Source organism: Lycium barbarum, chromosome 11, assembly GCF_019175385.1.
Source record: "Lycium barbarum isolate Lr01 chromosome 11, ASM1917538v2, whole genome shotgun sequence".
NCBI lineage: Eukaryota > Viridiplantae > Streptophyta > Magnoliopsida > Solanales > Solanaceae > Lycium > Lycium barbarum.
The window spans coordinates 77197638-77269726 of record NC_083347.1 but is presented as its reverse complement, the minus strand read 5'-3'; the positions used below and the strand labels follow the sequence as shown (position 1 = coordinate 77269726).

Here is a 72089-nt window from a genome sequence, read left to right as displayed (position 1 = left end):
AGTTTCCAAGAATTAAAAGACAGATTACCTTCTGCCCCAGTCTTAACACTCCTAGAAGGGCCAGGTGGTTATGTTGTGTATTGTGATGCCTCTGGTGTTGGGTTAGGCGGTGTGTTGATGCGGCACGGCAAAGTTATTTTCTATGCTTCCCGGCAGCTGCGAAAACATGAAAAGAACTATCCGACCCATGACCTTGAATTGGCCACGGTTATTCATGCACTAATGATGTGCAGACACTATTTGTATGTTGTTGATGTTGATATTTATACAGACCACAAGAGTCAACAATATATCTTCAAGTAGAAGGAGTTAAACCTACGGCAAAGACGGTGATTAGAGCTACTGAAATATTATGATGTGAGTGTCTTATACCACCCCGGAAAAGCGAATGTAGTAGCTAATGCACTTAGCCTAAAATCAATGGGAACTCTATGTGAGGTTCCTTCGGAGAAAAAAGAATTAATTCGTGAGCTCCACCAACTAGCCAGCCTTGGATTTCGCCTAATTGATTCAAGCAATGCAGGAATTAGTATTCACAACCCAACTATTTCATCCTTAGATATGGAGGTAAGAGAGCGCCAATATGAAGACCCTCAGTTGAGTCACTATAGAGATACACTTCATGAGAAGGAGAAGTCGCCATTTGAAATTTCTACAGATGGAGTTCTTAGATACCGAGACAGGATATGTGTTCCGATGTTGCGGGACTAAATCGTCGAATTCTAGAAGAAGCTCAACAAAGATGTATCACGATCTTAAGCTAATGTATTGGTGGGATGGAATGAAGAAGGACATAGCAGAATTTGTAGCTCAATGTCCAAATTGCCAACAAGTGAAAATTGAGCATCAAAAGCCAGGAGGATTGTTACAAGCCATGGAAATCCCAACTTGGAAATGGGAAGTGATTAACATGGATTTCATTGTAGGGTTACCTCACTCCCGAAGAAAGTATGACTCCATATGGGTGATCGTGGACAGACTCACGAAATCAGCTCATTTTTTTCCAGTAAGAACCACATATTCGGCAGACGATTATGCAAGGTTGAATCCTAAAGAGATTGTGCGACTTCATGGTGTCCCGATTACTATTATTACAGATAGGGGAGAACAATTTACAGCCAAATTCTGGAAGTCTTTCTAAGAAAGTTTGGGTACTCAGGTAAGGCTTAGCACAGCGTTTCATCCAAAACCTGATAGGCAAGCCGAACGCACTTTTCAGACCTTGGAAGATATGTTACGGCCATATGTGCAAGATTTCGGTGGTAGTTGGGATGATCACCTACCTCTTATTGAGTTTTCATACAATAATAACTATCATTCCAGTATTCAGATGGCCCCGTATGAAACCCTATATGGAAGAAAGTGTAGATCCCCAATTGGGTGGTTTGAAGTAGGAGAGGTACCACTAATAGGTCCGGAGTTGATACAACAAGCGGTGGAAAAAGTCAAGGTTATCCGAGATCGATTGGTGACAGCCCAAAGTCGCCAAAAATCTTATGCGGACAACCGTCGGCGAGACTTAGAATTCCAAGTTGATGATTGGGTATTCTTAAAGGTACCACCGATGAAAGGTGTAATGAGATTTGGCAAGAAGGGAAAATTGAGTCCCCGATACATTGGACCTTACAAGATTGTCCGCAGGATAGGCCAAGTAGCATATGAACTGGATCTACCCTCAGAACTCGAGTTAGTCCATCCAGTTTTTCACGTATCAATGCTCTGTAAGTGTGTCAGAGATCCTACTAGGATCGTGCCAGTAGATGATGTTCAAGTTACGGAAAAGTTGACTTATAAGAAGGAACCAATTTCCATAATAGATAGGCAAGTACGGAGACTTAGGGACAAAGAAGTAGCTTCAGTCAATGTCTTATGGAGAAACAATAACCGAGATGAGATGACTTGGGAAGCGGAAGAAAACATGAAGTCCAAGCACCCCTACTTGTTTCAACCCCTGGAAGCGATTCAAGATAAAACATCAACATTATAAGGTATGTAATGCTTTCTTTTATGCATTTGGTCGTGTGTAGCCATAATTTCTTGTTATTATATTGTAGCCCTATGAGGCGTTGTTATTGTGGGCTGTTGTGACAAGATGATAGCGCTATATTACAGCGGAAATTCTGGTGAAATTTTCGTAGAATTCCCGGGAGTTTAACATTCGAGGACAAATGTTTTTAATGGGGAAAAGAATGTTACACCTCAAAAATTTCATGTCGTTTCACAGTAAATATACTAACGTAAGGTGAGGCGTATATGATATTTCTGCAAGTAAGAATTAGTACTTAACGGTTCCCGTTAAGATCCATAGACGGTTGAAGCAAGAGAAGAGAGTTCGTTAAGAAAGGCAAAGTATAAGTTGTGTTTTGGAAAGGATTTACAAAGTACCGAGTTAATGTTAACTTAATGATGTCATAAAGAAGAGTTATAACTCCCCTTAGATTGTTAATGAAGTGTTAAACAAATGCTAAGAAGGTTCCATAAGAATTGGAGGCAAAACTAGTCGACGAGGAAAAGTTTCGGGAAATTGTGGATTGTACGGTCCTTTATATAGACCGTATGAAAGACACTGCCCATATATCTATCCGTATAATCCGTCTAGAGAAGGTTCCTCCACTGGAAGTATTATACGGTCACACATACTGACCGAATAAGTTATACGGACCATAGGTGTGTCCGTATAAAACTCGACGGGCAGATTTTTAATTTTATAAAGGATGCCCCAAGTTTATTTATTTCATCTCCCATCTTCTCTCCAACACTCTCCACACCTCTAGAACTTTCCAAACTCTTCATTTACAAGAATCCAAGATAAATCAAAGATCAACATCACTAATCCGAGAGAATCAAGTGTAAGGGAGTCTCTAGGGTTGCCTAAAGTCAAGAAATCTCTTTGGATTGGAGCTAGGGTTTTTCCTGGAGTGAAGTATTTTCATCTAAAGACCATTCCCAAACTATCGAAGGTAAGTTTTATGATCATTTCATGTTATTTAGAATATTGAGGGGTTGAAAGACTTGGATTATGGAAGAAAATAGAATATGAAGCTCAAATGTGAAAATAATGATATTTTTGAATAGTAGTTGACATGAATCATGACTCTTAATGTATTATGAGAAAAACCTTATTGTAAACGATACAAATGACCTTAAGTAAGTATAATATGAGAACAAATACGATGTTGTGTGATAATGTTGGTTATGGGTGATTTGAAATGGGATTTGAAGAATTGAATAAGGTATAGTTTGATGAAGGTTGTTGATCATGATATTATGAATGTTGTTATTGACATTTTGGAGTTGGTATATCGTATGGATAAAGTTGTATAAATAAAGGAGATGCTGCCCAATTTTCGTTAGCTTTAGCTTAAGAGTATGTACGTTTCCAACTATCTAATTCTAGTATGAATTCCTTTGAATGTAGAATTACGAACTTTGAAGGGACCATATAGTCGGCAAGTTAGAAAGGCCTAAAGGTATGTAAGATTAGTCCCTACATTTCTAAGGCATGATTCCTATGACATGATTCCCTTTATCATTCCATGACCTTCTTACATTCCGGAAACTATGAGTCTATGTTTATAAAGAGCATCTCATGATATAGAGATAAGAGACATGTTGTGAACACGATAATGAAAATGATGAGTATATGTCTAAAGATTCCAAAGCCTGTGATATGATATTCTTATGAAGTTAATGACTCCTTGATGATATTCATTGTTGTTGCACTCACCTTATAATGTTAGTTCCTTCAAGGTGAGATACGATGATTATGATTACTCCATAATGGAATCGGGGGTCGTCGACCTTACGTCACCTTGATAGAACCATATTTTGTATTTGAGTTCTAATGTATACTTTATGAGATGTATATGATGATGAGATTACACCGCGCCTAGATGGTCGGGCATGACACCGCGAAGGCGGGCAGCTTGAGATTATACCCGCCTAGATGGCCAGGCATGACACCGCGAAGGCGGGCTGCTTATGATTACACCGTGCCTAGGGGGCCGGACATGACACCACTAGTGGGCGGCGTGTGATAGTTACCCGGATGTAGGTTAACGATGCTGATATATATGATATTCATACATGTGTTTTCTTTAAAGCTTAAGCAGTTTATATCTTCAGCTCATTTTTCATTGTTTTCCTTGTTATGCTATTACTATTCATGCCTTACTTACACAGTACAATGTTCGTACTGACGTCTTTTCTTTTTGGACGATGTGTTCATGCCCACAGGTAGACGGGGAGATGGTGCGGATCCGCAGGAGCTTATCAGCAGATTCACAGGAGCACTCCATTATTCCAGAGGTGCTACTTATGATCAAATTCTTTTGTGTCTATATATGTATTTTGGGCACGACGGGGTCCTGTCCCGCCTTTATGTCTAGTACTCTAGTAGAGGCTCGGAGATACGTACGTGTGGATTGTTGATGTCCCACGATGATCACATTGTACTTTTGTATATCATTTTTGTTGCCGTGAGGGCTTATGTATATAGATATGGGTTGCTTTGGAGATTATATATGTTCATGTTGAGTATGATGATTAGCCTAATGAGTGGTGCTTGGTATCAGCTCTGGGTACCCGTCATGGCCCCCTAGTCAGGTCGTGACAAACACAACCAAGGCTAATCCATGAAGCATCACAATACACAGTAAATTCCTCTCCTCCACAGGAAGAGTAAAAATCATAGTTATAGTCAATAAAGTTTTGAGCTTTTAGAAGCTCACCTCACACTCATACGACCACTGAAAGTGTTCATTCTTCTGAGTCAATCTGGTCAAAAGAGATGCAATAGATGAAAATCCCGCTACAAAACGCCGATGGTAATTAGCGAGGCCAATGAAACTCCGAAATCTCGTAACTGAAGTAGGCCTAACCTAATCCCAAATAGTCTCAATCTTCTTAGGATCCACCATATTACTATCCTTGGTCACTACATGACCCAAGAATGCCACAGAGTCGAGCCAAAACTCACACTTCTAAAACTTAGCATATAATTGCTTCTCCTTAAGAATCCCAAGCAGGATCCTCAAATGCTACTCGTGCTCCGCTATACTGCTAGAGTATATCAAGATATGGTCGACCAACATGATCACGAAAGAATCCAAGTACAGTCTAGAAACACCGTTCATCAAATCTATGAAAGTCGTTGGGGCCTTAGTTAGCCCAACCAAAAACTCATAATGACCATAAAGAGTCCTAAAAGCAGTCTTAGAGACATCCTCCGCCCTAATCTTCAACTGGTGATAACCAGACCTCAAATCATTCTTAAAAAAAATCCATGCACCCTGAAGCTTATCAAATAAATCGTCAACCTGAGGAATGGGATACTTTCTCTTGATGGTAACTTTGTTTAACTGTCGATAGTCGATACACATGCATATGGTTCCATCCTTCTTGTTCAAAAATAACACTGGAGCACCCCAAGGGGAAACACTAGGTCTAATGAACCCTTTACACAACATGTCTTGCAACTGTTTCGTCAATTCCTTTAACTCCGCTGGCACCATCCAATATAGTGGAATAGATATAGGCTTGGTGCCCATCTCCAAATAAATACCGAAATCAATGTCACAATTCGGTGGAACAACTGATAAATCTGTCGGAAACACCTCGGGAAACTCCTTCACTACTAGCCCTCGTTTCCCTAACATAGGCCAAAAAAGCTAAACACCCCTTCTCCACCATCCAACGAGCCTTAAGGAATGATATCACTTTCTTCAATGCATGACTAGTCGCACCCTTCCACTCAAACCTAGGGACTTCCGGCATAGCTATGGTAACGGGAATAAGAATCCTGAGAACTGTGTCCTGAACCAATAGCACAATGACCCAAAGAACCACCTATCTAAGTATGAATCGCTGCCTGAACTTATAGACTGAGCTGAGGATGATAACCCCTACCCTGGTGACTCCTACCTCCAGATGAGGTACATATATAATTGCCATAGTTGCAGGGCTTCTTGCCTGATCTATTCCCACTCCTGATGCCTAATAGACTCAACACTCCTAGCGATATCCACCATTCTTGAAAGGTACCTCCTGAAGTGGCCACATGTGTCGCTCCGCTGCGAGTTGAAAGGGATAAGACAACCCTCTAATAAGCTTCCTAATCCTCTCAGCGTCATCTGGTAGAACGATCATAGAATGGCTAGATAAGTTGTGAAATATCATCTCATACTCAATAGCAGACATCCCACGCTGCTCCAACCTATAAAACCGGTCACGTCTCTCATCCCTCAAGCTATAGGGTACCCACTTCTCCAGAAACACGTGAGAAAACTCGGCTCAAGTAATTGGAGGTGACCCAGCTGGTCTAGTCTCAATGAAAACCCTCCACTACTGCTTGGCAGGGCCAACCATCTGAAATGCTATGAAATCAACTTTGTTTGACTCAACCAACCTCAAATTGTGCAAGCGCTCATGACAACTAACTAGAAACTCATACGCATCATCATGATGCCCATCATACTGTGGTGGCTTCATATTATCAATTTTATCCCACCTATTCTGCTCCTCTATGGTCATAGTAGGTTGGGAAATTAGGCGAACAACAACGCCCGAAACTGAAAAACCCTAAACTAAAGGGCCACAGCAGCAGCTAACTATGCCCCTGGGGTCCTATACCATCGGATCGGGAGTCTGTGCCACAACTCTTGTCTGAGAACCCTTTGCAATAGCCGATAGTATATGCCCCTTGGGCCATAGCCTAAAAGAAACTCAAGATGCCTGTCACGACCCGACTAGGGGCCGTGACGAGTACCCGATAATTGTACCGAGCACCCCTTAGCTATCCTGTATAAACAGTGCCATATTTTTTTTCTAAACATTAACATTTGCAGTAAACTTTCTAATATCGCGTTACACCAGAACGCGAACCATTCGGAATACAATACATTAAACTGTACATAGCTGACTGTGTATATCTGTCTGCGAGCTTCTAGACATAGTACATTTATACATAGGAAGGGCCGAGTACTGTCACGCCCGAAAATACATACACAAAATAGTACCGATGATATAAGGCTCCGGAATAACTGGAGCGTTGTCGAATGCTACTGATAGGGCGCTAGGAATCTGGTCCGTATACCTGCTGACCTGCGCGGCATGAAACGCAGCGTCCACAAGAAGGGACGTCAGTACGAATAATGTACCGAGTATGTAAGGCATGGAAAATAATGCAAGCAGTAACATAGAGTGCGATCAATAATAATATCACGGAGCCATAGGCCGTATAATGGGGCAAGAAAGTAACCTGTACATAGGGAGGCCCCTTTTCAGGCGGGCTATCGTATAGGCTTGCCCTTTTCGTCTTTGGAACGTTTCTTTTCATAGGCATAAGAGTCAACATTTTTATATTACTTATTCTCGTGCGTAGAAAACAGTACATTTCAGTAACGGTAGCTTTTACTCACGTTTTCGGACGCCGAATACAATCGGCTCTCCCAACCCCCTCGGTGTCCCTTATTCATGTATACGGAAAACAGTACAATTCAGTAGACAGTATCTTTCATTTACATTTACAGATGCCGAACACAATCGGCTCTCCCAACCCCCTCCCCAACGATGACCCAACATATTACATCACATATGTATCACACATTATATATATATATATATATATATATATATATATATATATATATATATATATACAGACGCCGCGTACGGCTCATCCCATATCCCGCGTCCGGGCATCCCGCGTCCAGGATGGAATCCAGCTGAATCAGGTGGTGATATAACAGTGGCCCTTCCCTTTTTCCCCACATACACGTACATTTACTCATCCTTTATGCATATACATGTCTTATATACAGTTACTTTGTCATATATATATACATACCCATACACGTATACCCGTTTTATATATATACATATGTCATATAAGCGCACAAGAGAGCCAAGGAAAATCACGTATCCATCGGAGTGACATAAGGTCGGTGACCTCCGATTACATTACGGAATGCTAGTGATAGCTTTGTCTCACCTTGAAGGAACAAGAATTTTAAGGCGAAACTATCAACGGAAAATAGTGTTACAGTAACCGAAAATGAAATCTTAGGTATTTTAGAAAATAAAGTTATAACTAGAAAATATAAATATGATTCAAAAATTAGTTTATCGCTTTCATGTTTATATGAAGTACTTGGCTTAGTCATAGAGTCGTTCCGGTCGTACTTATCATAGTTACATTCTCTTGTCCGACATTGTCATTATCATTATCATCATAGAAACACTCCCACTGGAGTAGTCATAGTACTTATCACTTGGTGACGAAATCGGGATCAAAGGCCCCCTTTGGATTCACTTCAAGTACGTTAACCAAGATTATAGGAAGATCCGAGAGTAACGGGCCCACCTCGGGCCGGACGAGGTAGCGTATACAATTTACCCATATTACGTGTCATAGCGTTACTTGTATGAGTCTTAGGGTAATCGGGTCCCACTTAGGCAAGTTATAGGGGTCTAGAAGGTCTTTTCATCATTTTGCACACTTTTTTACTTCAATTCAATTGAACGAAAAGTTGAAAACTTTAGGTGCGGATTCCGGGGATTAGGGTTGTCCCCGAGACTCGTACCCGACTTCTTTTAGTTAAGACATGCCATAGAAAGAAGGGTGAAGCCTTACATACCTCTTTCCGCTCCTTTAGCTACTCCAAATTCGAGTCACAATCTCGTCAAAATCTGCGATTTGGTCATTTTTACCAAAACTCTCATTAGCATACTTAGAGTTAACACCTTAAGGAAACAATTGGCTACCGAAATTTCGGCAGCATTTCCTCTGTAAATACACCATCCTCGACATTCAATATAACCAAATTCTTGACAAACACAATCCGGGAATTCAAACCCGGCCAAACTATTAACATAATCAACAATCATCCTAGCAATTCACATTTTCGACTCACGATACATTATATCAATTTACTACTTTCTTCAACACTTTCCAACTCCCATAAAGTCAATAACAACCTTATATATATAGTCCAACAACATCATTCTAACATCATGACGTTGCATACATGCAATAACATAACATTCAATTCACCTCACCTTCCGAAACAAACTTCCAATTACTAATATTTTACTAAGTTCATTATGCTTCTACTTGTAATATAAGCTCCACAACACGACGATCGGCATACTAATTAAGACTTGCTCACTATCCATTCATCAAACACACACACACGGCCATTTGCAACTACACACTACACGGCCATACCATGCACACACACAACTTCAATTTTTCCATTTTCCACATCTCATCCACAACAATAGCAACCAAACACTTGACAACAATTGAAATACAATTCCTACACCTATATGTACATACACGGCCATATACTATATTCCTCTACTTCAAGAATTTCATCCATTTTTGCCTACTACAACACATATAATCTATGCATAACACATAAAACAAGGTTAGAATTTACCTTTCTTCTTCAACTTCTCACTTGCCTAACTCTTGGCAACTTGGATGATTTTGAACCTTTCTTGCTCCAACAACAACTCTACCTTGTTAAGCACCCTTTGCTTGGTAGGAAATGATTTTTGGAGGGATGTGGGCTCTAGCACCCTCTACCACGTCCCCTGCCTCTCCCATGAGCAATAGTGATAGCGGGTACGAGTGTGGGCACCTGGTCTCCAACTGCGGTCGATCGTGTCCTCAACATCTATAAGAGAGTGAAACATGGAAACTCTTAGTATCCAATAAAATCTAGCATGCACGATAAGGAATGAAAAGAAAAGAATTTTCCTAAATGCCTTATAGCAAACTCGAAGATAGGTACGGAGCTCATTGTACTGCTCGACATGACTCTACTAGGCACTGTTAATGTACTTGTGAAACTGATGAACCTAAAGCTCTAATACCAATTTTTCACAACCCAAATTAATAAGCCCTGAAGGTACTAACTCCCACCAAGTTAGTATACCATCCAAATAAATAATTAATGAAAAGATAGATAAAACATGCAGAAATATCATACATGTCAATTTAAAGTCTTAAATACGCCTTACAGTCATAATTATACGAAATAAAGGTACAACCATCCCTGAATCTGGTGTCACAGTACAAGAACTTCTAAGATACAAATACAAGTTTGAAATAGTACTCTAATACACAATCTGAATAAAAGGAGAAGAAATAAGGGATAGAGGGAAAATCCGGTGCTATGGATCATCATGTAGCTAACCCCGAACTCTCTGGTACAACAATCTCAATGACAAGCTGAGTAATCTCACGGGTCTACTAGTGTTGAGCACAATATCTTCACACAAAAAGGGTATATCAAGTTTTGCGTGAGTACGGAAAATAATGTGTACTCAGCAGTATCGTCGACCGACCTTAACAAAAATGAAGACGACGGTTGGCCTACGATAACTACTTTCACACACAAGCCTAGATAACACATTTAAATTGTCAAGTTCAACAAGTATCAAAAGGGCTTTTAAGGCAATCCAAACAACAAGTCAATAAGTCATACAATAATGAAATTCCATCAAAATGTAATGATATACAAATGACATGCAATGAGAGGCTTTTTCCAACTCTCGGTACACACATGTTCCTATTCTACGAATTATGACCCCATGGAGGACTCACGAGGTCCATATACCAACCAAGAATTCTTAGATCTCCCAAATCACATAGGGTCTCATCCATTTCAGGCTTCCAATCAAAACACTTAGCCTCGTAAGCTCCAGATCACAATACTCAGCCCTCAGGCTCACATTACCTCTCATCTAGCCATTCTGGCTCAAAATGCAATCAACACTCTATCCAGAATCATTTCCCCTCGGATATCACACATATATCCTCAAAATCACATGAGATACTATATAAGCATGAATTGTCATGCACAACCATAAGAAATCAAGTTAAGCAATAAAGACTAAATCTTTAGCTCTTTTCCACTGTTAAATGAGTATTTAGGAGTGCTAAAAACATACAATCACAGATAAGACAGGTAATAAGCATAGGAGAAATAAATAAGGGACCTCATTTCCCAATAACAGACACAAGTCAGTCTATGCAATCAGCTAATGCCCAAAGCATGACATTCAGACTGGACTATACAATTGAAACTATTCAAATACCCATATCATGGCACCGGCACCTAATACAAGTGATCGTCATCTCACAAGTATCGAGATCCCCTTGAGTTAACCCATTATCCCTTATTATTTGTCCAATTACCAACCATAACCAACAATGACGCTTAAGTTTTGTTTCAAAGTCTCAACATACGTGGATAGGAGTCTGACAATCACAACAAGGTTTGCCCTTTCGTAGAATATCTGAACGATCCCAATCTGTTAAAACACAGGTTATACGTAAGAATACCAGTCAATCGATACCCATATTTCCATATAAAATATTAAGTTCTAGAAAGTCAACCCAAAAACCCCATTCCAAACCCCGAACGTCAAAACTATAATTTCCTTGAGAAATTAGGCTCAACATGGTCAAATCCTTATTCTAAGAGGTCGTATGAATCCATTGATATCCATAGTACTATAGTTTTCTTGTGAACTCAAAAACTAACCCAAAATAGGATTCCGAGCCACGAATGGTAGAATAGGAAATTCAACCCAAAATTATTTCACCCAACATATATGGAGTCTATATCACAAAATGAACCATATCCATCATCAAATTCATGCTTATATCAAGAATTCCCAAAACACCCAAATCCCCTCCTTAATTCGTGATTTGTAACATGGAAATCCTTACTAATTAATGCTATAAAGGTAAAAAAAAAAAAAAAAAAGAGGTTAGAACTTACCCACTTGATGAATCATGCAAATCCCTTCAAAAATCTCCTTAAACCAAGGTCTCAAGCTCCAAATATGTAAATGAGGGTCTAAACTCAAAATGGGGTTTTTAATTTTGTCCAGGTATAAATCCTTCTTCGAGAACGCGAGCTAGCCTCGTGAACGTATCCATTAACCGGACCCAACCCATCACAAATGCAACAAGTTCATCATAAACGCGATGAATCAGCCAACCTGGCCTAGACCCCAAATCCCTCTATGCGAATGCGAGGCCTTCTTCATGAACGCGAAAAAGGAAACTAGAATCACCGAAACCAGATTTTCTGGTTTTTTCCAAAACTCACTTTGGTCCCCCTGGACACAAACCAAATATGCATTTCTATTATAAAACTCAGTACGAACTTGCTCGCGCACTCAAAAATTCCAAAAGAGGTCATCTTGACCCCGTGTTGACCAAGGTCAACTCCAAATCTCATAAATCTAGATTTCCAACTAGAGGACTAAAATACCATTGAGCCCCTCGAGAACCAAACTAACTACTCAACCAAGTCATAATCGACATTCCGGACGTAATGGAATTGACGAAGTTACCAAAAGGACTCATTTACTGCCGATGTTGACTTTGGTCAACCAAACACTTATGAACTTCCATAAATCCCATTTTTTTTACCCAATTCTCATCTGAATGAATTAGGAATCGCGCCACTCATCCTGACAAGTCAAATATACCATATCGAACCTAGGAAAAGGGTAAACAGTGATGCAAGAGTTAAAATAGCGTAAACGACCTAACGAATCATTACAAGAACAATACTAAACTATGTAAGAACTCCCCATAAGGAATAGCTATATGATAAAAAAGACGAAATACATAAACATGAGATTTTGTGAAGGACCCTCCATTTGTATGCTTATACTAAACTTAGTTAGTTGTGGATTCATGCCAACAAACAAAGGGAAATAGCCTTTACTTGCCTTAACGCGAAACTCGTACTACTGTCGGGGACACTCTCCTCTACACTTTGATCTGCAATGAATAATAGTAGCACTAATGTCAGGCTACGAGTGGTACGACATTCATATATCGAGCAACAAGCTCGACTTGTAAATAATCGGACACCATCTACCCTACTTCTTTTGCGTCCTCCAAGTCTACAATATTATTGACAATATATTGACCATCATCAATATCCAGGTTCAGCACTTCAACAACACAAGATCCATCTCATAATCCAATACAACAATATCCAACACTAGTCACAACTTCTAGTTGTTATTCCATACATTTGCATATAACTAATATATTTATAATTTGTACAACCTCATACACATCAAGAAGAGAGGATTCCTTACCTAATTTAGGTACAATAACGGATGAAAATGGTAGTAGCTTACCTTGGAGGAGAATCAGTTTCTCACTTGGATTCTTTAAGATTGGAGATCATCTTCTAACTTGAATTTGAAAAAGAAGAGGATCTAATCGAGGATTCTTTAGGGTTTGGGGCTTACCAGCTTAAAGGGGGCTTTTATGGCTTCTCTTAGGTTTTTCATACAATCTAAAAATGAGTGAAAGAAACTTAAATGAATCAGTCCCTTTAAGGGGTCATTTGGCTGACCCCCTCTTTACTTTTGTTTTAAGAAAAAATAGAGACCTTTCCTTTAGCAAGTAGGTGATTCACCTACTTGTCACTAACTTGCTTAGTTAGTAGGTGATACCTGCTGGTTCTTATTCTATTTAATCAGGTGCCTCATCCTCATTTGATAATTAAGACACGTGTCAAGTAGTTCAAGCAAGTAGGATGTGTTAGCAAGTAGCTCAAGCAACTAGGACGGGTAAGAAAATAGCTCATTTATTTGCCCAATATCCCATATATACTCCAAGTCACATTCACATTAACTTTCATTTAACAGATATCTATACCTGGACCTTTAGGCTGTATCACGACTTATTTTCTCACGTTCAGGTGCATTTATCGACCTCAACTTGGTTATACACATATTGAAGGTATGGGGTATTACAACTACGATGCAATCTAATGTAAAAATATGGGACGTTACATTATCCCCCCTTTAATAACATTATTCCTAGAATGTAGAGGCGTATATGAAAAGCAATAAATTCTTAAAGAATTTGTGAAAATTTTGGCAGAGTGTCCTCTGTAAACAGGACAATCCAAAACCTTCGAAATAGCCAGAAAACAACATACTTGCCTCACAGGGCCATAAAATATAACGTAACGTACTATCGGGCCTCACACGACCATCAAGCATCAAGTATAGATCATCATAAGCTATAACTCACCGCATATACAAGTAACTCTGCCTCTGGAAAAGCTATAACGCCTCAACTCTGAGTATCACCTAATCATAGAATGGGGATTAGTCTAAGGTCATATAATATGGATAAAGAAAATGTATTGTCAAATTACAGTCATGGAGAACCTTCCGTCTGAAACAATTGAGGATACTTGGATTTCATTTCCTCTTTGGCTTCCCACGTCATCTCTTCCACAGTCTTATTCATCCACTATCTCTTTAATATATAGCTTTACATAATCCTTGACCGTATAAGTAGTTTTGACTGGCCAGATATGGGCTGAATTTGGGAGTCTATCAACAATCACCCATATAGAGTCGAAGTTATGATATGAAAGGGGAAAACCTGTAATGAAATTCATGTCAATCATCTCACAATTCCACATTAGAATTGCTATATTTTGAACTAGCCCACTATGCTTCTGGTGCTCTATCTTTACTTCCTGACAATTAGGACATTGGGCTATGAATTCGGTAATGTTCTTTAAATTGCTCCACTAATCAACCCTGGATGAATCGAATAGCCAGAATAAAGTGCGAATGTTATATTTGGTGTCGAAGTCCCGCAACATCTGGAACACATAATTTACCCTGATACCTCAAGGACCCCATCTTCTATACCTCAAAGACTATCACTTTAATCGGCTGGACCTTCTCCTTAAACTGCCAAATCATAGGATCTACATACTATCATTATTCCACCTCTGCTGCTAGAGATGATACTATAGTATTCTGAATCACAATTCTGTCGTCATCTGAATCCAACAACGGGATCCTTAAACTAACTGCCTAGTATAACTCTTTGGCTAACACTCCTTCCTTAGCCCTTAAGTAAGTTATGTTGTCCATGGATCTACGGCTACGACGTCGACTAAAACATTGACCTTACCGGAATGGTACATGTCGTCGACATCGTAATCTTTCAGTAACTCAAGTCATCGTTTTTGTCACAAATCTAGTTCCTTCTACTTGAAGATATACTACAGGCTCTTATGATTTGTAAAGATGTTGACATGAATGCTTCCAAATCATATTGCATGCATAACTACGACTAACTTTAGATCATGCGTATAGTTCTTCTCATGCTTTCTCAACTACCTCGAAGCATAAGTAATTAACTTTCCCTACTCGTATTGATGCTTGAAACGTGAGTACACTAAATTATCTTAGTTTCCACGCATCTTGAAACTTCTGATATACATAATCTCAAACATAGCTCTTAATTCCAATCCTATATTCAATAGACATGATAGGTAATGAGTTACTAACTTACTCTCTCAATGATACATACAAATTGTGAAGAACTTGACGTTACAGGATAACTTTTTTGTCACATCGAATTTAGATCGCTATATTTAGACCATATTCTCCCTCTTTACCTCTTTGCTAATGTCTTCCATCAATTGCACTTTGAAAATATCCTCTTGTTCATGCTGAGCAGTGAGTTCATTACATCATGTAACTTTCAGCGGTTTGAATCGTGTACCCTCACCCTTAGTTTCCTTCACTTGCACCCTTACTCTAATAGTGTTACTTTTGAGCACTACTTTTAAACACCTGTTTATCTCATGAGAGTGGTAATCGCATGACCGCGCAACTGATACTTGATATGCTTAAATTCTATATGTAATTATGATTGTTCATCAGTCAATTACTGATTGTTCAATCAATTTACCTTCATATATCGCCTGAATAATTCTTCTTGGGGCTAGGTCCTTTCGTCTTCATTTACCCTTCATACTAGTTTTTTGAGTATCAAATGTTAGGTTGTGATTACTATTGATAAGTTGGTAGTTTACCGAATTATCTCTTCTATAATCTTAGATTTTTCTTACGTTTGTGAGAAAATAGTGCATTTAATGTCTTTTACTTCTATTTAACAAGTTTTATGTGATATATAAGTGATCAGGAAGAAACCAAGTGAAAATGAGATAAAAAGGAGCCAAATTGAAGAAAATGAGAAAAGCGGCTAGAGCTGAAATTTTGAAAATCTGAAAATTGGAGGTTATTTTTTGTCATTTTTGATTGATGAAATTGGGTAACTACCAAAGGAAGACTTGAGGAAAAATATTATCATCTTTGGCCATATTTTCAAGCTTGAGGAGCTAGGGTTCATCAACCAATATTTTGGAAGAGAAGATTGGAGCATTTAATGAGCAAACCCTTAACCCTTTCTTCAATTCCTTGTTATGTATTGAATATTTAAGTCTGTGGTATTTTATTCTTTGACTTGAATCTTGTTTATGAGAATATACATTATCAAGTGTTGGATTAAATCTCTTGTTTTGCTTATGTATTGATTGATTTTTATTTCTAATGAATTCGGTCTTTGTTTCTTTAATTAATCTTGTTCTTTAGTATTTCTTAAGGGATTAGCTAACCCTAAGACTCGCCCATTTACTTCGATTTGAGCTCGAAAGAGGAAAATTAATGTTGGGAAAGATAAATTAACAAGGATTTGGGGCTTTAAACCGCATCTAATAACTTTAGCTAGGAATAGGAAAGTCAACTTAAGATTCAATTGATTGTGCTTAATATCACACTGTAAGGCTTGAAAAATCATAGGGTGAAATTCATTGATTTGGTTAGAAGACTTTCAATGCCATTTCAGAAATCATTATTTATTAACATAGACTCGCTCTTAGTTGTAAAATCGTAAAATATGTTGGATCGTTACTTGAGAGTTCCCTGTATGCATGCTTGTGGCCATTGATCATTTTATTTGCTTTCTAGGTTAGTTTATATTTTCGCATTAGTTATAATCTCTCTAAAAATCAAACTATTATCAAGTGCTTGACTTGGTATAGAAATTGAAAATTCCTTACTTGCTTGATCGCCTAGTATATTGTTCCCTGTGGGATTCGACCCTGACTCACAGTTGGGTAAAATATATTGCATACGACCGTGTACACTTCTCTTTGAGGAGTGGATTTAGACGTCATCAATTTTGGCGCCGTTGCCGGGAACAATTTGGCGTATTTGAGTTAGTTTGGAATTTAATCTTACTTGCATTGATCCAAACTGGTGAATATTTGTGTAGTTATTTTCTTTGTCTTTGTTTATTTTCTTAGTTTTTGTAAATGGCATTGTATAATAAAAATTGGTCGGATGGTACTTCTTCATATTTTGATGACCCATGTCCTTATTATGGAGGACCACACTTATGGGAAAATTAGTTGAATTCTCCCGGGGGTGGATTGTGCTCACAATCTCAAACCTGTGAGTGGAGTATTTGTGATCGGGTGGTTAAAATGGTAATTGGGCCAATTGTGCTTATTGGTCCTTCCCTTCCTCGAACCCCTACTATTACGATTCTACGTTTGATTTGGATGATGATAGGGATATGGAAGTGGAAGAAGTTCCAAATGCTCAAAATGAGAAGATGATGCTCATGTTGGAGACCATTTTTGAAAAGGTGGAAAAACAGAACTTAGCATTCAAGGACTTGAGGCAAGCACAAAATTACTTGAGTCAAGCAATTAATTGCAATGACAAACCTATTCACACCTTGGAGGATCAAATGAAATCATTGGTTGAGGCTCATAATGCTCAACAACTTGAGGGTTTTGAAAGTGGACAAAAAAGTATCCAAAACATGGATTTCTCTATGAGTGGATTTTTACAAGCTTCGAATGACTCTCAACTTGAAGAAAGCCTTGACAGAGTGGCAATTGTGAGCCAAGATTGGCTAATGAATCAAGCTCACCAACTTGGAGTCTATGGGATCACCGTGAAGACATTTCATGGATGATGGAAGAATTTACAAATATGCATGTCGAGCAAAGTCAAGAAGTGGAGCTACTTGAAATTGCTAGCCGGAAATTGGAGGCTGAATTAAATACAAAAATTGAGGCATATGATGCTCAATATCAAAATGCAATGGATAGTAGTTTTGAGTTGATGTCCAATGAAGAAGATGTCAAAATTGATTTTGAAGAGCTAATTGTGGAATGCCAACCAACCGACTCAATTTTAATGAAGGATGCCAAGATTGAAGAAATGATACTAGAGTTACATAAAAAATTTCACGAAATGGTTTTTGAAGACTCTAGTTCATTTTTGGGTGAGCATGTCAAAGATGATGCAAATTTCGAATTTGGGCACATTGAATCACGTTCCAACCATTTTTCAACATTGTGCTTGGTTGATGATATGGAAGTTCAGCTAACCGAGTCTATGGAGGATTGTGGAGATGAAGAAGAAAGCGTTTTTAGTTTGAAATATATCATGCCAAGAAGACAAAATGACATCCCTCACAAGAAGGCCAAAAAGTGTAAAATTCAATACTTGAGGGTTGGCCTCTTTGCTTTCCTACCACCGCCTCACATACATCATCGGAATCTTGATTAAAAATTGAGGCAAAAATGTATATGCTCCAACTGGAGGGAAAAGTGTTAAAGTTAACTCACTTCGTACCATAACGTTAAACACAACGCTTCATGGGAGGGAACCCATATTTTCTTAATTTTTTTTATTTCAATTTCACAAATTTAAATTTTTAGATAAGTTTATTTTATTATTTTTAAACATTGTACCAAATTTTACAGTTTTTGGAATTGTTTTGGACAGACTGAGTATGTTGGATGGACTGAAATACAGGGCAAAAGCAGTGTTGGAAAACTGCTGCTGAGCCATTGGAATTGAGAAAGTTGAAATATACAGAGTTGAGATTTTTCAAAGATTAGGCCTTGGAGCTGTTGGAGGAGTACATGTTCAAGACAAAGGAGATTATTTTTCTTTAGTTCCAGCAAATTGGAGAAAAAAGTGCATATGCCCAGGTAAGAGACTTTCTTCTTTGAAAACAAAATGTTCCCCTTTATTTTTCCCTTTACAAAACATTGCCCGCACAATCCCACCTTCTCTAGACATGCACTGCTTCCAGAAACACAACAACCAGGTAACAATTCCCTTTCTCCTCTTCTCTTCTCTACATTTTCGTTTTCTCTCTCCTCTCAAATTCTTTTGTTTGGCAGATTTTTTTTTTCTCTTCTTTCATTGGTTTGTTTGATGTGGAGTTTGGGGAACAATTTATGCAATTCTGATGTTGTCGGACGATTGAGATGTAGTTGTGCTTCTTTGAACTATAAATCCCACTTTTGGGAGGGTATTCAATTGCCCCAAGGTTACAAAGAACTTGGTTAAAGTGGCGCACTCAATCTGTTCGACAAATTTCCTGACAGACAACTTAATTCGCCGGTGAAGTCTGAGTAATCGAGCAACATTAGGAGATCCGTAGAAGTCAGTTTTGGTGTGTGGTTCGGGTACATCAGTAGAATTTAAACATGAAAAGAAAGTGATGCACTGTGAATCTGGTTTCTGAAGTTCTTTAGCATGGTTTCTGAAATCTTGATCATAATGTGGAATATTCTAATTTTTCTTTCACTAAATTTTGATTCAATATGGTTGGTATAGTTCATTTCGGATTCTATGATAACATTTTTGGAGCGTGACTGATTTCTGTGGCTCCCAAGAGCTCCCTGGAGCAATCTTGCACACACTTTAAACAATCATAGCAGAACTGGTATTTCTTTTGGAGTTTCCACGTCTCTGGATGAAAATAACATTCTTTTCTGCAGAAATAGTCTTTTTGATTGACTTGACATTATTTCGGGTAGCAAGAAATTCTTTTGAGCCAGTGTTTTTAGGTCTAAATTATCGCATACGGGCTGTCCTAATAAATTGTCTTCACTGTGCATAGAACTTGTGCATTATTGATCATGAAGATGTTGTGAGTCCTGGGATGGCAGTGATGCTAAATTGTGGCAGACACAATACTTTTTGATGTTTGGCCTCTAGTTCACTTGGAACAACTCAAGGAGAAGTGAAAGATATTTTCCCCCTTATGCTCTAGCTTAACAACACCATCTTTTCAGAAAGTCCCTCTTAGCTTTTGCTTTTATTATATAGTTACATTGAGGACAATGCAACATTTTTAGTTGGGGGTGGCTCATTTATTTGCGATGATATATGGTGGTTGACAAATTTTATGGATTTGGTAGATTAACTCTTTTGTTTTTGAATTTTGATAAATTTTATTAGTAATATATGCTAGTTTTTATTTGTTTTTATATGCCTATATTTCTTTGTGTATTAGTAATATCCTTGGCTTTTCTTTGTCTTGATTCTTTTCCCGAGGATGCTAATGTCTTTCGAACCCGGTGTTTTTAGGTAGTTTTGAGTCGGCTTGTCCCTATGATAGATAGTTGGGCACTTTCTCAAGGGAAATAAGCCTTGTAGGTTAGGTGTAGGAGTGAGTTTTAGGTAGGAGTAAAAATGGTGTTGGGATGTGATATTTTGCCTCTTGGCTTGCTCGGTACCAACTTATGTAAACCTTGGCATATGAATTCTTGATTTTTGAAAAAGAAAAATGATTGAAGTAAGGATTCTTGTTGTGACTTTTAGACTCAATATTTGGCTCTTACTTTCATTAGTCTCTTTTGGCTGTGAGTGACTTTTTGAGTTCATTTGTTTCAATTGGTTTGGATACATATTCTACTTGGGTTTTCATGTGCCATGTGTGGTGAGGTTTTTGTGGGTTCTTTTACATTATTTGTGGTTTAGAACTTACCCGAAATGAGTTTCAAGGAGAAATCCTAGACTACACTTGGTTTGAAACATAATGTTAGGCCTTCCTTGAACCGTATTTGTGCCTTAAATTTCTTATCCTTGCATATTTTCCCTAGTTAACCACTTTTGAGCCTTTAACCTTTTCTTTGGCAACCATGTTACAAGCTTTAACCTTTTGTTCTTTATTGACCTATCTTTTGGTATCCTACCTCCCTAACAACAACAACAACAAAAACGTACCCAGTGAAATCCCACAATGTGGGGTCTAGGGAGGGTAAAGTGTACACAAACCTTACTCCTATAATGTAGGGAGGTTGTTTTCGAAAGGCCCTCGGCTCAAAAGAAAGCTTGGCAAAAAAGGTCGGATAAGGACAAGCAATTCAAAGCAATATGAAAATGAAATATTGCAAGATCAAATACCATGAAATACAATCTAGAAAAAGGAACAGATAAATAAAATAGTCGAAGAACAAGAAATAACAGATAATAGCAGAAAATCAAGGACAAGAAACTATAGGGCAAAACTGAGAATACTAAGTAGAAAGTGCAAACATAGGCTAAAAGCCTAAGTTTGGGGGTGATGGTTGCAAAAACTTGTGATGAGGGAGCTACTTTAAAGGTGAAAACATAAAAGTAGTAGAATAGAAAAGGAAAAAAAATTGGAAACTTCCATATTATTTTGAAAAAGAAAAAAAAAAGGAAGGAATAATAAAGAGTTGTGAATAAAGGGAAGACTAGCTGGTAAACGAAAAATGAAGAAAAGCGTGGAAAAGTTTGAAAGGAAGTGTTCTTTGATTGTTGCAAATTGTAAAGCTTTGGGAGGTTTTGAGTCACTCTTACCCAAATTGTGTCCTTCCTTAACCAAAAGCCTACATTACAACCCATTAATTCCTAATTGATTTTGAACCAAGTGTGTCTACATTAGTGGAGAAATACATGAAGGCCAAGCCTATGGTACTACTTGTGTGCATTTGAACATCTTTGTGTGAGCGAGAGCGAATTCTTTCCATTTAATGTCTCATTTGTTTTGAATTGCATTTTATGAATGTGGGATCTCTCTTGATTGTGAAGGCACATGAAAATGTGAGTTGTGAATGTGTTTCATTTTTCAATTGGGATGAAGGAACAAAGAAAAGGAATATTTGTGATAATTAGGCAACTTTTGAAGCTTCGATGTCATGACTTGGTTGCTGCTTTGATTAGTTTGGTGTTTGAGCATTTGAAGTAAAAAAAAAAACAATTTTTTGAGAAGTTGGTGATTCATATGCTTTGGATTAATTGTTGGTACCAATCAAAGTCATGTGTTTGTGCTTAAAGTAGACTTTTTGACTTGGTATGATGTTGGTGCACTTTTGAATGAAGTCCTTTGAAGGAATTTGTATGATTTGATTTGCTCGAGGACAAGCAATAGTTTATGTTTGGGGGTTTGATAAGTTGATAGTTTACCGAATTATCTCTTCTTTAATCTTAGATTTTTGTTATGTTTGTGAGAAAATAGTGCATTTAAGCCAAATTGAAGAAAATGAGAAAAGTGGCTAGAAGTACAAAAGTGGCCAAAACTGAAATTTTGAAAATCTGAAAATTGGAGGTTATTTTTTTGTCATTTTTGATTGAGAAAATTGGGTAACTACAAAAGGAAGACTTGAGGGGAAATATTATTATCTTTGGCCATATTTTCAAGCTTGAGGAGCTAGAGTTCATCGACCAACACTTTGAAAGAGAAGATTGGAGCACTTTAATGAGCAAACTCTTAACCCTTTCTTTAATTCCTTGTTATGTATTGAATATTTAAGTGTGTGGTATTTTATTCTTTCACTTGAATCTTGTTTATGAGAATACACATTATCAAGTGTTGAATTAAATCTCTTGTTTTGCTTATGTATTGATTGATTTTTATTTCTAATGAATTGGGTCTTTGTTTCTTTAATTAATCTTGTTCTTTAGTAGTTCTTAAGGGATTAGCTAACCCTAAGACTCGCCCATTTACTTCGATTTGAGCTTGAAAAAGGAAAATTAAGGTTGGGAAAGATAAATTAACAAGGATTTGGGGCTTTAAACCGCATCTAATAACTTTTGCTGGGAATAAGAAAGTTAACTTAAGATTCAATTGATTGTGCTTAATATCACACTCTAAGGCTTGGAAAAGCTTAGAGTGAAATTCTTTGATTTGGTTGGAGGACTTTAAATGAGATTTAATTTAACATAGACTCACTCTTAGTTATAAAATCGTAAAATATGTAGGATCGTTACTTGAGAGTTCCTTGTATCCATGCTTGTGGCCACTTTCTAGTTTAGTTTATATTTTCGCATTATTTATAATTTCTGTGAAAAAATCAAAATATTGTCATGTGTTTGACTTAGTGTAGAAAGTGAAAATTTCTTACTTGCTTGATCGCCTAGTATATTGTTCCCTATGGGATTTGACCCCGACTCATAGTTGGGTAAAATATATTGCATACTACCGTGTACACTTTCTCTTTGAGGAGTGGATTTGGAAGTCACTTACTATCACTTGGCACCTCTAGCCAGTAGGTCATTATTGTCTCTTCCCTACCATTTTTACTTACGGATGGTTCTCGAGTCTCGACGCATCTATGAAATCTAAGTAATTACACTCTTATTCGTCTCAACCTTCTGTGTAATTACACTCTCATTCATCTCACCATTATGTCATCATTCTTCTTCCCACTGTATCACTAAGCAAAACGCATGATTCTGCCTCCATATCTATTGTTCTATCTCCCCCTTTAGGAGAATAACTAACATTTTATGATCTAAGAGTCCACTCCTGTAGAGGTCAAATTGTTACCTCTTCACCTCTTGCAATTCTTCGTACCTCGTACTTGCCTAGGGTGGTCTTTTCTTACTAAAGGCAACTGGATCACTTCATAACTGGCATGCTCAATCTTGATGAGTTCAACTTTGCTTCTGAGGTTTGTCTTAAAGAGACCTCTCTCTCAATAACCCTCACAGGTTGTTCCACTATTGTTCATCCTTTTACTACCTAATCTTTCACCTGCAAAAATAACAATGCCAACTATTATAGAAATCCTTCGAGTTTCTAACTCGCATTTGGTTTCTTTTAGTTACTACCCAATCCCGATATCTCTTAATCCCTGGGATAATTTGATCTTCTAATAACTCTTATTAAAGTCGCCAATTCACTCCTCGTAATGAAGACATGGTCTTATGACTTATATCTCTTTATAATTAAAAAAACTTGCTTTCTCTTGCCTTTTCTTCTACTGGACTACGAGCCTTGTCATTCTATCATACATTAATTTATGGCATTTCATCATTCCTCGTATCTACTCATAATGTTTTACTTATCCTTCCACCAATATCTTACTAACATTATCATCTCTTACCTTATTCAGGAGAACTCTAGCGAGACATCCTTACGCTTCTAGCTCTCGTTGCTATATCCGGCTTTATTCTTTGGTCGCTTAATATTTCTTCTTCACTGTAAACATAAACCACTGTGAGGTGAATACTTATCCCATATACAAGGATTTAAATACTTCAACTTCAAATTTTCTAAACACACGAGAAGTCGTATCCGATTACTCAATTCTAGGGCACACAACCTATGTGCCTCATAAAGAGGAACTATCAGCATGTTCGTAGTACCATTCAATAATGTCGTCTAGTTCTAACAATTTTTCCCTTGCCATGGATTGCTCTATCCCCCACTAGATCTTGAAATTCAATTCTTTTTCCTCGGCGATGTCTGTTGGTACCTACAATTTGTTAGATGGAATGGAGACTACTAACTATACCTCTATTACTGTTGAAAATGCAATCATGACGCTTGTGTTCCTCTGTCTGAATTCCAACTACTTTACAATCTTCTCTACTTAGGTACCTCGTACCTTCTTCACCTTAACTCTTTTACCTTCTGAAACTCGTACTTTTACCTCCTGATGCTCTCATAGTCTTTTACCTATACGAGTGACATAGATATTACGCCTTAAGGCTCTTAGCATAATTTGCACACCTGGTACACACATGATCTTATATGGCCACACGTTTTCTTATCACAACACTAGTTAAAATCGAGCCCCTATGACTCTGCTCTATTGCATGATCTGGAGTAAGAAAGAAGGGTATCAATCCTAAATGCCTTGTAGCTTCTTGTTTATAGAATGTGGTGCACAACACACTTATAAATAAGATTTTACTAGACACTACTTGTAGACTCCCTAGGACAGATCTGCTCTGATACAAAGTTTGTCACCCCCCAACCTGGGGAGGCGTGGTCGGCATTTGGTGCCTTACTTGACCCTGAGTGTACAATTCTATAACTCATAGACTCTGGATACAAACAATCTATCTAGGCCGACAAGGCCAATCCATAAAACAATCAACATCATCTTAGGCCGACAAGGTTGTATGCAAAATGATTTGTAAATGACAATTTTCTCAACTGACATGGGACAACCTCCAAATATTATATATACGGGCCGACAAGGCCACCATTAGCATCTACAAACAACAAACCCGAAATAAATCTACACAAGGGCCGACAAGGCCACCATGTTGGGAAAATGAACATACAGGACATATTGACAAGCCTCTAGGGATAACATAACTATATTGTGGTCGGCATAGGGCCCCGGCCTACACATCATGTTTATATATACAATAGAACTTCAAAACTCTAGAGCTGGTAACACCAGATGAAATGGAGCTTAACAATTAAGCTGGAACTCGGCAACGTTTACTTAGGAGGCCAGTCTACATGTCTGCCAAGACCTACAAGCATAAAATGCAGCGCCCCCGACAAAAGGGATGTCAGTATGAAATAATGTACCAAGTATATAAGGTAATTGAATAACTTAAATTGAAACTGAACGGATATGCATAATATACTGAATGAAATCTGAGGAGTCAATGATAATCTGGGGCATACTTACCTATCTCTGACTCATATCATATAAGTAATAATATAATGAACTACTCAACACAAATATAGGGCTCGACATGTCTCTGTATTACCCCGTAGGTAATGGCACGCATATGTATAACACGGTAGGCATAGCACACATATATATAGTCTCGAAGGCAAAGGGCGCATCTGCATATCTCTGAAGACACATTATAACATTATCTAGCCTCGAAGGCAAATAGTAATACTGTAAATGACATAAGTATGCTCTCTAATTCTCCACCAAAATGGAAAATTACTAAACTTGGCAGGAATTCTCAGTAAGGGAAACTACGTCATCAAGAAGATGAAATACATAAACATGACATTTCTGTGAAGGACACTCCTTATGTACGTTTATACGAAACTTAGTTAGTTGTGGATTCGTTCCAACAAAGAAAGGGAAATAGCCTTTATATACCTTAACACAAAGCTCGTACTATTATCGGGAAAAATCTCCTCTACGCGTCAATCTACAATAAATAATAGTAGCACTAAAGTCAAGCTACAAATGATACAACACTTATATATCGAGCAACAAGCTTAATGCTACACCTCGAAAATGTTCACGTCGTAAGTAAGCTAACGTAAGCTCGGAGAGGTTACGGAACATTTATAAGGTTAAGGAAGACTTTTAACAAGTGGTAAGCAAGCGTCTAAAGGTTCCGGGATCAAGCGAATCAAAGGAATTAAGTTTGTCGAAACTTTGGGAAAACATGGCAGAATTCTGGACAGGAAATTTTGGTCCAACTTGAGAGAGGTATATTTCCTAGCATAGGAGGAGTTATGGAATGTATAACCTATGTAAGTTCAGTGAGTCTTCTTTTAATGTAACTGACATATCACAAATCTGAGAAGTATGGGATAAAGTACGGCCCGTACAAAAATGTACGTCCAGTACATTTTGGCCGTACTTTACCAGAATTTTCCAGAAAGTTGAATTTTGGCCTTCAAAGTACGGGCTGAAAGTACTGGACGTAGATTGAAGTACGGCCCGTACATTTTGGCTGGACTTTATGTCGGTGGAAACTTTTTCTTGGCCTATAAATAGATTCCCACGACTTCGACCTCAATTTTTCACCAAAATATAACCTTAGTGACCCTCTAAGATCTCTCCATCATTCATATACATCTCAAATAATTTTAAGTGAAGATCAAGCTCTAAATCCTTAACTAGTTCATAAAAAGTGATATTTCTTGATGACACTTGGAGTTGAGATGAATTTGGTCTTGAAGTAAGTTGTGTGTGGCTAAAGTTCTTCAAGTATAAGGTATGTTTTTCATCTTGTGTCTTATGCTAAGTTTATTTGAAGGTTAAACAAGTCTTATATGTGAAAGGAGTTATGAAGAAAAAGTCATAAAATGTTGTGTTGTAGTTGTTGACTATGGACTGAATTTGGACGGTAGTTTTGGATTGATTTGAGTTTAGTATGAATGTAATCTCTTGGCTATGTTATTTTTGATGTTGCTATTGATGTTTGGGAGTTGATTTGGAGATGGATGGAAGTATGTAATATAAGGGAAATGTTGCCCAAATTTCGTTAGCTCATCTAATACTTTAGTTTGATCTTGTAAGCATTTCAATGACTTAACCTTAGTATGAATCATCTTGAATGTAGATTTGCAAGCTCGGGAGGATAGATGTTGAGTAGTTAAATAGACGACGAGGTATGTTAAGGCTGTCCCTTTTCTTTCTCTTGGCCTGATCATAGTGATACGAGCATATACGTATGATATTCATAATGATTCTACTCTTAGAATCATTAGGAGCTTAAGTTCTTGACCTCCTTATGATGATGTTATTGACTCTACCTCATGACTATTATCCATCTCATGATTATTGATCTTGTTTCATCATTATTGATCCGGTCTTATGTTTATTGATCTTGCGTTATGATCATTGATTCTTCAAAATAAGTTATGATGATGATGTTAGTTCCATATTGGTAATCATAAGTATAACAACCTTAAGTCACTCCGATAGATTCATAGCATTTCTTTGAGCTCTCATGCATGCTTTATATATATATATATATATATATATATACATATATAACTATTTTATCACACCGAGCCGCCCTATAGTCGGCCGGGTACGGCACCTATTGTCCACACCACTGCAGTTGGGTACGGTTAACACCGAGCCTATTATGGCTGGGTACGGTATTATGATATATGTATGTATGAAAAAGGTTTTTTTGAACAGGAAAGCATGCATGTCATCCGCCTTAAGAGGCATCCAGATGTACAGGTTGTTCTCTATTATCTCATGTAATTCCATATTTTGTTATGTTGTTCTTCATGCCTTGCATACTCAGTACATTACTCGTATTGACGTTCTTTGTTTTTGGATGCTGCGTTCATGCCCGAAGGTAGACCGGGAGACGGTTCAGATCCTTAGGCTACCTTCTCAGCGCTTGTATAGGAGCACTCCACTTGTTTCGGAGTTGCAGTTCAGCTTGGTATGATTCTTTTGTGTACATTTAGGCATAGCCGGGTCCTGTCCCGTCCTTATTATGTTATGCACTCCAGTAGAGGCTCGTAGACAGTTATGCATAGCTAGAGATTCCATGACCTTCTCGATCCATATTTTGTTGTATCATTATATTTTGATAGCTTTGATGGCTTGTATACTTGGGTTGAGCTTGATGGCATATATACATATCTTCTGGGTTTCCGTCCCTTACAGTTTATGTTATCTCTTAGTTAGCATTATGGTCCACTCAGGTATGATTATGTGATGCATATATGTCTTATAGTGCTCGGTGGGTTAGCTCCAGGTGCCCGTCATGGCCCTCCGGTTGGGTCATGATACTTGACTCTTAAATAATCCGATAACATCTCTGTTACGTCCCATACTTTATACGTTAAGTTCATCATAAGAAAATTGGCGTAAGCCCGGGAATAAGATTATCTTTGATGTTATAAGTGAATCAACCATGTTAATCGTAAGGGTTACAAAGGTTTCAAATCATGTTCAGTAGGTAATTGAGGGCTTAAAAGTTAAACAAATCGAAGAGAAGATACTTCATCAAAGTTTGACAAGATGGCATGTCTTATGGTGGAAAGTACGATCTGTAGAAGTGATGTACGGACGGTATATTTTGTAATCAAACCGTAGAATCATTCAGAGAGCTGGGCGTGATATACAGACCATATATCACTTCCACAGTTCACATATTCCACCGTATATTTAAGGCGGTGGAAGTTTCTAAACATATACAAAATGGTGGGACTTGATTCTTTCCTCATTTCTCACCCATTTCATGTTACACCCCGTACGTCGAAAAATCACTTATCAAATTTGAAACATAAGTACGTTGAGTTATGGTTAAGTAAAACCACTTTGGAATATAAAGAGTAAGCATTATTAAGTATATTTAATGAGTGAAGGATGTATACAAGGTATATTGGATGGTTTTATAACAAAATGAGTGGAAGAAATGAAGTAGTACGACTTTGGAGAAAGGATGGGCAAAGTTTCGTGTGAAAATTTTGGTCCAACTTGAGGGAAGAATATCTCTTAGCATATGAAGTGTTTTAAAGTGAAACAAAAGCCTGAAATGAATTTTGTAGAGTCTAGTTTGCAATGCAATAAACCCCTCATTAATAGGATATCGGAGTAGAGAATTATCGACGTTACAAGTTCGGCTGATAGAGCAGAAATGCATGCTACAGTAACTGCTACAATACCGACCTGCCACAGTACTGCTACAGTGACCCCCGAATTTGAACTTTATAAAAGGGGCAAAACCCCATTTTTTTCACCAAAAAAAATAAGATTTTAGAGCAGCAACACAAAGGGAAATTATGTCATAAAAAAGTTGAGGGTTTGAAGTGATTTTGGTTAATCGAGGCTCGGGTAGCGTATAATTGTGATTCTAGTATTGTTTTGCGGAGGATTGTTTTCTTGGATTCAAGGTGGACGTTGAAGGTATTGCTGTTTGAAAAAGAATAAGGTATGAATCTCTTTCTATTTACGTTAATACTGGTTTATTCTCGAAGACAAAGTCGTTAAATAATTGTATAGTAAGTTGGTTAGTTATAGAAGTTGAAAAACAGCGTGTAGGCTATTTATGGCACATGTTGGTGTTGAAAGTGATGTTAATGTTTGTATTGATATTGTTGTTGTTGGATGCTGAATTACGATTTTGGGCTAGGCATATAAATAGAGGAGATGCTGCTGAAATTTTAGCAGATTGTAGAAAGATTTATTTGAAGGCTTAGGATAAGTATATATGCCAAACCCATCGACAAACATCTGTGGTCGTCCACTTCTTTCACTTGAGCACCTAAAGTGGCCCTTGTTCCATTTAGACACTTCAGGTGGGCCATTCATATTCCACTTAGACACTTTTTTTACCGTTATCGGAGCAAAACCAACACCAGTCGTCTCCCACGTGGATTAAGTGGCCAATCAAATTGTGCCAGCTCATTTAAATTGTACCAACTCAATTAAATTGTGCCAACTCATTGTAATTGTAAATTCACTAATTTGTAAATTCGTGGAGTTTTGACGGTTAAAAATTGGGGCTTTTGGGTTGGTTCGATGTGCAATGAGGTGGCGGCCCCTTTGGTGTTGGTTTTGCTCCGATAACAGTGCAAAAAGTGTCTAAGTGAAATAGGAATGACCCACTTGAAGTGTTTAAATAGAACAAGGGTCACTTTAGGTGCTCAAGTGAAAGAAGTGGACGACCACATGTGTTTGTCGATGGGTTTGGCCAAGTATATAACAATGGACCTAATTATAGCACCAATGGTCTTATATGTCGATTGCAAGATCGGAAATAGGTGGAAGAGCCGAGACGTGAATTTTCAGGTATGTTAAGGCTAGTCCCTTTCTTTTAAAGGCATGATCCCTTTCTCATGAATCCAATAGATGTTTTTCAAATGTCCCATGATCCCTTTCTGTGAATCCATAAATGTTTTCCAAGAATGTTCTTATTCTCAAAAGCTAGAGATTCATAAATCATAGAGTTCTTATGATGCTAAAGATGAGCATGTTTTATGATGACGATGATTCTATTTCTAGAAATTCCTATGTTATAATTCTCTACATATTGTCATAACCTCCTTACTTCCACAAGTTAGAAGTTCATGATTCAAAGGCATGACTCCTTTCCTGATAATCCATAAATGCTTTCCAAAATGTTCGTATTTACCAAATCAGAGATTTATGATTCCGTAAGCTCTTATGACAACAAGGATGGACATGTTTTTACAATGACAACGATGGTGTCAAAGATGAGAATATTTCTATGACGATTATGATGATGATGATTTCATGTTTAAAAATCCCAAGCTTATGATTTCAATGTGAATATGAGAATGTTGAGCTATTTCTTGATTTTCTCAATTTTATTCATTGTTGATGAATCTCATCTCATGTTATTCGTTCCTCCGAGGTGAGAAATAGTGATGATGAATATTCCATAATATAGTCGGAGGTTACCGACCTTACGTCACTCCGATAGAGTTACAGTTTTTACTTGAGCTCCTATGCATGTTTCATGTTAGGTATATGATGATGATTACACCATGCCTAGATGTCCGGGCAGCACCGCTAAAGCGGGCTGCTTATACACCGTGACTATATGGCACGGGCAGCACCACTAGTGGGCGGCGTGGGATAATTAACCCGAACGCGGGCTAATGATGTTATTTTATTCGGAAAGTTTATGTATGTATGTGTGATATGTTTTATAGGTAAAAGTGAGCATCCATGATTCCGCCGCAAGAGGCGAGCAGTTACAGTTATACTTTCTGCTTATGTCTTCTATATTTCCTTATTATGTTATCATATATGCCTTACATCCTAAGTACTCTGTTCGTACTGATGTCCCTTCTTGTGGATGCTGCGTTCATGCCCGCTGGTAAATAGGTAGACGCGCCTGATCTCTAGAGGCTCCATTAGTGACACCTTGGAAGAGCTCCAGTTGTTCCGGGGCTACAACTTATTGGTACTACTCTTGTGTATATATTTGGGCACGGTGAAATCTTGCCCCGTCCTCGTGGATTTATGTATCTTATTTAGAGGCTCGTAGACAAGCATATGTGGTTAGATGTTCCTTGACTTTATCAGTTATTAGTGTTGTAAAATATTTTGGTAAGACTTGTCGACATAAGCTTATGAATGTTGCCATTGATGACTGGATTAAGTCGGATATACATACGTTATTCGTGTGGCCCACCTAGTAGCGAGAATGGAATGTTAGACCAGTAGTGCTTGGTATATTAGTACTGGGTACCCGTCATGGCCTCTAGTGGAGTCGTGACAAAAGTGGTATCAGAGCAGTTCGTCCTCGGATATGTCTACGGGTCGTGTCCGGTAAAGTCCTGTTTATGGGTGTGAAGCGCGCCACACTTATAAACAAGAGGCTGTGGGGCATTTAGGAATGACTGGCCTTCTTTCTTATCTTAGATCGTACGATAGAGCCATGTTATCATGTTCTCCCCCTTTCCTAATCGTGTGTTATGATTCCAGCAATGCCTGTGAAAAGGAAAGCTACGGTGGCCCAGAAGGGCAAGACGGTGGTCGAAAAAAGAGCTACATGGGAGCCACTGGCACAAGTAGAAGAGGGTGAGTCTTATAACGAGGTTCCCTCTCGGACCTCTCATACTCCACCCTTGTTAGTGGAGCAGGAAAATGCTTCAGCTCCAACTCCAGTACCTCCAGTTCCACCGCCAGAAGCTCCGGGCCAGCGGATGACAGAAGCTATTTAGTTGCTGACCAGTTGTGCGGGCCAAGGTGATAGGGCGGTGAGTGCAAGAGCCCGTGATTTTATCAGTCTGAATCCTCCAGAATTCTACGGGTCGAAACTAGATGAAGACCCGCAAAGCTTTATAGATGAGATGCTGAGGACGCTACGGATAATGCATGGTTCGAATATTGAGTCAGTAGAACTGGCTTTGTATAGATTGCGGGATGTGGTTGTCCATTGGTATAACACTTGGATATCTTCGCGAGGAGAAAATGCACCTCCCCCAGCTTGACCAGAGTTCACAGACGCCTTTCTGTAACATTATCTACCACCGGAGGCTCAACGGGCCCATTTTGATAAGTGGGACTGAAGAGCAGTAACAACGAACAAGGATGTAAATTGGGAAAGAATAAGCAGGATTTGGCAAAAGATGCTACAGAGTTTCTGATGTTTGAGGGACATCCGAAGAAATGAATGTATAGTCTTAATAACATGCCACACTACCTCGGAAATGGAGAAGTCCTTCCAAAAAGATAACTCAAAGATGGCACGGATGTGCACTTCTGAAAGGATATTCCATGAACTCCAGGGCTAGTGTTATTAAGTGACAAGTGAAGAAGAGCATCTAGGAGTAAAGGAACTTAAAACCCCTGAGAATGGAAGTAAGAAGGGTGCACTAACAAATTGATTAAAGAAAATCGGGTAATCACCAAGAACAAGTGAGAGGATAATAAGTTAATAAAGCTGACCAAGAGGCAATATATCAGTGGTATAGGATAAGAACCTCTGTAAAAAGTATAGAGATTTGATCATAAAGAAGATAGACAGATACAACGGGAATATTTATAAAAATGAACCGGCCATAGCGGCGGAAAGAAAGAAGAAGGCTTGACCAAGAGAAAAAGAGAAAGAGTGTACCTTCTAAGGATTTTATGTTAAGAACTAGAAGCGACAAGACACTGGAAGAACTATAACGCATAGTTATGATGCAAATAAGTAGTTAAGGAGAATTATGGACAAATGAGTTAAGCGGATGAAGGGACGAGTCATGGAAATGAGAGGTGTGGAATGTTAACTTTTAACGGTATAAAATAAGCGTAAATCGGAATTGGGAACCCAGGGCAAGAAGAATTTTAAGGGTGTTAAGGAGATAGTCGTGAAGAAGAAGAAGAGAAGGGAGGCTAGGGTTAAAGAAGCGAGGGTATAATCAAATATTCCACGAAGAGGTTTAATGAGATCCGCTGTTCCCTTTAATTCATTAACCAAGGAATTATTAGTCATGAAAGATAGAAGTGAAAAGACGATAAAGGAGGCACCCGTATTGGATCTGATATGTATGAGCATTTTGATATGATACAAGGCTTCAACTAGCAGAACGGGAAATAAGTCAAACCATGTGATGAAAGGAACTCCGGCATTATAAGGAACCGAGGGGTAGAAAGATCGTTAAGGTCGGCCAGGTGATTATAAAAAATGATTAATATTCAAAGGTTACTGGTGTATAAGAACGTCCTTAAAAAAAAAGAGTATTCACAGGATGGCGAGTAGCCATGACATAGTAAGGCAAGATTACTGTAACGGAGACTGAACGAGAACGGGATACTAGTTGATTTCTTATTATGTACACCAGAAAAAAAGAGCTCCAGCCAGAGACATCATTATCCTCTGGTATATGATGCTTCTTTGAATGATTTCTTGATCGTGTGTGGCCAATACGGGTATTGATGTTGTAGCCCTGCGAGGCATTGTATATTTTGGGTTGTTGTGACAGGATGGTAGTGGTACAATTATAGGGGAAATTCTTGCAAATGTTTTGTAAAAATCCCTAAGAGCTCAACATTCGAAGACGAATATTTCTAAAGGGGGGAGGGTGTCCCGTACTTTGAAGAAGCACTTATCAAATTTGAAACATAAGTACGTTGATTTATGGTTAAGTAAAAAAGTATATTTAATGAGTGAAGGATGTATATAAGGTATACCGAAAGGTTTTATAAGGAAATGAGTGGAAGAAATGGAGTAGTACGACTTTGGAGAAAGGAGGAGAAAAGTTTCGTGTGAAAATTTTGGTCCAAATTGAGGGCAGAATATCTCCTAGCACATGAAGTGTTTTGAAGTGAAACAAAAGCCTTAAATTAATTTTGTCGAGTCTAGTTTTCAATGCAACAAACCACTCATCGATAGGACATCGGAGTAGAGAATTATGGACGTTACAAGTTCGGCTGACACACCAGAAACGCATGCTACAGTACCGACCTGCCACAGTACTGCTACAGTACTGCTATAGTGACCCGACCCGAATTTGAACTTTATAAAAGAGGAAAACCCCATTTTTTTACCCAAAAAAAAAAAGATTTTAGAGCAGCTACACAAAGGGAAATTATGTTATAAAAAAGTTGAGGGTTTGAAGTGATTTTCATTAATTGAGGCTCGAGTAGCGTATAGTTGTGATTCTAGTATTGTTTTGCGGAGGAATTTTGCTTGGATTCAAGGTGGACGTTGAAGGTATTGCTATTTGAAAAAGAATAAGGTGTGAATCTCTTTCTATTTACGTTAATATCGGTTTATTCTCGGAGACAAAGTCGTTAAATAATTGTATAGTAAGTTGGTTAGTTATGGAAGTTGGAAAACAGTGTGTGGGCTGTTTTATGGCACATGTAGAAGTTGAAAGAGATTTTGTTAATGTTGGTATTGATATTGTTGTTGTTGGTTGCTGAATTACGATTTTGGGCTGGGCATATAAATAGAAGAGATGTTGCCGAAATTTCAACAGATTCTAGAAATATTTATTTGAAGGCTTAGGATAAGTATATAACAATGGACCAAATTATAGCACAAATGGTCTTATATGTATATTGCATGACCGGAAATAGGTGGAAGAGCCGAGACGTGAATTTTCATGTATGTTAAGGCTAGTCCCTTTCTTTAAAGGCATGATTCCTTTCTCGTGAATCCAATAGATGTTTTCCAAATGTCCCATGGTCCCTTTCTGTGAATCCATAAATTTTTTCCAAGAATGTTCTTATTCTCAAAAGCTAGAGATTCATAAATCATAGAGTTCTTATGATGCTAAAGATAAGCATGTTTTATGATGACGATGATTCTATTTCTAGAAATTCCTATGTTATAATTCCCTACATATTTTTGTAACCTCCTTACTTCCACAAGTTAGAAGTTCATGATTCAAAGGCATGACTCCTTTCCTGATAATCCATAAATGCTTTCCAAAATGTTCGTATTTACCAAATCAGAGATTTAGGATTCCGTAAGCTCTTATGACAACAACGATGGACATGTTTTTACAATGACAACGATGATGTCAAAGATGAGAATATTTCTATGGCGATTATGATGATGATGATTTCATGTTTAAAAATCCCAAGCTTATGAATTCAATGTGAATATGAGAATGTTGAGTTATTTCTTTATTTTCTCAATTTTATTCATTGTTGATGAATCTCATCTCATGTTATTCGTTCCTCCGAGGTGAGAAATAGCGATGATGATTATTCCATAATATAATCGGAGGTTACCGACCTTACGTCACTCCGACAGAGTTACAGTTTTTACTTGAGCTCCTATGCATGCTTCATGTTATGTATATGATGATAACTACACCGTGCCTAGATGGCTGGCGGCACCGCTAAGGCGAGCGGCTTATACACCATGACTATATGGCACGGGCAGCACCACTAATGGGCGGCGTGGGATAATTACCTCGGACGCGGGCTAATGATGTTAATTGATTCGGACAGTTTATGTATATATGTGTGATATGTTTTAAAGGTAAAAGTGAGCATGCATGATTCCGCCGCAAGAGGCAAGCAGTTAGAGTTATACTTTCTTCTTATGTCTTCTATATTTCCTTATTATGTTATCATTTATGCCTTACATACTAAGTACTCTATTCGTACTGACGTCCCTTCTTATGGATGCTGCGTTCATGCCCACAGGTAAACAGATAGACACGCCTGATCTCTAAGGGCTCCATCAGCGGCACCTTGGAAGAGCTCCAGTTGTTCCGGAGCTACAACTTATTGGTACTACTCTTGTGTATATATTTGCGCACGGTGAAATCCTAGCCCGTCCTCATGGATTTATGTATCTTATTTAGAGGCTCGTAGACAAGCATATGTGGTTAGATTTTCCTTGACTTTATCAGCTATTATTGTTGTAAAATATTCTGGTAAGACTTGTCGACATAAGCTTATAAATGTTGCCATTGATGACTAGATTAAGTCGGATATACATACGTTATTCGTGTGGCCCACCTAGTAGCGAGAATGGAATGTTAGACCAGTGGTGCTTGGTATATTAATACTGGGTACCCGTCATGACCCTAGTAGGGTCATGACATTTCAGATCCTATACCTCCCTAAACTCTCTATAAAGGGTTCCATATCACCCAAGAGCAAAATCAAAGGTAAAAAACATATATCAAAGGTGAGAATCCTATAATGCTTGCTAAGATTGTTGTTCCTCTTCTTATGGTTGATTTGGAGAATTCTTTAAGGTGAAGTAGGCCCATTTTTAGGACTGTTCTTGTGGTTTAAGGTAAGATTATGCCCTTCCTACATGTATTTGAGCTTGTCTAATTCCTAGTCATTTTGTTGATTAAGAACTTGGGGGATAAGAGACTGGAAATCATAGTTGAGTGTGGTTGTGTATTGGACTATTTGAAGTTGTTCTTGAGCTATCTTGTGGCTGGAAATTATGGAGTATTAGCTTGTATATGTTTTTGTTATTGTTGTTGTTGCTTTTTTTAGTTGTGTTGTGAAGAGAGGGAAGTTATGAGGAAGTTTGATTGTGTTAAGAGACGATCTTGTTGCTTAATATACTGTATTCTAGTTTCCCTTTAGTTGACGATAGTTCTATTGTTGTATTGTAGATTGAGGTGCTATTCGATTCAAGTGCGTTGTTGTTGGCGAGCACTTAACGAAAGGTATGTAAAGAGTCGAACAAGTATATAAGAAAAGAGTATATCGTAGAACTCTTATGATCATGTTTTCTCATGTTACTCTTACTTTAGCTATCCCTTGTCAGGAATCTATGTTCAGTTTGTAATGTTTCATGTCTAGTCGAGTAGTAGAGAGTATATGTGTGTGTGTGTGTATAAATTTGTCATTTACAGTATTATGCACTTGCCTACGGGCCAGACAGATATACAGTCGCCTACGGGCCAGACAGATACAGAGTTGCCTTCAGCCCAGACAGATATACAGTTTCCTATGGGCTATACGGAAACACAGTATAATTCACTTGCCTTCTGGGCCATGCACTCACACACCAATCCCTATATGAGGCTGGACAATTTATTTCAGTATTATTTTTTTTTTTATATGAGTCAGAGTTGGGTAAGTATACTCTAGATTATCATTGGCTCCCCAAATACTCGAAGTATATCATATATATTAGTTAAGTTTCAGTTTTAGTTTCAGTTATTCAGATGCCTTACATACTCGGTATATTATTTCGTACTACCGTTCCTTTCTGTCACGACCCAACTAGAGGGCCATGACGGGCACCCGGAGCTAAACCACCGAGCACCTCCGAACATACATCTCATAATCCTTTTTAGGTAAACCACAAAGACAGCTCATGGGTATCATAATCTGTAAGGGCATATATCACAAAATAATGACAGCTCTCTACATAATCATCAACAACTATGCCCATCTCCACAAGCCAACAAGGCCGTCAAAATATTATACAACAATATGAACTGATAAGGTTCTAGAACATCTAATTACATGCATCTGTCTACGAGCCTCTATACAGAATACAGGAATTCACAAGGACAGGGCAGGACTTCGTCATGCCAAAGTATATACACAAAACAATAATACCAACAAACTGCATCTCTGAAGCAAGTGGAGCGCTTCTGAGACTCTGTTGATGAAGCTCCTAGGGGTCTGGTCCGTCTCTTTGTCTACCAGCGGGCATAAACGCAACGTCCACAAGAAAGGACGTCAGTACGAATAATGTACTGAGTATGTAAGGCATAAGTAACAACATAATAAGAGATATGGAACATAACATGAAATAAAGAGATAACCTGTACATCTGCTTGCCTTGTAAGGCGGATATCAAGCATGCTTAGCTTTTTAAAGAAAACACTTTTCATGCATATTAAACATAATATCATTATTAGCCCGTGTCCAGGCCTCCCGCGTCCAGGGTAACCACCGAACGCCGCCCACTAGTGGTGCTGCACGGCCATATAGGCACAATTTTATTATCATTATCCATAAGCCGCCAACCGTAGTGGTGCTACCCGGCCATAAAGGCACAGTGTTATTATCATTATCCATAGCCGCCCACCGTAGTGGTGCTGCCCGGCCATATAGGCACAGTGTGAGAAAATACATACATATACATCAAGCATGCATGAGAGCCCAATTAAAAGCTACAACTCTATCGGAGTGACGTAAGGTTGGTAACCTCTGATTTATTTTATGGAGCAATCATCATCGCTATATCTCACCTTGAAGGAACAATTATCATAAGGTGAGATCAACAACAATGAGTAAAATTAAGAAAATCATGACATAACCTCAACAATCTCGTGATAGCATCAAAATAATAAGCCTTAAAATTTCTAGAAATGGGGTCATCATCATTATCATGTTAGAAAACATCTATCTTTAGTATTATAAGAACTTTGAGAATCATTAACTTCTAACTTTTGAGAATAAGGATATTATGGAAAAACATATGGGTGCATAAGAAGGGAATCATGCCTTTAGAAAGAAAGGGACTAGCCTTAACAACTAAATTTTCGTAATACACATCATAATATCAATAATAAAGAATATCCTTACCTCAATCAAGGTTGGTAGAGCTTGAAATCTTATTTATCTTTAGTGGCCTCCTTTGATTCATCGAGATTGATTGTTTAGAACAAGAACTACAAGACCTTATATGCTTCCCGAGCCTAAATCCTGGGGTTTCACTTGATTTGGGCTAAAATTTTGTGGAAGAAATTGAGAGAATGTTCTAGGGGGTTAAGAAATGTTTGGGGAGCTGGTTGAATGAAAATAAGGGGTAAATCCCCTTTTTATATTGTTCTAGGGTCGGTTTGGACCGACCTAGAACTTTCCGGCACTGTAGGGCGGGTGTCGCGCACTGTAGTTGTGCGTTTCTGTTCTGCCAGCCTTACTTGTAATTTTCATAATTCTCTACTCTGATATCGTATCGACGAGCGGTTTGTTGCGTTGGAAACTAGACTTCATGAACTTCAATTTAGGCTTTTGCTTTACTTCAAAACTCGTCATATGCTAAAAGATATTCTTTCCCCAAATTGGATAATACTTTGTTCAAAATTACGCTCAAATTTGATAAGTGCTTCTCCGCAAAAAATATTCGTCCTCGAATGTTGTAGCTTACGATGTTATCATTAATTTCTTGAAATGGTTGTCCCCCGTTAGACTCTGATTTTCATATTCCTATACTAGGGGCGCATCCGTCTTTTCTTATATTCTCCTAACTCTTTGTCGAACTCATCCATTAGCTTCATATCCTCATGTCCTCATGTAAGTAACCGGTGGTCAATTGATATCATCTTGTTCTCATTAAGGTGGTCTTGGCTCATGATCGCTACGGCTCTCCGCCGATCTTGCAAGTATGCTTAATTGTTGTGTCCTTTTTACTTCCTCTTTATTTCTCTACTAGTAGACAAACTCTCTTATTCAGATGTGGCACCTTTCCTTGCTTGCTTCTTTGGTGCTATTTTAGATTATTCCTTTTTATACTAGTCGACCTTATCTACATACCATATCATCTCCTTTTAATTCCTTGGTCGGACTCCTTAATTCCTTACAATATCATCATATTCATATTTGAACTTTTCCTTCAATTTCCTCTCCTCAATCTTAACATAATTACAAAATAAACTCATAAACTTGGAACTAAGATAAAATCCTACTTAATCATAATTTCCTTTCAATATGAGTATGCTTTCTTCTTAAGTCCTTGACTCTCTTGTACCGGTGATTATTTAAGACTTAAATTAGCCTCTATTCTTCTTTGACTCCTTATCATTGTCCTTACACCATTTTGTTGGCCATTTCATCATGGCGATTGTTTATATGGTTCTATGTCATACTCTCACAATTGATATAACTGACGACTTGGAATTTCACAACTTACGAGGTACTTCCTAATCTCAGGCAGTACTGTTGTCTTGCTATCCATAGGCACACTATCTTCCTTTCCTTTGAAGATTATTGAACTTCCTATAAATATTCCTCTTTTAAAGCTTTCATCTCTTCTAGTGCTACAAGTTCTTTTTAGTAGTCCCGGTTGTCCCTTATACTTATCCTTGGTCACATGCGACCTTTCTTACTCCTTTTGTTACGCCTTGGAGTACTTTACTGCATATCTAATTGTACCTAAAATTTTTTCGGCACGAGTGATTCGAGTAATAGTCCGGAATACAACACATTGCATTGGCGAAACTTATTCTCCTTTCTATATTTGTCTCATGATATACTTGCATTTAATCCATTCTTACTTTTCTTTAGCACATTCTTGACATATCGGTTCATCTCCAATTTTGGCTCCTTCAATCCAGTATATTTCCCTCTTTTGAGCTTGGGAATATTGTAGCTCATCTTAGAACTGGATTTGCTCTTCCCCCCTTTTAAAGGATGTTCTCATGTACCAGTAACCTTCGAGAATTACCCGTCTTTGATAGTCATCTGGCCAACCTTAATAATCCTTCAACTCCTCTATTCCATGTAATGCCGGAGTTCTTTTCATCTTATGGTTTAACTTATTTCCTTTTTTTCTAGTTGAGTTCTTGTATAAAATCAAAATGCTTATACATATTGGATACAATTCAGATGCCTTCTTTATTGACTTTTCACTTCTACCTTTCATGACTAGTAGTCTTCTAGGCAAATGAATTAATGGGGACATTGGAATTCATCAGGCCCATCATGGAGTGTCCGACTATACCACGCTTCTTTAGATCTAGTCTTCCTCCACAACTATCTTCTTAATATCCTTGAAATTTTCCTTGCTCTAGGTTCCCAATTCTGATTTATGTCAATACTATACCATTAAAAGTTGATACTCCACACCATCCATTCCCACAACTCGTCCTTTCATTATCTTAGCTTATTCTGTCCCGTAATTCTTCTTAACTACTTGTTTGCATCATAACCATGCATCACAGTCCTTCTAGTGTTCTGTCGATTCTTGTTCTTATCATGAAATCCTCACAGAGTACACCCTTTTCTTTCTCCTTTCGTCGAGTCTTCATCTTTCTTTATGATACTACAACTTGTACACATATATATATCTTGAATTTTCTCGATTTGCTTCATGATCGCATCTTTGTATCTTTCACACAACCATTGTCTTATAATTTCAATTTGTTTTCCTTTGGGCAAGCCCACTGACTCATTAACCTTCTCCTTGTTGTCGGTGGCCACATAATTCCCTTTAACCATTTCGTTAACACCTCATCCTTTCTTTAATCCTCATAGTTTCTTTTGTTTTCTATTACTCGTAAAATGCCTATTTCCATTAGTCATTCTTTACTCTTAGCTTAGGAGACTTTGGAGTGTCTCATTACGACTGCAAATCCTTTTTGACGCTGAAAATCTCTTCTTGGGGTACTTTCTTCCCTTAAATAGGCGTACCAATCATGGGTTCACATCTATTCTCCTGGTTAAATCTCAGGAGTTTAAAATTTCATTGTCTCTCTCATAAGACCTATGTATTTCTTCTCAAGGATGCACCTTTGTCCATTATTTACAACCTTCTTGGTTCTGGTTATGAAGACGTATAGGTTGGTTCTGAGGTCCTCACGTTCATCCTTTGTCCAAGTTTCTCACCCCTTCATGATATCATAACCTTCTTTTTCCTAATGCTCATGCTTATATATTTGGTCGCGTTACTACTATCTGACTTTAATTCTCGAGAAAACCCAATCATAATTCTCTCTGTAGCGCTTGCTACCTCAATTTTGACATACAGCACAATCAATACTTTTTAACATGTCGTAAAATCAATCGTAAGGGTATACATCATACTCGATGCAGCCACTCGTGACTTACCTTTCTATCACTTTTCAACACCTTTTCTTGCGAGATATCCCGTTGCCATTTAATTTTGTCCTGAACCCACAGCTTATTAAGCCTCCCCTCTTTTGACAACCTAGTCAAACTTATATCTGGTAACCATCTTGAAATCCTAATCATAAGGGTCATATACTTCTGATTTCTTTGAGTTATTCTGGGTTCTCATATTCACCATATGTATAAATCCGTGGGACTTCTTAGCATATTTTTCTAAATCTTAATTGTAACCCTAGCGATATAATTTTACTTAAAAATCTTTACTCGTATATATAATTCTTTCCCTCATTGTACATAACCCAACACCGGATGTGTTTTGAAAGTTCTCTGTTAGGGTGCCTTTCATAATCTTGACTTCCTCAAATTAGTCCAGCCTCCATGTTTATCGTACCTTCTCATTTCTAAGTTCTGCTGATAGCTTTTATCAGCACAAATTTACACAATGACCTTTACTCATACTTGTATACGACAATTCCTTAACATCATTATTATCCCTCATAACAAAATTATGCTCAAAACATACTAATAATTATAACTCAAGTTAATTCACAACTCAAAATATAATCAAATGTATATTTATACTCAAGGATCATATCCAAACATATTCTTATGCCTTCCACTTCTTACTTTGAGAAGAAGTTACACTCCTATCTAATCAAACTGATCCCTCATTAATGAAACACTTTGAAAGGTTAACCGACTCAAGTTTCACCCCAATCCGATCAGTAACATAAGGAGTAACATATGATGACGTAGAGCCCGGATCAATCAATACATATACTTCCTAAGAGAATACTGATAATATACCTATAACAACATCAGGGGGAAGACTTAAGATCCTGTCGCCTAGCTCAATGCTGAGGGCCACTCGAACTGGACGCTCCTCCTCGACCTCTGCCACAGCCTGCTGGTGTCTTTGAGCTTTTCCCTGGAGGGTCTACAAATGACGAAAAACCAGTTGTTGATCTTGTGGGCTAGACCCTACCTCTACCACGTCGAAATGGGCACTTACGCATAAAATGGCCTGGCAGGCTGCAGGCATAGCAAACATTTAAACCCAATCAGCATGGTCCCCAATGTAGTTTACCACACTGAGTACATCGTGGTTATAGGTGGTCTCGTCTGACTAGAACCAATCCTAATCTGAGAACTGGAAACATTGGAACTCTGAGCTGGCCCAAAATAAGTGGGTCTATCAAACCTGGGTCCAGGAAAATGTAGAGGCGCACTAGTTATTGAACGAATTAACTGCTACCTTGGGGCACCTATAAACTCACGGTCAAACCTTGAAGAACTGAGCCTCTTCCTCTGACCCCTATCACCATAGCCCGCACCCTACCACTGGGCCTGAGCGGCTACTAACTGGGTCACCAAAAGGATTACTTTTCTCATCTCCTGGCCCGTAGCATCTGGTAAAAGAACTAGGGGTATCGGAGCTGGAGCTGAGGCCCCTTCATGCTCCTCTGAAATGGGTGGAGTAGGAGAGGTTCGAGATGGAACCTCATTATGGGACTCTCCCTCTTCTATCTCTACTGGTGGCTCCCGTTCAGTCTACCTTCCGGCAACCATCTTTCCCTTCTAGGCCACTGTAGTTTTCCTTCTCACATGCATCACTGAAATCATACCACACAATTAGGAAAAAGGGATCCTGCTAACATAGCTCTATCGCACGATCTAAGATGTGAAAGAAAGGTCAATCATTCCTAAATGCCCCACAGCCTCTTGTTTATAAGTGTGTCACACTTTACACCCATAAAGAAGACTCTACTGGACACGGCTCGTAGACATACCATAGGAGGAACTGCTCTGATACCACTTTTGTCACGACCCAACTAGAGGGCCATGACGGGCACCCGGAGCTAACCCACCAAGCACCTTCGAACATACATCTCATAATCCTTTCTAGGTGAACCACAAAGACAACTCATAGGTATCATAATCTATAAGGGCATATATCACAAGATAATGTCACCTCTCTACATAATCATCAACAACTATGCCCATTGCCACAAGCCAACAAGGCCGTCAAAATATTATACAACAATATGAACTGATAAGGTTATGGAACATATAACTACATGTATTTGTCTATGAGCCTATATACAGAATACAGGAATTCACAAGGATGGGGCAGGACTTCGCCATGCCAAAGTATATACACAAAAGAGTAATACCAACAAACTGCAGCTCCAAAGCAAATGGAGCGCTTCTGAGACTCCACTGATGAAGCTCCGAGGGGTCTGATCCGTCTCTTTGGCTACCTGCAGACATGAATGCAGCGACCACAAGAAAGGACGTCAGTACGAATAATATACTGAGTATGTAAGACATTAGTAACAACATAATAAGAAATATGGGACTTAACATGAAATAAAGAGATAACCTGTACATCTGTTTGCCTTGTAAGGCGGATATCATGCATGCTTAGCTTTTTAAAGAAATATTTCATGCATATTGAACATAATATCATCATTAGCCAACATTCGAGCCTCCCGCGTCTGGGGTAACCATCGCACACTGCCCACTAATGGTGTTGCCCAGCCACATAGGCGTGGTGTTATCATCATTATCCATAAGCCACCTACCGTAGTGGTGCTGCCTAGCCATATAGGCATGGTGTTATTATCATTATCCATAGCCACCCACTGTAGTGTTGCTGCCCGCCCATATAGGCACGGTGTGAGAAAATACATACATATACATTAAGCATGCATGAGAGCCCAATTAAAAGCTACAACTTTATCGGAGTGACGTAACGTCGGTAATCCCTGATTTATATTATGGAGCAATCGTCATCGCTACATATCACCTTGAAGGAACAATTATCATAAGGTGACATCAATAACAATGAATAAAATCAAGAAAATCATGATATAAGCTCAACAATCTCGTGATAACATTAAAATCATAAGCCTTAAAATTTATGGAAATGGGGTCATCATCATCATTATAATCTTAGAAAACATCTATCTTTAGTATCATAACAACTTTGAAAATCATGAACTTCTAACTTTTGAGAATAAAGATGGTATGGAAAACATGTATGGGTGCATAAGAAGGGAATCATGCCTTTAGAAAGATAGGAACTAGCCTTAACATACCTTTTTGGTCGTCTTAACTTTAACTACATAATGCTTGTACTCCCAAGATCATAAATCTACATTCAAGAGAATTCATACTATTGTTAGGCTTATCGTTATATGCTTGTCGTAAGCCTTCAAATTAAATCCTCTTAGAATCTGCAGGAATTCGGGCAGCATCTCCCCTGTTTATATCCCTAGCCCAAAATCAAAATACCGACAAAACAACAACAATAGCAACACCAATATCTTAATAAAACATCCCACATGATGTTTCCATAATTTCTCAACCAATCAGTAGACTTTACGAAGCTTTAACAACTAAATTTCCATGATACACTTCATAATATCCATAGTAAAGAATATCCTTACCGCAATCAAGGTTGGTAGAGCTTGAAATTTTATTTATTTCGGTGGCCTCCTTTGATTCATCGAGATCCGTTGTTTAGAACAAGAACTACAATACCTTATAAGGTTTCCGAGCCTAAATCCCGAGGTTTCACTTGATTTGGGCTAAAATTTTATGGAAGAAGTTAGTAGAATGTTCTAGGGGGTTAGGGAAAGTTTGGGGAGGTGGTTGAATGAAAATAAGGAGCAAATCTCCTTTTTATATAGTTCTAGGGTCGGTTTGCACCAACCTAGAACTTGCCGCGCAAATGTAGCGCGCGTGCCGAGCACTGTAGCTGGGCGTTTCTGCTCTGCCAAACTAATTTATAACGTCCATAATTCTCTACTCCGAAGTCGTATCGATGAGCGGTTTATTGCGTTGAAAACTAGACTTCATGAACTTTAATTTAGGCTTTTGCTTTACTTCAAAACTCCTCATATACTAAAAGATATTCTTTCTCCAAGTGGGCTCATATTTGTTATTCAAAATAACGCTCATCTTTTTCCAAAGTCATACTAACTCAACTCCTTCCACTCAATTCCTTATAGGACCTTCCGGAATTCCTCATATGCATCCTTTACTAATAAAATGTACTTAATAATTCTTCATCCCTTATACTCCAAAGTTGTTTTACTTAGCCACAGTTCAACATACTTTCGCTCAAATTTGATAAGTGGTTCTCCGCAAGAACGGGGTGTAACACTTTCACCGGGGGCACTGGATTTCTTGCTAGCAAGTCCTGACAGATAGATAGACAGGCCTCCACAGTAGACGGCACCAGGTATCTACGTGATTGGTAAGATCCACCTCATTCAGAGTTATCAGGTCCAGAGTGGGAGTCATTTTGTGTGTATATAGACTTGATGGGTAGGTCAGGGCTCTGTCCCGACCACAACACAGTTTGTTCTTCTTAGAGGGTTGTAGAGGTGTCCGGTAATTTTAGTATATCAGCATGGTGCCTTGTCGGCCCTTGTATATGTTATTTTGGGTTGTTATTTGTGGACATCCATGGTGGATTTGTCGGCCGCATAAGTGTGTCTATATATATATATATATATATATATATATATATTGGGTGGCTATTCTGAGGCCCTATCAGATCATGTGTGTATCAAATGTGCAAGTTTTATGTTACGAGCCCTAAGGTGTGAATATCTCACGCACCCATACAGGTTGAAGGCTACGAGAGCATCAGAAGGTAAAAGTATGAGTTTTAGAAAGTAAAAGTGGTAAGGTGAAGAAGGTACGAGGTACCTAAGAAGATAAGATTGTAAAGTAGTCAGAGTTTAAACCGAGGAACATAAGCGTCATGATTCCACTTTCAACAGTGATGGACGTGTATAGTTAGTAGCACCCACCCCAGCTTATGACTTAAAAGTATCAACAGATATAGCCTTAGGACGGAATGAACTTTCAGGATCTAGTGAGGGTTAGAGCAATCCATGGTTGACAGATTGTTAGAACAAGATGACGTTACTGAATGATAATGTGATATGATGATAGTCCCTCTTTATGCGGCACATAGGTGGTGTACCCTGGAATAGTGTTGTTAGATATGACTTCTTGAGTGTTTAGAAGATAATTTTTTTTAGGGGAACCACCTAGTTCCAAAATCATAACTTGGATGGTATTTTATTAATATGAAGAAAAATACACGAAGAGGAGGACATAAACCTTTCCCCTGTGCAATATGAAACGGGACACTCTTAGTTTTGATGCAGAATGGCCAAGTCCTTATTTACAAATCCTAACATGAACTAAATGATGCATGAACTAAGGGGGGAAGAAATCTTCCAATACAGAAGAATGGGGTATCTATGTGATGCATGCTTCCTATGTACAGAAATCATCAACCACCTATCTTTAGTTGGTGTATGATGACTTCTGTATTACATGCTTTTTTAATGCACCTAACTGTCTAATAGAAAATCAAGGTTGATCAAATTGATATTGGTTATTGTTCTTAATTCTACTTCTGATAGTTGGGAGGCCCCATCTATCCAGATTTAGTATACCTTTCACAAATCTGGGCAATTTATTGAATTCCCTGTAAGAAGATATATCACTATGAGTGTGCTTGACATATGCAAGCTTGCCAGCTACCTGGTTAGCTTCTCTCAAGCGGTGTTTAATTTGGAACAGGTTCTGGTTCAGCATGCTTTGCATCCAAGTCACTATTTGAGATATGCTCCATGGTGGTTTCATTTTACCTTGAATGGCTTGGACTAACAGCAAGGAATCACCTTTTAATATGAGGTTCTCCCTTCTCATGTTTAAAAAACATTCTACACCATGTTGTAATGCCTTTGCCTCAGCGCAATTGCTGGATACCCAAGTTAATGTTATAAACATGAATTACTTTGCCTTTATGATTTTTTATGACACCACCTCCCCCACAATCATCCCCTATGTAACTTCCATCACTATTAATCTTGATGAAACTAGGTGTAGGAGGGTACCATTTGATAATCTTAATAGTCAATTTAGAGTAGTTGTTATTTAGTTTGTTGCAGAAGACATACCAGGCAATTTTTGGTTTCGACAGAGGAAATTGGATGTTGGTGATTTGAAAAATATGTGATGTGATGTTTTTAATTGACATAGCACTATTGAACTTGATGAAGTTGAACTTTATATTGCATCTAACTTTCTATATCTCCCAACAAATCACCCGAGGAAGAATTCTTTGACAGGCATTGAGACAGGACTTTTGGTCTTTAATCTCCAACAGTGAACTATCATCTATCTAAGAGGAATGTTTTGAACTTTGATACCCATTGGATGACATATTTTAGCCCATAGCTCCTGAGGCAATTTTTCCAAATAAATGTTCAATTGTTTCTATCTTGTGGACAGTGCAGCAGCAGCAAATGGAAGGCCAATGAATTTTGAACCTTCCAATGTTGTTATTTGTAGATGATATTTTTGATGACTCTCCAGAGATGGAAATTAACTTTCAAAGAGCAATTCTTGTGCCATGTTCTCTTATCATGCCAGTCCCCATCTGCTTTTTTCCTCAACATAGTCCAAGCTGATGAAACTATAAATTTGCCGTCAAGGTTAAGGGTCCAAACTGGTTTATCAGCCTTATTTATGGTGAAGTGAATTGTAATGTGATGAACAGCTGCCCTTATTGCCAAAAGAACCCTATATCCTGCTCTACTCCAATTCCATATACAATTCACCTATACCTCATTTAAGTTGCATTTGATTAGAACATAGTCTTTAGGAAGCAATTTGTATAGTGCACCTCTCCATTCCAGTTGTCATACCAGAAAGACAAGTTGCCTTGTCCTACTTGCCATATTATGTTGTCCTCTGTGGGTTGTCTAATGCTGCAAATTGCCCTCCATATTTGTGATTGAGCACCAACAACTGTTTTGATGACAGCATTAGTTCTTGAGCAGTATTTGGCTAATATATACTTTTTACATAGTGACTCTTTTGTTCTCAAATTCCCCCACTGTTTTGCTATGAATGCTTTTCTCACATCTTTTAGGCATCTGAATCCACCACCCCCTTCTTCATAAGGCACGCACATCTTTACCCACTTGCACCAACGGTATTTTCTCCTGGATTCATTTCCACTCCATAGAAATCTAGCAATAGCCCCTTTCAGTTGCTCAAAAGTCCCTTTTGGTGGCTTCATTGCTGCTAGCAGATGCACTGGCATGGCTAGCAATGTATGCTTTATTAAAATAATCTTGCCACCCATAGAGAGAAACTTGAAATTCCATGTATGGATCCTTTTTGTGATTGAATGAACCATTTCTGGAAAGTAAACTATCTTCATTCTACCAACAAACAGAGGGCAACCTAGGCATTTGATAGGTTACTCTTTCCTTTGCATTCCGGTCAAGTGAGCTACTCTATATTCTAGCTCTATATTAGCTTTAGGTGCGACAGCAACACAACTTTTATGCTTGTTAATCAGCTGACCTGAAACATCTTTATAAACAGTTAGTAACTTCAAGATTTTCCTTATGTCAGAAGGTTTACCTGAGGTGAACAATATTACATCATCTGCGAAAGCAAGATGTGTGATATTGGGACCCCTTAGGGGTCCATGATATCCTGAATAATGCTCATCATTGGCCAGATTGTTAAGAAGCCTAGACAGTAAATCAACACATCTATCTATATCTATACTATGTTAAAAGCATGAACTCCCTAATTTAAAAGTTAAATTACTAAAATATCCTCCTTATTATTTGTTAAATAACCTATTTACTTAAAATTTAAAAACAAAAAACCTATAAATAGATACAAATGCTGCAGACGCCTACTTTTGGCTGCCAAGCAGTCAAGCAACGCTTCGAGCCTCTTGGTTAAGATCACAACTGCCAACTACAAGTTCAGAATTCAATTCTATACGCTCTTGATTTATTGACATAGATATCGCTAATTTGGACGTGTAAACCTGTGCACAGACAAGTTTCAACGTCCTATTTAATGTATGTAGCCTATATCTCATTGAAGGATATAGCAAGCTTGCATCGGTTATGGATTAGACCTAACTATATTGCTGTTTCGTGTTTTTGGTATAGAACTACATTGCCACAAGCTTGGGATTGTAAGCATGATTCCATAAAAATTCCTTTGCTATTTTATTGATATGATTTTCGTTTTAAGGAATACAAGAATAGTAAAACCCCTAGACCATATATGTCATTGGATTTGTTGTTCCCTCCTTTTATTGAGTATGCATTCTCCTTCCATTTGTTTATTACACTATCATCTTCAAGAAAGAAAAAAATCATTCTTAATACCTTTGTTATCATGTCAAACCAGAAATTTGAAATTCTTTATTTCAGCGTAGCCTAAAGGGTTAGTTTCTACACTAATCATATCTATCTATCTATCTATCTATCTGCATCTATCTATATCTATTAAAAGCACGAATAATTTTCGCTAAATGTTGAACGAACAAAATATTCTTATTGAGCCCTTAAATTTTTAAGTTAAATTAGGATAAAATTATAATCACCATCAATATTCAATTTTAGAGTAACTAAAATTTAGGATTTTGAGGTTAATTATGAACTTTCCGGCTTCCGCTGCTAATAAAATCCTACTCGGAATGGGAAGCACACCTGCAGCATTAAGAAACTCATGTTCCTAATACAAATGTGCATGTGATTCGTATACCATGAAGTGTCCTAATATTATTATACTACTGGTTTTGTTACTTGATTTTCAATAATAAAACTTTCCTTCCCTACTTAAACCAACTCACGTAATTAGAAATTGTTCCAATCCTTTTTAGAATTAGAAGGAGCTAGGTGCGTATTATATAGTTTGGATTGTCACGACCCAACCGATGAGTCGTGACGAGTGCCCGACTTTAACTGACAAGACACCCTTATACTCATACCTGGATCTCACTAAATAACAGGGTGACCCATATCTGACTCATAACTAAACTATACTGACTTTGTAAGAACAATATCATGAACTTTATATTAAAAACTCACAACCACCTGTATATATATATACTGAAATAACAGTGCAAGCCGACTAGGCTACTACATATGTTGTACAGCAAAATAAGAGCCGACGAGGCTACATAACATCCCAACTATGTACAACTGTCTACAGACCTCTAATGGAATACAAAGCTGTAGAAAGGACGCGACAGGGCCCCGTCATACCCATATATATACATGTCAAAAATAGCATGCCAAAAATAGACTGCAGCTCCAAACCAAGTGGAGCGCACTGACTACTGCTTGGTGAAAGTCCTACTGAGCTGGGCCACCTCTTTATCTACTTGAACCTGCGGGCATGAACGCGGCCCCCCAAGCAATAGGGGAGTCAATACGAATAATGTACCGAGTATGTAAGACGTAAGAACAACATGTACATAAGAATCATGAAAGATATCAGAAACATGAAAGTCAATCTGTACATCTGAATGTATCTGTATAACTCTATATAGCTGAAAGTGCCTCCGAGGGCGTATGATATGCATGCTTTTGTTCAAAATCATATACATATAATATAATTGTTAGTGCTGAGGAACGTACAGCCTGATCCATATATGTCAGTGCTGAGGAACATACAACCCGATCCATATCTCATCTCATCCCGCGTTCGGGGTAATCTCATGATCTGCCCACTGCAGTGGTGTGCATATCTACGTGCCTGCCTGACCGACTATAGCGCGACACGATGTAAGAAAATAGTTGTATATGTATATAAATGCATGAAAGACTCATGAAAGGATACTCTGAACTCCTCGAGGTAACATAAGAAGCTAGTATGCTAGTGTAATAGATCTCTGGAAGATATAGACTTGAAACATGGGAGGCTAAGGATACGAATATCCCTACACTATCTAAGAAAGGAGTCTTTGGAACTTGCTCGATTACTTCTTTCATTCGTATCATAAGGATCATGCCAAAATGAAAGAAAGGGATAGCCTTAACATACCTTATCTGCTTCTCAAGCTAACTATTCTTATGTCCCCGGCTTGACGAATCTACACATAAGACAAGTATGTCAACTATTAGTCTAGAACGCTTATATTCCAACCTTTAAATTAGCCTATAACTTAACGAAATTCGGACAGCATCTCTTTTGTAAACTTAACAATCCCTCAAATTCCAATTCAACCCAAACATAAAAAATAATACCAATATCTACATATCAAAATACAAACAATTCCTTCCCAAAACATCTCCCAAATCAGCCCCAAATCCCAACTTAAACTCAATTAACTTACCGCTTTCTTAACTATCCTTTCATCATGTAAAAACATTAAAACTCTTGGTAATCAACTCAATAACAAAGGTAAGAATCATATACATGCCTTGAAGGAACTAGAACTCCAAAAATCAAACTTCACATTCAACTCCTAAGCTCAACAACTTCAATAAAATCCTAGGAACAACTTTCCTTTCACTAGCTCGGGTTTACGAGCTATTAACTGCCTTACCTTGCATATACTGAAGTACAAGTATATGTTCCTTGCAATACGATAAGATCAGAAGTTAAATGAATCGAATCGACGCGAGTCGGGCAACTCAGGGAACGAGGAAACCAATCCACTTTGACGGGCAAAGGGATGGTCTATCGACATGTCGACATGGCATCCTTTCCCGCCTTCGACATGCCAAGGCCCCTAAATATGGGGTGGCAGAACGACGGCATAGGTCTACGGTCGTCAATCCTCTCGTCGACCCTGAGGCACTGGAACTCTTTGTTCCACTTATATATATATATATAGCCCCTCACTTTTTTCCTCTTGATTTCTCACTTCCCCAACTAGAGATAAACCCTAAAATATATCTCCCAACATTTCCCAACATATTAGAGAGGTTTTAGCAAGAAATTATATGCCGGTTCTAATTGTAATATCTAAAATATCACTCACTATGCATAGGACATTGAGTGAACTAATTTTAAACAAATTTGGTGAAATAAAATTCTTTTTGCACTTTAATTAGTCAATGGATGTTTGGTCTGAGGTGATCACGCCAGTTGCCATAAGGATTCATATATCATTACAAATTATAGTGGGATTATAACTTTAAATTACTCAACAGATTGAATTCTTTTAGAAAACAATCCAGTACAATTCGTTATGTTTAAGACATATTTGCCAACTTAAAGCTTCATTATACGGGTCTTCAGCCTCATGAATTAAGGTAAGCATAACTAATTTATAATTAAATATCAGTTTCATTCTTCTCCCAGTGTAGGTAAGCGTAATTAACTTCTAATTAAATATCAGTTTCATTCTTCTCTCATTGTAGGGATTTACTGATGAATTATTTGATATTCCATGTAGGAGGAGATCTCTCGACTATTTTTTGTGGAATAAAATTTCTTCCAAGTTCGTTTTCAGTATATTAAATGGTGGACTCGAGATCTAAGAGTTACTTTTGATTTAGATCTAACATATTTTAACAGTAAACTATTGTTCTTGATTATGCTTTTATTGAATTGTTATAACTTTTGTCTCTTTAGCAGATTATGTAGAAACAGAGAATTGAGGACATTGATGTAGCTATTGAAGGGGACATAATTGGTAACTGTTAAGACCAAAACTAGCCGGAGTTTTTTTTTTTTTTTTTTTGGATAATTATTTTCTAAATATATTTATATTTAAAATTGCAATCGTAAAAGTTTCTCCAGTTTTTTTTTTTTTTTTTTTTTTTATGAGGCATAACTATTGAGTCATATTTTTATAAATGTTTGATATATTTTTATTTTTATTTTGAAATTATCATGCCACAATTGTAGGGATGATTAAGTGGTAGTGCTTTGGTTCTTATGCTATTAATATTCCTCAGCAAGTCAGAGACTCCTCATTCATTATCCTTGTTGCAACGATAACTTATTTAAGATACGGTCTATAAGTTTATGCAAAATTAAAACATACGTAATTATTTTATTTAATGTCAATTTTGATTGTAAGTTAAAAAATGTTGGTCAAACCAGAAAGAAGACAAAAACACCGTTCTCAGCCAGAGTCATTGTTGATGTAGAAAATATTAATTTTCTTTTCTTTTTGGAATTTCATTTATTTGTTCATATATTCACCTAAATTCCACCGCCCCCACCCTATAATTGCGGAGCTTATTCTGACTAGGCAATAATGACACTATGGAGCTTATTTTAACAAGATAAAAAAGAAATAATAGGCACCGTTCAGTTGAAATAACCATTAGTATGGTGGTAAACTAACTTTTAGCAAATTTATACATGACTTTATATTCTCCTCAAATTTATACCCTTTAAGAATTTAATTACTACTTCTTAAACAACTAATTGCAATAAATAATTTAAAGAGTTGTATTAGAGAAAAATTAATTATTTTTCATGGAAGTCACATAATCTTATTACTGCCTCATTATCTGACGAAGAACAAGCAAGTTAAATTAAGAAATTCTATTTGTAAGAGGCTTGCTGTCTTTTGGGTATCTCAACGAGTGCACCAAAGATAATATTCTAAGAATTCATCCATATAAAGATCTTTATGTAAGAACTTCCAACAGTGACATGAAAGAGTGATTTGTAGAATGAGATCCTATATTTATTTTTAGAAGATCATTTAGATGTATAGAGCGAAAATATATGATTATAGGTTCAAACTACATCCATTTATGTTAACCTTCGAATTAGGTGACAACATGCAAGTACAATTAGCATTTTAACATAATTTTAATAATAATTGACAAGGGACATAGAAACTAGTATAATAAAAAGGGCAGGGGACAAGGGGTCACCTTGTCTAAGTCCTTTGCTTGATTTAAAAAATCCATTTTTGGTCCCATTAAGAACAATTGAGTACCAGTTATTAGAGATGTGTTTGAAAATAATATCGATCTATATTTCATTGAAACCAAACATTTTCATGACTCTGCATAGATAGGGCGATGGCACCCTATCATATGCTTTGGTCATGCCAAGTTTGAGAACAACATTATCATGTTTGTTAGGCTTAGAAATATGTTGCACTAGTTCTTGCGCTAATAAGATATTATCTGTTATGGATCTTCCTTGAATGAAACCACTCTGATTAGGGGAGATAATGACGGAAGAACTTTGCTTACTCTATTATTAAGAAACTTAGCAATTATCTTACTAAATATGTTACAAAGACTAATGGGCCTAATATCATAAAAAGATTGGGGTGGGGGCATTTTGGGAGCAAAACAAGTATGAGAGACATACCTTGGTATTCGAGCTCCTTCAGAGAATTCAGTAATAGCTTTATGCAGATCAGTGATAATGATATCTATACAAACTTCATAAAATTTTGCTCCAACTCCATTAGGACCTGGTGCACTGTTTGGGTCCATGTCCTTTACTGCATTTCTTACCTCTTGTATGGTAGGTTTAGTAATAACGATTGCATTCATTTCCTCTGTTACCAAACTGGGAATCTGGTCTAGAATTGTATAGCTTCCTTCACATTCCTAATAGCTAAATAACTCTTCAAAATGCTTAATGGCTGCTTCTGCAACTTGTTTGTGTCCTGACAGTCTATGCCCCTCCTTATCCAATATATTATGTATATTCAGTCTTCTTCTTCTATCTTTGATCACCTTGTGGAAATAAGAAGTGTTTTTGTCTCCATCTTGGAGCCATTTAGATTTGGCTCTTTGCCTGTATATAGTCTCCTGGTTTTGTAGCAGTTTTGTAAATTCTGCTTCGGCCCTGCTTGTATAGCAATTTTGTAAATTCTGCTTTGGCCTTGTTAAGAGCACTTCTATTCTCCTCATTAGTATCATCTACTAATTTTTTCTCAAGGTTGTTGATATGATTTTCGGCCTCTTTAGCATCTTTGAAAAGATCACCAAATGCAACCGTAGTCCATTCACTTAATTTGGAAAATAATGCTTTCATCTTACAATGTAATTGCCACATAGCAGTTCCATTAGTTGGCATGGACTAAACCTCTTTTACTGCCTTTATGAAATATCTCTGCCCACACCACACATTCAGAAATCTAAAACACTTCTTTGCAATTATTTCTTCTTTTTCTACACAGAAAAGTAAGGGTGCATAGTCAGAACCTGATCTGGAAAGGTGAGCAACCTTTGTGTCATTGAAACTCTCTAACCATTCTTAATTATAGAGAAATCTATCCATCCTCTTCCGTATGGTTTTGAGATTGCCCCAGTTGTTACATAAAGTGAATAGCACCCCTGAGAATCCTGCATCAATTAAACCACAGTCAGTCACACATTCAAGGAAATCTGAGCTAAACCTGAGCTCTTTTGTATGTTTTATGGTGCATCACCATGTTTCTACTCGGGATAGGTGATTACATTAAAATCCCCTATCACTCCCCATGGGCCTTTTAATTTGTCAGCCAAATGTTGGAGTTCTTCCCAGAGGCGATTTCTAAGAGGTATGGTGCATTCAGCATATACCCAAGTAATGTGAAAGCTAATTGTCACGACCCAACCCCGTAGGCCGTGACTAGTGCCCGATCTGGGCACCCGAACCCATCTATCAAATATTATCTCAAATTCTATCAACTCATTCTAGTATATGGCGGAAGCCGACAAGACTTTATTTCAAATTTAGGTAATTTCCAGAAAATTTTGGCAGAGTTTCCTTTGTTTTACGGACTATCCAATATACCCTGCACGCAGAAAATACCAAAAAAAGCCACACAGGGCTAACCAAGCAATATATAAACATATGCGGACCGGCCGCCTCGGCGTATATGATCGCCCAAACAACATATGCGGACCGGCCGCCTCGGCGTATGGGATCGCCCAAACGACATGTACATACATCCATACAGAAAGACCCTAACCCACAAACATGTCCACAGACCTCTAAACAGACCGACATAATCATATGACGGGACAGGGCCCCGCCGTACCCATGAACGAATATATACAAATGCACTAATAAATATATATACCAAAAGTATAAGCTCCGGAAAGAGAGGAGCACTCCGAATAGCAGAAAGGGTGTCCTAAACAGGTGGATCACCAGGCTGTGCGTCTGTACCTGCGGGCATGAAACGCAGCCCCCGGAGAAGGGGGTCAGTACGAAATATGTACTGAGTATGCAAAGCAGAAGGTACAGAAATAAATCTGAATAATAATCGAATCAGATATATAGAAAATAATACATATCAAAATGTTTATTTCCAAAGTATAAATTATGCATAGGGCACTGGAAAATGTGGTCGCCCGCCTGTCGATGGCGCCACAACACAGCATAACACCAGAAAGTTTCAAATCTCCGAATCCCAGTCACACATCACAACACAGCATAACGCCAAACACAGCATAACGCCAAACATAAGTGGAACCCGGCCCTCGAGCGAGGAGCACGGTGAACCATAAACACAGCATAACACCGGAATGTATCAAAAAGCGCACGACAACAGAACCGGCCCGTGAACCGGCGAACGATATCATAGTAGGCATGAGCGGAGTAGTGAGGAATCATATGCATAAAATCATTATTATAAATCCGAAGGATAAGTAAAATAGTCATATTCGAAATCGGAATAATAATTATCACTTTTTGATTCAAAGTTGTCGAATTTACATAAAGGGCGTCGCGGGACCCACGGACGAGTATAGACCCGAACTGAGCCCGCCTATGAAAAACATACCCATTATACATCAAGCAAACTCCTATAAAAATTATTGGAGCGATCCGAGCCTCTATGCGAAAAATATGGCATTCAGAGATTATAAAATTCGTTAAAGTGAACATTTTCTATGCGAATTTCGGAAAGCGATTACTTCAAATACATCATGGTTCATATTTCATAAAAACATACATAAGAGTGCCAAAGAATATATATATGGATCATAACATGCTCGGATCTCGAATTTGGAATTCCCTTAAAGCTCTAATCTAGCCTATGTGAAACTAAGGCATGCCAAAAGAAGGAAGGTTGCTTTACATACCTCAAACGCTCTCCAATATGATCCAACTCAAGCTAAGTCCAAACTATGATTCGGGCTGCCCACGATCTAAAAATAAGCCATAAAATGCCAAACATTAGCTAAAAGACTCTTTGGGCATTAAATTGTTCTTCACCTTACAATGATCATAATCAAATAACTAGGCATTAATTCATAATTTCAATCACAACACAACAACACCCATTTACACGGATCAAGCTCCACATACACAACTCACCTCCAACATTTCATATTTCATGATTTTCCTCCATTATAACATACTACAACATGGATATAACCTTCATAACGCAAAAACAAAATCAAATCTTACCTTTTCTTCTTCAACTTTACAATAGCCTAGGGTTTGCAATTGGATACAATGAATGGTTAGATGACCCAAACAACTCTTCCACGCTACTTAGGGACTTCAATATAGTGGGTTAACACCAAGAAATAAATTTTTGAAGGCAAAGAAATGGGGGTTGGTTTTCTTGCTCCTAGCCGTGAGCTCCCCCTTGGTTCTTCCACTTTTTTTTTTTTTTTTTTTTTTTTGCTAAGTATAGAATGGTGAGGAGATGACTTAAGGTCATCTTTTTAAGTCCCCATAATATCTCTTATGGTTTGTGGCCCACACAATGTGGTGGACCAATTAAAATTGAACACCATTTGTGTGGGCCAACCATGGAAATTGTGAATAATTTTTATCTTCCAATTTTTATCACTTTTGGTCCCAAATTTTCCTAATTGTTCCATACCAATAAATTCATGCACCACATATATCTCAAAATAAAATCGAAGGTCAAGAATCCCGACTTTGTATCCCGAAATAATTTTTTTGTCCTTAACTTATCATAATTAAATCCGGATTATTCCACTGTACAAAAATACGGGTTCTAACACTAATACTACTATGAGGACAAGAAATTTGACAAGTAATATGTTGATAAGCATTGTCTATGATATCTACATTAAAATTGGACTCCCAGAAGAGCTAGATTTTGTTGCTAAGATTGTGATGACAGTGTTGAAATCCTAGTTTCATCATAGACTTAATGATATGCTTCTGTTTATTTTTTCTCTTTCTTTTAGGTTCTTGAATGCATGCAAATTGGATCTGGTACTGTAGTCTAAGGCTTCTCAGCCTTTCCCAAGCACCCATGGTTTTAATGCTCCTGACATTCCAAGAAAGAAAATTAATCATTGAGAAATTTTGGTAGGTGTGATCCTGGTTCCTTTATGGGAACCAAGATTATCACTTTGGAGGATGCTAGTTCCTCTGGGTGATAAATTGTTAGAGGTAATAATCTCTGTAATATCCAATGAATCATCATTGTCAAAAACTAATTTTCTTCTGACATTGGGATTGCCCCTTTGATCAGAGGCAATGTCATTGTCACTTTGAGTGGAATTGTAATGCTGATCAGAATGATCCTCAATGTTTTCCCCATTGAATTCACCAACTGTTAGCTCCTTGTTATGGACTGAATCATGAGTGTTGTTCTCCATGGGCACATCAGATAATTCTGCTCCTGCATCCAAGGGAAAAGAGTTAGCCAAAACTTCAAAAGAATTAGAAATTGTCAGTTCGTTTTCCTTAGCCTTTCTCCCTTGGATCCTTGGTGTTTTGGGGGATTTCTCATTGTTCTTCATCAGCAGGATATCCTCCTGAGTTTTATTCCAAGCTTCCAGTTCATTATCAAGGTTAAACTAAACTTTTTTTCTATTTCTTCTTCTTCTTCTTCTTCTTCTTAGGATAAGGTGGTCTCATTCTAGTAGGTGGAGAATGAGGGTGCTTGTATAGTCTAGACTTTGTTTACCATGATCCCCCATTTCTTGGCTTTGTTTTCTAAGCTCCTCAATATCCTCGGCAGTGAATCCTACTTATTCAGAGTTGTTTTTTATAGGATCTTCATTAATGATTTCCATTTAAACTTTTGTCTTCCATACACTTAGTGAAATTCTTTTCTTCTTTGTCTAGGATAATGTCCATTTGATTAGAATCTGGTGAACTATTTACTTTTGCTACTTTTCCATTGTTAGACTGATTCTTCTGCAATTCTTGACCCTTGGTACTACTTTTCCCTTTTTGAACTCTTTCGTTTCTTTCCTTGGCATTTTGTCAAACATTTTGGGTACTAGTTTTTGGAGATTGTGAAGTACTTTCTTTGCCATTCTCCGTTTGGATTCTTCTGCAATTCCAATTGCCATGGCCTTGTATCATGCATTTGAAACAGTAATCTGGTACCCCTTTATATTCAACCGGTTGAATTATTTCTTCTGCTTTCTCGGTGGATTACTTTACAACACTGATTTTGATCTCTATCATTCTTGGCTTGGCTATGTCAATCTCCACCCTCACCTTGCCTACACTTGTTCTTGTTTTTGAGTTTGTAGCTCTATCAAGGGAGAGTGGGTATCCAATTAGAGTAACTAGCCTGCAAATTGCTTCCCAATGAAAATAATGCCACTTAAGTCCTGGGAAGATCACCCACACCGGTGCTAGTGTTGTTTTTTCTATAGGTTTGAAGTCTTTTGTCCACTGCTGAAGTCTCATAACCGCCTCCATATTGAATGGTATGTATCGCCGATAATAGAAGTTTTTGCAGTCCTTTTCATCGGTGAAATCCAAGAATACATGTCTTGAATCAAAAAGTCCAATCGTCAATTCCCCTTTTGGTGGGGATCTTCTCTTGATTTCTTTTCTGATGGTATCGATTTGAGGTTTGTTTCTTGAGAATTTTCCGACTAAGGTGAGATAGCAATTGTGGGCTAGCAGAGCATCTTCTTCAGTTGTGAACGAAAACTTTGCTAATCCGCTCTCAATTTTGAATGGGCGATATGGTAGTTTAATGGTTTTGTGGCTTTGTTCTATAGATTCAGGGATGTGTATATGTTTATTTAGACTGTGAGTTTACTGGTGCTGGTTCTAATTGATTGATGGTTGATTCATTAGGTATGGTAGTAGCTTTGGTGTTTTGTCCAGGCGATTTCCCCGTGGAAGTGGCCGGAGCCATTGACGGTGAAATTAGGCGAGATGCCCAAACGTAGGCAGTGGTGATTGGATTAGTATCTTGAAACGTTAATTTTTAGAGAGAAAATTTGCAATGTAGAAGATTCAGATATTAGGTACCTGAATACTATAAGGGATAAGTATTTTCTTTAGTATGCCCCATGTTTCCAGTAAAAAAGGAATTAAGCGACCAAGGGATAAGGCTGGATGAGGCAGGGGAAGCTAGAAGCGAACGAACGCCTCGCTAGAGTTCTTCAGAAAAAAATAAAAGATGGTAATGTTAGCAAGAGATTAGTTGGATGATAAGTGAAGCGTTATAAGCAGATTGAGAAACATGCAATGACGATAAGTAGAAGAACAAGGTTCAACTCAAGTAGAATAAAAATCAAGTGAAAGCAAAGTTTTGAGATTATAAAGAGGTACAAGTTATAAGACTACGCTTTCATTACGGGAAGTGAATTGCCGACTTCAATAGAAATTATCCGAAGACCAATTTAGCTCCCTGGGTTAAGAGATACTATTTTGGGGTAAAGACCTAAGATAAATCAAACGCGAGTTAGAAGTTTGAAGGATTTCTATAAAATTGACACGACAATATTTACTAAGTAAGCGATTATGCGACAAGAGAATGAGCGACAGAAGAATAACCCTTGAGGGTCATTAAGAAAGACGTTTCCCTAAGATAAGTGTCGTGAGCAGAGTTAAGCTCATTAAGATCAAGCATGCTAGTTATGAATAAATACCGCTTTATGCATGCAATAGATTCAGTTGCCCTAGTACGGGAAGATTACCTTAAGGCAAGTTATAAGACAACGGAAGTGTGAAAAGTTGTTAAGGGTGAAGCGGTAACAATTTGACCTCTACAGAAGAGGGATCCTAGATCATAAGGTGTAAGTTACTCCCCTGAAGGGGGGGGGGGGGGGGGGGGGGATGCGGAGATGAAGCGATAAAGTTTCAAGGCAGAATCACACATTTTGCTTAGTGATTGAGCAGCAAGAAGGATTACAATAAAAGGTCGGAGGTGGATGGGATTGTATTTACTTAGACTTTATAGCCGTGTTACGACTCTTGCCCCATGCGCAAGTAAAATTATAGGGAGAAGACAATGATGACCTTCTGGCTAGAGGTGCAAATTGTTTGTAAAAACAACTGGGAATTTAATGTATAGAAAACTATTAGAAGGGGTAAATGAAGACAAAGGATATATCCAAGAGAAGTTACATAGAGACGGAGCGGTAAATCGATTGGAATAATCAGAAATTGACTTATGGAGGGCCTGGTTATGGCTAGACAAGAGGTACAAATGAGTCATTAGATTTTATACAAGTACATAGTGAATCCAAGCTCATGAAGTTTCAGATTTGAAGGTTCATAGTCGTAACTCTCAGGAAGCATTTCAGACAAAAGCAATGACAGATAAAGTTCAGTATAAGCATTCCAAAAAGTCAAAAAGGGGACCATTGAGCCTAGACAATGAGGTACGCATTTAAAAGATGTGTGCATAAATAACCGTATTAGAGTAAGGGTGAAAGCGGAAGCAGCCAAGGAAGCTTTTAGGTGCTTCAAATCACCTAAGGTTCTACGGGGTACCTGATATAAGGAGCTCACAGCCTAGTATAAACAAGAGAACCTTTCTTAACCACATTTTATGGGACCACTAATCAAGAGATAAGGAAGGAAGGTGTGGTCTAAAAATAATGATATGTTTTAGGTAGTACAGAACAATTATCCATTAACGTCTATCTCTTCAGAAGTAAGTATCTGATAAGGAAGTATGTTAATAATTGATCATCCATCATGTCACCTGAATGGAGATTTAGAAAACAAGAGTAATATTCTAGATTATATGTTCATGAAGTTCTAGCATTTGTGGGGACTACGATAAGTCAGCATTCATGTTGCAAGTGTTAGAACGAGCAAGGAAAGAAAATTGCTTATTCTTTGCGGTAGTTGAGAAAGCACGAGAAGAACTATCCGACCAATGATCTAGAGTCTACCGTAGTTATGCATGCACTTGAGTTTTGGAGGAATTATTTATTTACGCACTGATATCTTTGTAGATCACAAGATCCTTTCAATGTATCTTCAATTGGAAGGAGCATAATTTGAGTCTGAGGCAATGACTTGAGTTGCTAAAGATTATGACGTTGATGTCTTATACCATTTAGGAAAGGCTAATGTGGTAGCTGATGCTGCAGATCCATGTACCGTTTAGCTTACTTGGGGGCCGAGAAGAGAAAGATAATCCAAGAACTAAATCAGCTAGTTAATTTAGGAGTCCAATTATTGGACTCAGACGACAGTGGCATTGTGATCCGGAATGCTATAGTATTAAAAGGGTTGGTCTAAGATGAATGGTATCATGTGATAAATGTTTAGGAAATGGTTATGAGATATAGAATGTAGTGTGAGGTGAACGGTTAACGGAATTTAGATCTCCTAATGAGTTATAGGACATCCTTTACGACGGATCATGCTAATACAAATATGCATGAGTCTTCATATGAGTGCAACAGTCCATGGAACTAGAATTGCAAGCCAAGATGATATGATTAAGCATGATCCTTCCCGAGGGTGAAATGAATTAGAAAGAAAGACTATAAGTTTGAAGAATAGCAAATAAGAATAGTAGAGGAGCGAGAACATATGGCTAAATCGTATTTGTTTCCCTAGGTATAAGTAACAATATACATCTCTTTCTATGTGAGTCACATCAGATTGCATACACTGACAACAACAGTGTCAAACACAAACTAAACAACAAACGAATAAGTACCCATTAGTCCATTTTCATTTTCCCACAAAGAATAATTCACCTTTTCTCATACAAAAAACCATTTCTTGATTGATTGAGTTAGTGATGGAAGAAAGACCAGAAACTGAACTAATTTCAATACCAGCAACACCACGTGCATCAACACCTGAGATACTAACACCATCAGGTGTAAGGTCACCAAGGGGTGGACATACATCAACTGGTGGTGTATCTAAAGATGCTAAGTCATGGACACCAACTTCATTTATTTCACCTAGATTTTTGAGTCCTATTGGTACACCAATGAAAAGGGTGTTAGTTAATATGAAAGGTTATTTAGAGGAAGTTGGGCATTTGACCAAGCTTAATCCTCAAGATGCTTGGCTTCCTATTACTGAGTCACGTAATGGCAATGCTCATTATGCTGCTTTTCATAATCTTAATGCTGGTATTGGGTTTCAAGCTTTGGTTTTGCCTGTTGCTTTCTCTTTTCTTGGATGGAGCTGGGGAATAATTTCCTTAACTATAGCTTATTTCTGGCAACTCTATACTTTATGGATCCTTGTTCAGCTGCATGAAGCAGTTCCCGGGAAGAGATACAATAGATATGTGGAACTTGCGCAAGCAGCTTTTGGTGAAAGACTTGGGGTTTGGCTTGCTCTCTTCCCTACTGTTTACCTATCTGCAGGGACTGCGACAGCTTTGATTCTCGTAGGAGGTGAAACCATGAAGATGTTCTTTCAAATTGTTTGTGGTCCGCTCTGTTCATCGAATCCTTTAACAACTGTTGAGTGGTATTTGGTTTTCACTTCCCTCTGCATTGTTCTATCCCAACTCCCGAACCTGAACTCCATCGCTGGACTCTCCCTCGTTGGAGCAGTGACAGCAATCACATATGCCACTATGGCGTGGGTCCTCTCTGTAAGCCAACCAAGACCACCTTCAATTTCATACGAACCCATTTCATTGCCTACCTATACAGCTTCTCTCTTTTCTGTCTTGAATGCCATGGGTATTATAGCATTTACCTTTAGAGGACACAATTTAGTTCTTGAAATTCAGGCAACTATGCCATCAACTTTCAAGCACCCAGCTCATGTGCCAAGTTGGAAGGGAGCAAAAGTTGCTTATTTCTTCATAGCCATGTGCCTGTTCCCTATTGCCATTGGAGGCTTCTGGGCTTATGGAAACCTTATGCCATCGGGAGGAATGCTAAGTGCCCTATACGCCTTTCACATTCACGATATTCCAAGAGGACTTCTCGCCATGACATTTCTCTTAGTCGTTTTCAACTGCTTGAGCAGTTTCCAGATTTACTCGATGCCAGCATTTGACAGTTTTGAAGCTGGATACACCAGCCGTACCAACCGACCATGCTCAATCTGGGTCCGTTCCGGTTTCAGAATATTTTTCGGATTCGTTTCGTTCTTTATCGGAGTGGCACTTCCGTTCCTGTCGAGTCTTGCAGGGTTGTTAGGAGGACTCACACTTCCAGTAACGTTTGCTTATCCTTGCTTCATGTGGGTCCTCATAAAGAAGCCTACCAAGTATAGCTTTAACTGGTATTTCAACTGGATCCTTGGATGGTTAGGTGTTGCTTTTAGCTTGGCTTTTTCGATCGGAGGAATTTGGAGTATGGTCAATAATGGACTTAAACTCAGGTTCTTTAAGCCCAGCTAAGAGATGAATAAGAAGTTTGGTATGTAGACTTCTATTTGCTAGTAGTTTGTAATGTGTGTTTCTATTCTAAGCTTGAGAAAAGGTGAAGTGGAGAAAGAATGCGCCCGTGTTTGTCGAGTTGTTCCGGGTAGGGGGCGGGGTTGGGAAAGGAAAGGAATATGTATAAAGCCATAGGTACAGACATGTTCTTGTTTGCTGCCTTTTGGAATCTGGTGTTGTGTCAACTTGTGAAATGCTCCAATTTGAAGAATATATAGAACCACTTGGCTTAAAAAAAAAAAAAAAAAAAAAAAAAAAAAAACATCAGATTGCATAAATATGAGTTCTATGAAGTACAATGACCCAAAGATTAGCTAACAAGTTTGAGAAATATGAGAAATATGAATATACTAAAGAAAACCAAGAACAATTTAAATTTCCAACTACTTCAATTCCAATTTTTTTGCTTCCAAATTTCGGATCTAGGTTCCCCTCAACTAGGAGAACCAAGCCCACTATGAATTAAAGTCAATTGCACCCTCATTCATCAAGACCCACTTTGTGTACTTTAACAGCATGAAGCTCAACAATGGTGATTTTTCAAAACTTGTCCAAACTTCTTGAAATTTTATATATAGATGTTTGACAATAACAAACTCAATTCTAACCTCAAATCCACCAAACAACAACAATTTATTTTTTTTTGGATTTTTTAGGATTTTCAAATAAGATGAACCTAGGATTAAGAATTGTAGGAACAATCCTTAGCCTAAGATCTGATACCAAATGATATGATCCGACTTGTGGAAGACACGGATTCAACAAAAAAAAAAAAATGTAGAAATTAAAGGATAGGAAGAAATCAAGATGAGAAGTGAAGAAATTAGGATGAGAAGAGTAGCAAGACCCACTTAGTAAAGGAATTATTCCTACTAAGGAACCTATACTATTTGAAATCCAATCAAGAGTTAATCAAATGAATCCACAACTGAGAAACTCTCATATGAAATTCAATGGAAAGGGTTTAATAGCCAACAATGGAATCCACCATAATTAACTATCTCTAACATTAAATCTATATCTACCTGGCTAAACAAACTATCACTCCAAAGGAGTATTCATAATGTAAGTAATGAAATGACCAAGTATGGTATTTATACTAAACAAGCTAAAGAAGATTAGACTAGTTATTACAATAATACCCTTAATGAAGTAAGACCCTTGTTTGGTAGTCTTCTTTATGAATGATGGCTTGAATTTAGAGAATAGCATCTTTGCAAGGCTATCCACCATCGTTCCTCTCCACCTCATCTTCACTCCACGTGACCAAGAAATCATCCATACATCATACGCTCCCCTATGAGGCTCCTCAAAGGTCTCCAAAGCCTGTCTTTGCATCAACATGGCTTGAAGTTCCTTGGCTCGGGCTTAGATGAAGCAATTTGAGTCGTGTGTGCTCTTCGAGATCGTACCACTTGTGTTACAAATTGGCTTTTTAGGCCAGATTGTGGTATATGTTCAGATTATATGAGTTATAGTTGGTACGCTCAGAGTCAAGTAAGGCACCAGGTACTGGCCATGCCTCTCCAGGTTTGGGGCGTGACAATCTCCCCTACTTCTTTTACATCCTCCAAGTTCACAACTTCATTAAAAATACATAGAACATCGTCAATATTCAGGTTCAGCATTTCAACAACACAAGAACTATCTTACAGTCCAATGCAACAATATCCAACATTAGTCACAACTTCTAGTATCTATTCCATACATTTTCATACAACTAGTATATCTATAATTTGTACAACCTCATATGACTATTTTCATCCTCGAGAGGCTATAGGAAATTTAGGAAAATTACATTCTTTCATTCCTTTCATGCTAATTTGTTTAACTAATATCTGACTTCATATTCTATTCTCTCACAGATGGTGAGAACATGCATGGATGTGGGTAGGGATGAGGCACCAGTACCTACGGCCAGGGTTGTGGCTTATAGTAGGGGTCGGGGCAGAGGTCCTGGTACGGGTAGAGCCCTTAAAGCAGCACCGGCCAGAGGTCGAGCACCAGTTGCTGGTCAGGCCTGTGCTAAAACAGTGTCTCCTAAGCCAAAGGTTGAGAATAAGGACGAGCTCATTGAGGAGGAAGAGCTGGGACCATCCCAGGCACCGCATAAGATTATTTCTATGCTAGTATTATAGGATGCCATGGTGCGCATTCTTAGTCTTCTTGAGGATTTGACCTAGGCTAGTGTATTTCAGGCCACGCCGAATGGGTCACAAACCAGATTTAGAGGGCAAATTCCGGATCAGTTTCATACTCCGAGGGCACATCCTATTGCCGCTATGGCTCCCCGCATTGATGAGATCCTAACGCATGGTTTTTCTCCTCAGCTAGTTTCTAGCCGGTCATGACTAATGAGTAGAAGAAGATGTTTGAGTGGTTTACCAAGATGAATCCTCCCTTATTTTATGGTACCCTCGAGGTGGATGCTTATGAGCTCAATGTTAGCTGTAATCAGAGGCTTCACAAGCTGGGCTTAGTGGAGTCACACGGGGCAAATTAGGTTGGTTTTCAGATGATTGGGGACGCCAAGCAGTGGTGGAGGTCATATGTTGATTGCAGACCAGCTAGGTCAACTCCTTTAACATGGACTCAGTTCTATCAAGTTTTCCAGAAGAAGTATGGTCCTCGTAGCTTGAGAGATAAGAGGAGGGACGAGTTCTCTGCCCTGGAGTAGAGAAGGTTATCAGTAGCTTCTTAGGCTTTATTTTAGCCAGTGGTGGATCATGGAAATGATGTAGGGCTTGCAAGTTTGGAGGTTTTAGGGGTTCTTATTCTAGAGGTAGGGGACACTATGCTAGAGGTGGTCCATACGGGCACACTGAGTACAGTTTCGGGCAGGCATCTTGGGTTTCTTATTCTGGTACTCAAACAGTAGAGGATATTCTGGTTTATCTGTATCGGTTCATCAGTCCATGATGGGCAGGAATTGCTATGAGTGCGATGACCAAGGGAATATCAAGTAGAGTGTCCCAGACATAGACAGGGTGGATCCCAGCAAAGCTCTCGGATTCAGGCACTAAGGACTCTAGCACCGTCAACTAGAGGAGGTAGATATTCTGGTAGAGGGGGTTCGCAGCCTGGCAGAGATGGTCATTAGTGTAGTAGGGGTTGTCTTTATTAGATAAGGGTGGAGTTCAGTCAGGCTATGGTGGTCACCAGTCTAGGTCAAGTATCCCATTCCTTACGTTGATGACTTATTTGATCAACTTCAGGGTCGGTATTCTCCAAGATCAATTTGAGGTCCTGCTATCACAAGTTGAAGATTAGGACGGAGGATATTCCTAAGACAGCTTTCCGGACCCGTGAAGCCATTATGAGTTTTTGGTTTTGTCTTTGCGTTGGCTAATGCCCCAGCAGCCATTATGGACTTGATGAACGGTGTCTTCAAACCATACTTGGATTCTTTTGTGATCGTCTTCATTGATGATATCCTGATTTACTCTCGTAGTAGAGAGGAGCACGAGCAACATGTGAGATTGTGCTTGGGATTTTGAAGGAGAAGCAACTCTATGCATGTTGAGCCTCAGACATTCGTTATAGTAATAAATCCACTAGTGTAGTATGGTTGTTGTTATGTGGGCTACAATATCCATGCTGTTATGGTTCACTTTTACGCGAGGCATAAAAGCTACTTCATACTTGTGGACTCTATTGTATTTTTTGTATTTTTATAGTCGCCACCTAATTTACTAAGGGAAATTAGGAAAATTGAGTTAAAAGGGTTTATTCAAACAAGAGAAAAATCTCTTAAAAACTAGAGTTCGAGGTAAGGATTCGTGTGATTCCTCGGGGAAGGTGTTAGGCACCCCAATATTAAGAATTCGTAGAATACAGTTGACCTTTGAGCTTTAATATGTGATTATTGTAATTATTTACTTAAAGAGTTTAATTTCTTGTATAACTTGTAATATTATAATATCTTTTGGCAGAAACATCTTTTTTTTTTTAAGATTAAAAAAGAGAATTTTCCTTTATAAATATGCATATAAGGTTTAAGTCATTTCATTTCCGGACCAAAACACACTTAAGATTTCTCTTAAGTAGAGTTCAACTAATTTGGTCCAATGTTAAGTCTTTTAGTTCTTATAAATTTATTGAAAACTAATGAGTATATCTCCTTTGTAAATATGCCATGGGTTTATACAATATATAAAGTGTTTCTTTTCAAATACCAAGTTATTTATCCCTTTTATTATATGAAGGTCAACCAAATTCTTCTTTTAAAACCTTTCTTCAAACTCAAGTTTAAGTGTATCTCTCTTGCTTGTTTTTACTCAAGGTTGGCCTTGGCACAAAATAGTTTGAAATTTTTTAATCTTTTTGAAAACTTATCAAAATCAATTTTTCCATTTGTGGGCTTTTAAGTCCAGAAAATACTGCAAATTTCTTTTATCTCAAAACCGTCCGAAATTGTTTTATGTTTTTGCAACTAAATATCAGTTTTTTCGAAATGCTGCTTGTTTCCAAAAAGTAGTATATACATACTAACTGCTCAATTTCCAGTTTTTGTAAATATGAAGAAAAGGACTTGTAAAACCATTTCTTTATTTCAATTCTTGAAGGTATGATCATCTTATATTTGTTGGGTCTAATTTTGAAAATCACTTGAAGGTTCCTATCCATTCAAAACGATATATGTATCATTTGCCTAAAGTTTCTATGTTCGTATCCATTCAAGTTTCAATACGCACAAGCATTCTTTTAAAAATACAACATGTACCAAAAAATAACATTGAAGAGAGGGTAAGGCTGGTGGGCCTACCAAGCCTACCAATTGCCATTTTTACCCATGGTTGGGCTTTCCATTAATCCGGACTCTATGAAAGAGGGGTGTTGGGCCTCTGGCCCAACAGTGGCTTGCAAGGAAACTGGCCCAACGATAGTGGTACATGTAAAAGAGGAGAGGAAAAGGAAAGATGTGGTTAGAGAGCATCTAGGCTTAATAATTAACTTATCCAAAGATTTAAAGGAAAAGTACTCAAACATGGTCACACATATGAATACGTATATCACGTATAACTCAACCATATCCATAACAAGAAACCAACAGAGAAGAAGATAGGCCAAAACATCTTTAAGGGAAAAAAAGACAAGGAAAACAGGTCCATTACAAAATAGAATGCACATGGGCTAAAGAAGGCCCAAATTAATCATTATGATGACAGAATTTAAAAGGACAGGCCGAAATCAGTTCCAATTCATAAGTAAAAGCATGATATATCATGGTTATACAAGATATACAGACCAATATATACCGAAGTATATAAGGAGCCTGCATACTATGTATATCCAATGTATACCCAATCACAACAATATCAATAAGCAGAATAAGGATAAAGAGAGGCAGTGTAAGCAAGCAACACATGGCAATGACTTTTGAAGAAATCTTGAGCAGGCATATATGCAAGCATACACCAAGGATATTCATACATATATTTAGTATATCCATTATTTGGAGGTTATCACAACACTAAATTGGAAAAAAAGTGACACACAACAACAAATTCAACTAGAGAAAGGACAAGGACATTCATATTAGTAGCAAGTGTGTATGAACAGGAGATCATTTCTGTCACACCCTAATCTCGCTAGGGTGTGATGGGCACCTGACCCTTATTTAGGGCCGAGCGAACCCGCTGACTCTTATAACACACATAATCGCTTTGGACTCTTAAATCAAATAAAATGAATACATAGTAAGACTTTCAGAACCGTTCTTTTCATCGTGCTCAAGTCAAGTAAAATCTGTCATCACATGAAACTTGTAACATGAAACATAATGACACATCGGCTGGTGGAGCCGCTTACAATACTGTCATTCTATACCCACGACTCTGTCTGCAAAGTCTCTAACTTCGAACAAGACATCATAGCATAATACTCTGACCCGGCAACTCTTCAGGAGCAAATGGAGCTTGCCAACGCCGCTGGATCATCTTCTGTAATGGTTTCTACTCATATGGGTGTACCTGCGCGGCATGAAACGCAGCCCCCGAAGAAAGGGGGTCAGTACGGAATATGTACTGAGCATGTAAGGCAAGAATCACAGTATAAGGATCATACCTAATACAAGGAGTGCAGAAACATGTACAATGTCTAGAATACCAAAGCTCTTGCCTTTAAAACATAAATCGTGCATATCATTATCACATACCGTACCCGACCCATTATGGGACTCGGTGGATAAAATCATGTCATCATACTGTCATATCATCATGCATGCATATATATACATATATATATACCGTACCCGGCCCTCTAGTGAGGGACTCGGTGAATGAAATCATGCCGTACCCAGCCCATTAAGGGACTCGGTGAATAAAATCATGCATGAACATCATATATCATATACATACCGTACCCGG

At 38.1% G+C, this 72089-nt stretch overlaps 1 protein-coding gene and 1 long non-coding RNA gene across 2 annotated transcripts; both read left to right on the top strand.

The window, feature by feature from the left end:
• The first annotated feature begins 18532 nt into the window (after positions 1-18532).
• Positions 18533-55519, top strand: LOC132617063 (uncharacterized). Its single transcript, XR_009573573.1, has 7 exons — positions 18533-18997; positions 27214-27262; positions 27801-27845; positions 27967-28056; positions 36246-36332; positions 37181-37234; positions 53638-55519. It is a non-coding gene; the product is annotated as an uncharacterized LOC132617063 (long non-coding RNA).
• An 8437-nt stretch (positions 55520-63956) lies between these two features.
• Positions 63957-65961, top strand: LOC132617061 (lysine histidine transporter-like 8). Its single transcript, XM_060331934.1, has one exon. It carries the CDS (start codon positions 64108-64110, stop codon positions 65680-65682), a length of 1575 nt encoding a protein of 524 aa, XP_060187917.1. The 5' UTR covers positions 63957-64107; the 3' UTR covers positions 65683-65961.
• The last annotated feature ends 6128 nt before the right edge of the window (positions 65962-72089 follow it).

Excerpts from the sequence above, each read along its gene's own strand:
- LOC132617061 (XM_060331934.1), top strand. The coding sequence starts at position 64,108 with ATGGAAGAAAGACCAGAAACTGAACTAATTTCAATACCAGCAACACCA.